This window comes from Rhamphochromis sp. 'chilingali' (assembly GCF_963969265.1).
Source record: "Rhamphochromis sp. 'chilingali' genome assembly, chromosome: 12".
NCBI classification, from domain to species: domain Eukaryota; kingdom Metazoa; phylum Chordata; class Actinopteri; order Cichliformes; family Cichlidae; genus Rhamphochromis; species Rhamphochromis sp. 'chilingali'.
In genome coordinates this window covers 30,794,060-30,866,148 of record NC_137939.1, presented here as the reverse complement: position 1 = coordinate 30,866,148, position 72,089 = coordinate 30,794,060, and the positions used below count along the sequence as shown (strand labels likewise).

The following is a 72,089-nucleotide window of genomic DNA, read 5'->3' as shown; positions in this document are numbered from 1 at the left end:
CTGTCAGGCTCCGACAGTAACGAGTGATCCAAAACGGGGACCAGGAAGTTGACTTACTAATCAAGCATATTGCTGCCAAAATCAGCTATTTCTAATGAAGGAAGAGAGTTTAACCGGGTTTACTGGGATGATATGTAACTATACCATGTTTGGATTATATCACCATAAAAATAATAAATATATTAACGTTGAAAAGCTAGTAACAGTTAAACAATTCATGAATTCATGTCAGGTATCAAACATCAAAAGCCGTTTGAGCTGACTTTTCTCATTAGAGATTCTACTTTTGAAGAGGAATGGCTTCGACTTTATTGCTGCATGAGAAAGCAAAACCATTTGGAGTTGGGTTGAATTACTGAGACGGATTGCTGGAACATTTGAGATCAATAATTTTCTTTTCTTGAAATGAACTACCTCGGAAATAGAAGATGATCTCATGTCAGGAGATGGAAGATAAAGGATTCATTTGTCCTTGCAACAAATCCATTCATAGGAGAGATTACGGAATACTTTCATTTATGTGATTTTTTCCCCTGCATTTTAATACTCAGACACACAAAACACAACGCAATAAAGTCACACTGACATTCTGCTATGGGGTGGTTAAGCAGAGGAACCACTGTGTTTTTATGCAAACACAACTCTTGTCAGGCAAACATAAGAGAGGGAGCAGATGGCAGCAGCAAGGTGCACGCTGAGCTTTATCACACTCGTCTTCCAGAATAACAAGGGCTCAAGCCCATATCCGGAGCTTGTTATGTTTTGTCACATCGTCAGCCGCAGGAGATGCTCTTTAAAAACATAAAATCTAATCAAACCCAGCAGACCTGGGCCTGTCAAGTATTACATATAACCAAGCTGTGCCATTTTACAGCAGGGTGTCTGAGGAGATCCAAATAGCTGCTTCCGCCTGCACACATCTGTTCTTAGTCTTTCTCATCCTCATGCAGTGTCTGTGAGGCAAACACAAGGGTGTGTGACAGTACCACAGGCCTGCATGTCTCCACCACGACGAGGAGGAACAGAGGAATAAAATATTGTGTCCCAAAGTAGCTGGCGGCAGGCAGCAGTCCATTTTATTCCAGGGAGTAATGTGCAAAAAAACCTCCCAAAAAATAACCACACACACACAGCTTCCCCAAGAGCATGACAAAGAGGAAGAACAGTCCACAAAGCCCAAGGAAGGACACTGTGAATCACCGAGACGTTGGCCAGTACTGGGAGAAATGAACAATAATGAAACTTTATGAAATATAGCTGTAGGCAGCAGTGAGGAGGGACAAGCAGTTCAGCAGGGCACAGTCACTATGGCAACTTTTTCTGATCGTGTTAAAAGCCTGTCTGTAAGCACTGACAAGAAAACCATGGACTGGTGCTGGCATGAGGTCACCCAGTCATTTTGGGAGTCTGCATTTTGTAGTCTCAGTGTTAGCAATTTATGGTGGCAAAGGTGACTGTGGTTTGACAAAAGGGTGGAGTGGAGTTATCAGATAACACTTGCAAGCTTAGTTAGCAAGCAGCATCCACGAAACGTACACATAGAAGCACCTACTTGCTAATTAGTAACACACCACAACTGAGGCACAAGTTTATTGGATGGGCTGTACCACATCACACTCCAGAGGCAACATAAACATGGATGAGTGGTCCAGTTCATTAAGCTGACTGGCTACCAGTGCTGTGAATACAGCAAGTAAAGGGGGCAGTATTGCCAATGCCAACACTGATACTGATAGTGTTAACGTATAAAGGCCGCTTATGCAGTGGAGATTGTTGTGTTATCACTTATGAAATGAATAATCATGATTTTGCAAATTATGAAGTTTATTGGTGTAATTTTTACTTTCCACAATAATTAGTTAACATAGTAAAAGACACCATTCAGCTTTTCATGTATTTTGAAACTGCTCTTGTGCCTGTCTGTAAAGGGTCAGCATGTACTGTAGGTTAAAAAAAACAAGCAGAAATAGACAGAGTAAACAAAAAGGTTTGGACTTTTTTCATAGTACATTTTGAGGTATATCTTTTTTCATTTCCAAATAAATGATTCCTTTAACGAGTCAGCGGGCTACACACTGAACTTAGAGGGTAGCAACAAAATATCGATACTATCGCACTGTATCGATCCAATCAGACACCAGGATTAGCATTAATACTATCGATATTTGAATTGTTCCGCCCACCTCCACTGGTTAAGCCCATATAGACATGTATGGGCTTCAGCTTCCCGTGTAAAGGCACCTCGCAATCAAAGCAAACACACCTTAAGCCAAAAGAAAATTGAAACGTAATTGTAAAACATTCTCGTACTGTTCACTTGTTATTGTGGGGTTCTTTGTGCCCAGTTATAAATACTTTTAATGATGATAATTCTACTTTTGAAAACAGTGATCTGCAGGAATTAGCTAAGTTTTGAGTTTTAGCATTTCTCTGTTGGCTGCATTTTAAAAACGTATTTCTAGTCCTAATGTTGCTCCGTGGTAGAAAAAATAATAGTATTTCAACAAAATGCAAATTAAACTAATTTGGGGGTCCAGTCTTAACAAGTAGTGCAGATATGTGCCAATTTGGGGACAAATAATCAAACTTTGTGAAAACGTTGAAAGTCTTTTCAATCCTGTGTGGTGAAAATTGATATAAAATACAAATAGATCTGTGCACACCTCCAATTTTGACCCTTTGGTTGCACTAGATTGCTTGGTGGCATTGACCCAATTTATTGTGCCAAGTTAGTCTTAAAGTTTCACAAAAAGGCACCTTTAAAGGTACCATCTGAATCTCAGTTATCTATTAATATCATCAGATTTCCTTTGACCTTTCTCACAGCTATGACATTTGAAGAAATGTTGCATCACATTGTTCCAATACATTAGTTGCAGCTATCTTACTAAAATGAACTTGATTAAAGGAAACATGAAGACAACTTTAAATCACATCATATTTTCCATGCAAAAGGCTCTCTCCAAGATCCCAAAGTATTTCACCTTGTGATTTGTTTTGATTAATAAAAACCTGACTGCAGTATTTCCTCTGGCAAAACTAAAAGACACCATTGAAAATAACATTTCACAAAACATATTTTCTTGCTGGATTCATTACTGTCTCTTGAGACGTGTGACTGGAAACATCCACAGGTACCTTTTTTGCTTGGTGAAGACCTCAGCTGTGGTGGTTGTTTGTTTGCCCAGGTAGATAGAACAACAATGACACCTATCCACTAGGGCTGGGCCATATTATACCGTTCACGGTAATACCGGTATAATGTTAGGCAACGATAGGAAAATGAAATATCGCGATAGAATGGGAGTAAAACGCGCATGCGCAGTGCCTTTGTTTTCATACGCACATGGCCGATTGTTGAGTGAAACAGATGAACCAGAATTGGTTTGTAAAAATGGTGCAACTTCAGTGATGTGGAACTTATTTGGTGTTTGTCCGTCAGATACACGACAAAGCACATTTTTTTTGCAGAACATGCAAGCGGCCGTCGTTATTGTCGTATTTGTCGGACTAAGATGCTCTTAAATCTGGGAGTAATCTGGGTCCTAAACTCCGTATACTTCAGGTCAAACAACACTGCAGCATCACTGAGCGTTAAAAACTGTCTAAATTCTTTCATCTTTAATAAAACGATCAGCATTGCTGCTTTACCAGGTGTAACTATAAAGTTTAACTTCCAGGCATCCATGAAAACAAAAGTTATTACATTTAACGGAGTTAGAAGTTAGCAGGAAGCTAGCGGAAGTTAGCTCGCTAGTTTTGCTAGTTACCTAAGCATGATATAGCATGTTCTGACTGAGAGATTTCTGAAAAAAATCAAACGTACAGCTCTGCTATCACTTCCAACATAAATGAAGACAGGAAACTAAACAGCAGTGACGTTTGTAGGGTTACTGAAGTTGGGCTAGCTGGTATATAATGATGTGCTACGTGATCGCTAGCGACACAGCTATATTAGCATAACATAAACAGTGAAGCTGGAGGACGAACACTAACACTTTTCCACTTATAAAAGTTAACGTTAAGGTTCTTCATGGTTAGAGACAAATGCAATCGCATGGCAGGATGCTGTAAACGGACCAAACTTCAGTCAGGAGAACAACTGAGATAATCCATCCACAATACGAGGTTAGTCATTAATATACTGCAACATGGGAATAGAGCAGCTGCCAGAGAATTCAACATTAATGAATCAATGGTACAGAAGTGGAGGAAGCAAGAAGAATGAGTTTAATCAAGTTTGATTTATCTGACTGCTTTGTTTCGCTTAATGTGCCTTATAATCCTGTGCACCTTATGGTCCGAAAAATGCGTACTGCACACTGCAGTTTAATGTTGCAAAGCACCTCTTTTTAACTTCAGTGGATATTATACATGGTTATGCTCAGGATATGTCAGCCCATTTCTACTGGAAATGCCTTTTGGTTAAACTTTCAGCAAGGAATTTGCATTTGCACTGTTACATTTTTATAAAGCTTTAATGTACATAAAAACCAGCTTCTTGTTTAAGTGAAAATAAATGGAAGGTTGTCTTTTTGCGCTAGTAATGTTGTGGAGTTGTATTTTGTCTCGCATCAATTATATCGTCGGTTATATCGTTATCGCAAATTTTCAAATATATATCGTGATAAATATTTTTGGCCATATCGCCCTGCTCTACTATCCACACTCAAAAACAAAACTCAATAAGTGACAAGTGAAGTTCAGTCAAATAGCATTTTTCAGTTCTATAAGAGAAAAGACCTGAAAAAAGTGTTATTTTTGCAGTTAAACTGCAGTGTATGCTTGCTTGCCAGAGCTTCCCTCTGAGACCCGTGGATGTATTAAACAGAGCTGCATTGCCTGCCTCACCAGCCAAAAGTTTTCCAGTTACTGGGTTTGCTCCCATGGTTTCCAGTCCACTGCACAAATGCTTTAGCATTTTCCTGAATATAAAACTCATTTTACAGGCACTGTGGAGGTTTTACAAATATGCAACTCTGTGGATTAAAAATCATTGCAAAAATGGTTAAGAGACATACCAAAACCAGTGGGAAAACTTTTTTTTGTGGTCACTGGGACACACTGTGTCCCACTGATCTCCACTTCTTTCAGTACATATGTGATAACAGATTCATGCAACGATTAGTAAAAATCACTTCCTCATTTGCTGTTGTTTTCATTTCTACAGCTGTTTCTTTGCCTGAAATCAGGCAAATCATCATGAAAATGTTGGTGCTCACTAAACAACCCATGCTGCTCCAGAGACCGCGCCTTATTATCTGCTGCTGTCATTCTGCAGTTGCAGGGAGTTTACAAGTTCAAATGATCACAGCTAACAAGCATCATTTCCCCTACTGTGCAAATCTTATAACACCTTCTGAGAAAAATAGTTGCATATCTAGCAAGTTTCAGATGAGATGTGGTGGGTTTTGCCGCTCAGCATCACTGTCAGTATCACACTGAAGCCCTCAAACAACAAAAATGCACTGCAAGATGCACATTCAGGATTTTTCTTATAACTGCAACGATTTGTGTTTAATATTGCAAGATACAGCTGCCCCACAAGATCCTAAAGTGAACCAGAACTTGGTAGAATAAACTATCAAATAATCTCTTGAAACCACCACAACTGTTGTTCTTGAGTATAAACGGTCTCCTGGGAAAACAACATAAAAAAACAAAAAACCTGGAGTGTCAGTGAGGAGACCTGTACAACTATTTAACTCAGGAGTGCACGGATTCGTTTAGGCCATGTAATACCTACAGTTTTATAGTTTTCCCTCAAAAATATAATCAACAATAACATCTTTGTCATTTCACATGGACAACAAAATTGGATACAACTATATCATTGCAAGGTCAAAAGAGGTTTAAAAGTGTGACTATATAATATGCATAAAAAGTCAAAAAATTATACAAGTCTCTAAAAGTAATTATAAAAATGAAAGTAAAATAAATGGTAAATGGTAAATGGCCTGTATTTATATAGCGCTTTACTAGTCCCTAAGGACCCCAAAGCGCTTTACATATCCAGTCATCCACCCATTCACACACACATTCACACACTGGTGATGGTAAGCTACATTGTAGCCACAGCCACCCTGGGGCGCCCTGTAAAAAACACATTATACCACATATATAACATATTTCATATTCAACAATTCTAAAAACAAACATTTTGTCTCAAGAAATGTGGCCAAATGCACATCACGGACTATAAATGCTTTTTCTCTAGAAGGGTGTTTTCTTTTTCATTTTTCCCAGATTCATGGCCATGTGTGTGCTTTGCTGCTCCTGCCCGCACTACTTTATTGAAACTCAGCCTTCCCAACTAATTAACATGACATTTGCCATATTGGAAAAATTGCCCCTTTAAGATTATGTTTAATAATGTTACACAAAGGAGAAACAACACTGGGGAATGTAATAATAACCCTGTCACACACCACCTGACGTCTTTATACCACACAGTCGGAGGAATGCAGGAAGGCTGCACAAATTACTCGTGCACTGACGTCACAGGAGAGCCATTACAAGGACTAATTATGAAATCAATAACCCAGGAGCATAGGTTTGTGCTTCGAAAGTGTTCTTTTATGGCACCCAATTTGAGGCCGTGCTGCTTACGTCCTTGCAGGATCTGCAATTGCTTTGGAGTCATTGTGATTGTGCGTCTACTGCTTCACTGATTGCAATAGTGAGATCGAGTTACATGCTGAGTCAGTCTTGTATTACGCCTGTGATGTATGCTGTTTGAGTTGCATCGTGACATCAGCGGCGATCACAGAAAAACAGTTTTGGAAAGAGTGAAATAAAAAAAGGTATTTGAAGGAATATTTTAATGTTCTGAGAAATCCACTAATATACTTCACAAGACAGGTGAAAATATCAATACTAGAGTGATTTAGCAGCAGGGAATTCAGGCTAAAAGCCTTTGAAAGTTACCTCAGAAAAAAGAAACAGATGGACAGATGAACTGATGGGCATGTTTGAATTTATTTCTAAATTGGGTGTTATAACTCACATATTTCGCAGTACCATACGTAACTTAATTCTGGGGTTTCTCCCATTTTAATGAGAAACAGATTAAATTTTTAAAAATTTGTTTGAGTACACAAACAGGCTTCTAGCAATCTAATCCTTGAACATTAAAAGGCACAGAACAGAAGTCTCATATTAAACTAAATGTTGCACGCAGTTTAGTGATGAATATGTTTTCAGTGCTGGGCTAGAGGTATTCAGTGTAATATTTTAGTCAAATAAATGGATCCCTCCAGTCATAAAAGGTAGGTGAAGCTTCCTGCTTTGAAAAGTGAGCCAGTCTAGAATTGCCTTAAACTGCATTTCTACTGCCCAGCAGAGGATTTGCAAAAAATACGTTAGATTGTGTTGCAGTCTATTAGAAATTCTCCCTTCTGCTTACTTATTTGTGACTTCAGCAAACATTTCCACGATGATCTGATTCTCTAGTTTCAAGTCTTACTTTTTTTCATTTGAATATTATAGTCACATTTATAGCCATAAAGGAGGAGACACAGAGTATGTTTTATGGTGCGCCTGCCTTGTGATTGACAATTTACTACACATGCCTTCAGAGTCGTCAGTTTCTCAAACTGATTTAGCCCTCGCTCAAAGTTTGAGGTTCAAAAGAATAAGCTGTGATAAAAATGCTTTGCTCTCAGAATTCACACCCTTTGCATGTCTGACATGTGCTTTGTACTCTCTGTAAAGCAGGGCAAAAAAGCTGTGTGACACACAAGTAGGGCGTCTGTTTGCCAGTTTGTCTTAGTGCTTATGTTACCGGCACCAGACCTAGGGGAATCTGGACCGGCAGCAAGCGGCACACAGGCTAGAGAGCACTGCGTAGCCAAATATGAGCAAACTGTGGATTAATAGAGAGGACACCGAAGTTAGCGTCTTGCTCAGGCCGGAGCTCATTTATTTCTCTACATATACACAATACAAATCACACTAGACCATGCATTCTTCCCATAAAATAACAGAGTTCATAAACAAAAATGAAGTTACAAAAAGCATTCTCTCAAAAGCAAAATAAATACAAACTAATTCAAAATGACTTTACATACTCACAACTTAAACAAAACACTCACGGTTAAAGCATAACAACATACCACATTCACACAACCTTTCCCCACATTCGCGCCATATACGCTATTACTTTTGAACATGGCGTCCCTTGAACGCAACACAACATGGCGGCAGACGACTGCAAACGTTGTTTCACCAACAAAAAGCTTTCCCCTTAATACATGTACTCAGTACTGCTTGGCTAACACTAAAACAACCACTACAACACATTTTCGGAAGTCGCAGGTTGCCACTGTCATAGCATATACTTATAGTGCTACGTAGCATTATAGCATTATGCCGATGATACACTAATACTCATTACAACGAAATACCACAAAACAACATCATCACTCTCATCTCAAAATATAGCCGAACAGTTGTTACTCAACTTACATGACATTTAGAACCAGTTCGGTAACATAAAAGTTTGTTTGTCAGTACCTGTGGATTAATAGAGAGGACACCGAAGTTAGCGTCTTGCTCAGGCCGGAGCTCATTTATTTCTGAGCTGCGCATGCGCAGAGCCTATATCTAGTCTCTCTGGTAGTTCCACAGCAGTGCAAGAGCACCATCTACTGGCATAATGAAATATAACCATGGTCTGGCAACACATAACAATGTCAAAATAAGTCACAATAATAAACAAAAAAATAAGGGGGTAATTGGTTTTCTTACAAAAATAAACATGTAGCTTTTTCAACCTGCTACACTCTCCCCTGCTTTAAGAGATGGCTCCGGACATCTGGAACCAAACTAACACACTTCATGGCGTTTGCCCAAAGTCTTTAAAGTCTAATAGTCAAAACTATTACAGTTCCAGGAGTAATGTCAAAAGGTCTTTTGGTCACCAGTCTAACATGTCCATACTGGTGTGGGGTAATAACAGTCAGGAACAGCTGGGTAAAGTGGCATGTGGCAGGGAACATATGCAAGCATCATGTTTGCTCCAGGTCTCCAGAGCTGATATGAAGGCTGTCCCATTTGGCTATATGTAAAAACCTCTCTCGGTTTCACAGCTCTGGTCGACCTCCGTATTGGTGGCACATCCCATTCTGGTGTCTCTGGGGCAGGGTCCCTGTTATCCACACAGCTCTCCGACCCTGTGTCCTCCATAAGATCCTCAGTTGCAGGTTCCTCCTGGGTTTCCACAGTTGGTGATGAAACAACAGGCATTGGGAAATCTGCTGGTTCTGTAGATACAGCTGGTGGGACTGCACTTCCCTGCTGCACTTCCACTGATTCCATTTCGTGTCTTATTGGCTGAAACTCAGGAGCTACAGCTCTCAGTTCACTGTGTGGTCTCGGCTGAGGCCTTTTGGGGTTAACTCTCCTCCACTGATACACAGGTATAGTTCTCAGGCTGTATGTGTACCCTTCCTCTTCATCCGAATGATCAGACTCATGTTCCACTGTTTCACTGGGGTTTGTCTCTCCCAGTCTTTGTGTTTGTCTTTTCTGACGTCCCTGCTGATCTTGCTCTACCGGCAAATCAGTCACAAGCAGCAGGAGGTTTCGATGCAGGACACGAAAGGTTTTGTCTCCTGTTTCTGATTGTACCCTATATACAGGTCCATCTCCAATCTTCTCAACAACTCTGTGAATTTTCTTTTCCCAGTAGGCACGTAGTTTGCCTGGACCACCTCGCTCGGAGAGATTTCTGACAAGCACTCGATCTCCTGGTTGCAGTGCGATGCCTTTGATGTGCTGATCATAATGCTTTTTCCCCTTTGCAGAGGACTTTGCACTGTTTTCTGAAGCAATTTTATAGGCTTCCTGCATGCGTGCAGCCCACTTTTGTGCATACTCCTGTCTGGACTGTGACTCTTTTTCAGGTTTTAAATCAAAAAGCAGATCAACAGGCAAGCGTGGGGCTCTTCCATAAAGGAGGAAGAAAGGTGAATAGCCCGTTGCCTCATGTCTTGTGCAGTTATATGCATGGACTATATGGGGCAAATGATCCTTCCATTCTGCCTTTTTCTCCTCATGAAGAGTCCGTAGCATTTGTAGAAGTGTTCTATTTAGACGCTCAACAGGATTTCCCTGTGGGTGGTAGGGGGTTGTTCGAGAGTGGCCTATTCCTGCCAGCTGTTTGAGTCTTTGGAAAAGGTTGTTCTCAAACTCCCGGCCTTGGTCATGATGCAGCTTTTCAGGGTACCCGAAACGCGGGATAAAGTCAAGAAAGATTTTCTCAGCTGCTGTTTTGCCAGATTTATTCTTAGTCGGGTAAGCTTGGGCAAAACGGGTAAAGTGATCTACCAAGACTAAAATGTACTCAAAGCCACCTTTACTTAGTTCTAGATGTAAATAGTCAACCGAAATGAGTTCAAAGGGGGCACTGGTTGTTATCGAGCCCATTGGTGCTCTCTCTGGGACATTTGGCCGTTTCTGTTTGATACAAGGGCACTGGCGAATGACATAGTCCTCAATGTCACGCTGCATAAAAGGCCAGTAAAACCTCTCCCTTGCTAACTGAATGACTTTGTCAGCACCAACATGTCCCATATCATCATGCAGGTGTTTCAGTACAGTTTGCTTCAGCTTACTGGGTAGAATCAGCTGTTTTCTTTGTCCAGTCTGTCTGTACAGTATTCCTTCCTCAAGTACAAGTCTGTTCCATTCATGTACTAGCCTACGTGTCTCTTGTCCTAGCTGTCTCTTATCTTTACTATTAGGACTCCATCTACTCCTTTTCAAATTTATCACCTCACAGATAGGGGGGTCCTCCCTCTGCGCAGCCCTGATGTTTTCTGGGGTGATGACAGGGGCACCTTCAGGGGGTGTGTCATCAACACAGTGCAGTGCAGCCACCCATGGTACATCACCGTCTCTCATGGCTTTGTCTCCTTGCCAGATTGCAGAAACCACTTCTGGGGACAGTGTCTCAGTATACTCCATGAGGTGTTCCTGGAGTGGCAATGGATAGCGGGAGAGCGTGTCAGCGTCTGTGTTGGACTTGCCTGGTCTATACTTTACAGTGAAATGGAAGTCAGCTAATTCGCCCACCCACCGATGTCCCACAGCGTTTAACTTTGCTGTGCTCAAGATGTATGTGAGGGGATTATTATCTGTGTACACTGTGAAAGTGGGTGCATAGTAGAGGTAATCCCTAAATTTATCACAAATTGCCCACTTCAGGGCAAGGAATTCAAGCTTGCCAGAATGGAGATGGTAATTTTTCTCAGCAGGCGTGAGTGTCCTGGAACCATAAGCAATGACACAGAGCTTTTCCCCCTGTTGCTGATAAAGCACAGCCCCCAGGCCTTCATTTGATGCATCTGTGTGTAGCACAAAGGGCAAACTGAAATCTGGGTAAGCCAGGACAGGTGGACTGGTTAACATATCCACCAGACGTGACACCACAGTACGATGTTCTGCGGTCCATTGCACTGGTGTTTTGGAAGGAAGCTGACCACCATTTGTGCGCTTTAACTTGATTTTGGCTCTAGTTGAGCTACATTGCAGGCTAGGATCACTGGGACTCTCAATAAGCTTAAACAGTGGTCTCGCTATTCTAGAAAAGTCCTGAATGAATGTCCTGTAATAACCTAGAAACCCTAGGAGTGCTCTGACCTCTCCCACGTTCTTTGGCTCTCGGTCTCTCAAATGTTCCACTGCTTCGAGATCTTTTGGGTCTATCTGGACACCTTCACTGGTCACCAAGCGCCCAACATACCTGACCTGACGCTTAAACAGTTCACATTTTTTGGGACGTAGCTTCACACCATGCTCTCGCAGGCGGCAAAGCACATGCCTCAGATCATCAACATGGTCATGAAAAGTCTTGGAAAAGCAAAGCACATCATCTAAATATGGTGAGCAGCACTCATCCCTCAGACCATCAAGGACCCCCTCCATGCATCTCTGAAATGCTGCTGGGGCGCTGGTAAGGCCAAATGGGAGGCGGATCCACTCGTACAACCCCCACGGCGTGCTGAATGCTGTCAGGTGTCTTGAGCTTTCATCAACAAAGCCCTGGTGGTACGCACTACCCTGGTCGAGTATTGAAAACCATGAATAGCCCCCCAAATTATCCAGCAGGTCTTGGATGCGTGGTAGTGGGTGGCGGTCAGCAATGGTTTTACGGTTAAGGCCCCGAAAGTCAATACACAAGCGTAAGCTTTTGTCTTTCTTTCGGACACACACCACCGGAGATGAGTAGGGTGATGTGGACTTTCTGATCCAGCCGTTGTCCAGCAAATTCTGAACATATTCTTTTACCTCTTTATACAAAGGTTTGGGGACCGAATTGTAGGATGTCTGGACAGGCGTATCGTCTTTCAGATTAATTTTCAACTGCAAGCTTGGGATGCAACCAATGTCAGAGTCACTTTGGGCAAAAACATCTGACTGTTCATACAACATATCTCTAACTACCTTTTGTTCATCCTCTGTCAGGTAGGACAAATCAACAGGTGGATGCCATCTCTGACCTTCATTGACTTCTGTCTGGTGCTTTTCGTTACCTAGCTGAACTGAACACACTTTTACATTTGTATGGGCTGATGACCCTGCGTCAGCGGAGAGATACTTGACAGGTTTTACTTCAGTCACCTCTTCCAATGTACCTAAGACTGTTCTTTTGGAGAGAAAAATGTCATGTTTGGTAGGATTCTGAATGGGAATCTTAACAATTTTTGTCAACCCACTGGGGACATCTACCAAAGCTGGGAACAACTCCAAACCCTCGGGGCAGCTGTTCTCTAGATTTGGTTGGAAGAGTCGTGGGCCACCTCTTGGCCATTCTCTGACTCTACACTTTACTTCACAAATCTGTCCTGCAGGAATCATTACACCTTTTTTTCCTGTTCTCACACTACACTCAGGATCTATTTCATCAGGGGTGGGCATCTGAAGTGCTGAAACTAGAGCATCTACTGCACTGCTGCTGACACTTAATGCTTCTTTGAGGAGCGCAGACAGGTCAGCCCCACCTCTCTGTTCTTTATTGGTTTTTAGGATTTCAGCTATTACGTTGCTGCCTAAAATAGGACAGTTAAGGTTGTGCTGACTGATAAGCACTGGCACTTGTATGGCGACATGCCCATAGTTCACACTCTGAATTTGAAGTTCCGTGTCTGCCCAACCATCAAATGGAACGTCTGTACCATTAGCTGCCGCTATTTCCAGAGGCTGGTCTGAAAGGAGGGACTCAAGTGGCTTGATCTTAATGTGGGGGATGTTTTTCTCTATCCATGCTCTTGACACCATGGTCACTTGGGCCCCTGAATCAAGCAGCATCTTAAGTGGTACTCCATTGATGGCACATGAGACCATACATCTGTTCCCAATAAGCTGTGCAGTGGGTTTCACTGGTGGTGCAGGACTGGGTGCATTTGATCTCACCACACTTGAAGTCTTAGTAAAACTGGTGTGTGCTGGGGACTCCTCGGCTTGTTCGGTCACTGGCAGCCCCTCTCCAGTGACCTCACCCCGTTTCCCGACACCTTACGCCGCAGGCAGCCAATAGCCCGGTGTCCTGGCTGGCCACACGCAAAACAGTGGGGGCAGCTCACTTTGCCTTGCTGTACACAATCACCACATCTGCCCCAGTTCTCAGCTGGAGGTGTTGGAGGGTGGTTCAGGGGCGAGCAGGAGTCTCCAGATGTCACACTATCAGTCTGGCTCACCACTTTAGTTAACTGTCTGGTCAATGAAGACACTTGGGCAGTCAGTTCTCTAATAGCTGCACGGTTAGCCTGTAGCTCAGTGTCAACCTTCGCTTGCTCAGTCAAGTCAGTGTTAGCAAGCTGAGCGGCACTTATAGTCACAGGTCTAATTTTAGATGCTGTACCCAGTCGCCTCAGTCTCTCAGCTTCCTCACTGGTGGACTTTGTAATCTGTTCAAGCAAAAAGTCGTCACTAACCTGCAAGTCATTAAGAAAAGGTTTGAGGTCTTGTCTCACATAGTTGTTTTTTTCATTGAACCCTTGATAAAGTGTATGAAGAAATGTGCCCTGCACAAGCTTTTTGTCATAGCTAAAGTCTGCACCAGGCTGTCGTGACTCAAATAGTACACGCTGTTTTAACCCTATAATTCTGTACAAAAACTGCTGTGCACTCTCTTTGTCTTGCTGCTTAGCATTACTTAGCTCTTGAAAGAGTTCAGCACTATTCTTGTCTCGAATATGAGAGCGGAGAAGTTTCTTCAAACCATCAACTGTCAAATCATCTTTGTTGGTTAACATTTCCTTGAGAGTACCAGGCTTCATTATCTTTAGCACGGTTCTGATTATTTCACACTCAGTAAACCCTTCTTGTAACCCCTCATCAATTTGTTTGCACAGACTACTGTAGGACATATCCGAGCCAAGATCTGAAATTTGTCCACCATGCAACTTGAATTCTCTGCGTGGAAACAAAGCTGCCACATCACTGAGACTCAAAACTTGGTCATATCCTCTGGACGGACGACTCACCCTGCCAGGGGAAACCCCAGCGACACTAGGCGCCGGTGACACTGAAGCTGGGATGTTGAAGTTCTTGGTGGGCGTATCAGTGTCTCTTAGCACGGATGAGGGAAAGGTAGAGATGTCTCTGTCCTGCGGTAGAATGGGCTGTGTGTGAGAGTCTTTGTTAGGGTGTGATGGTAGAGTGGGGATGTGGTCAGCTGGCATAGCCAGGTGTCTGTCAGGATGTGTGGGGTCAGTGTGGGGTGAAGTAGGGCACTCCTGCTGCTGGTTAGGAATGTCTTCCATCTCAAGCGGCACGGCCAGATGATCTCCAGCCCCTCCGACGTCCGTTGACAGCAGGTCACTCACGATGTCGTCGAGGAGCAAGAGCTGGGCCATACCTTCATCCTCCAATGCTCTCAACTTTTCACCTCTGATGTACTCAACGATCAGGTCATACAGTTCTGGTTCATCTAAGCCATCAAGATTGCGAGTCATACTGCCATCCTCCACTGAAGAAACCACAGTGCGCAGCTGGCTCACACTCAAATCACAAAGTCTTTTCTGGATCTTTACTATCAACAACCGCCGTGGGGTAACAGTGGCCATCTTGACGTTTTGACTGTGACCTGGGCTCCCTGGATGACGCACTCAATGCAGCCTTCCCTGAGACTTTGGACACCAGTTCTGGTCGTTTGGCACACACGTCACCACTAGACGATCCCGGACGAGCCCCCAGTTGTTACCGGCACCAGACCTAGGGGAATCTGGACCGGCAGCAAGCGGCACACAGGCTAGAGAGCACTGCGTAGCCAAATATGAGCAAACTGTGGATTAATAGAGAGGACACCGAAGTTAGCGTCTTGCTCAGGCCGGAGCTCATTTATTTCTCTACATATACACAATACAAATCACACTAGACCATGCATTCTTCCCATAAAATAACAGAGTTCATAAACAAAAATGAAGTTACAAAAAGCATTCTCTCAAAAGCAAAATAAATACAAACTAATTCAAAATGACTTTACATACTCACAACTTAAACAAAACACTCACGGTTAAAGCATAACAACATACCACATTCACACAACCTTTCCCCACATTCGCGCCATATACGCTATTACTTTTGAACATGGCGTCCCTTGAACGCAACACAACATGGCGGCAGACGACTGCAAACGTTGTTTCACCAACAAAAAGCTTTCCCCTTAATACATGTACTCAGTACTGCTTGGCTAACACTAAAACAACCACTACAACACATTTTCGGAAGTCGCAGGTTGCCACTGTCATAGCATATACTTATAGTGCTACGTAGCATTATAGCATTATGCCGATGATACACTAATACTCATTACAACGAAATACCACAAAACAACATCATCACTCTCATCTCAAAATATAGCCGAACAGTTGTTACTCAACTTACATGACATTTAGAACCAGTTCGGTAACATAAAAGTTTGTTTGTCAGTACCTGTGGATTAATAGAGAGGACACCGAAGTTAGCGTCTTGCTCAGGCCGGAGCTCATTTATTTCTGAGCTGCGCATGCGCAGAGCCTATAGCTAGTCTCTCTGGTAGTTCCACAGCAGTGCAAGAGCACCATCTACTGGCATAATGAAATATAACCATGGTCTGGCAACACATAACAATGTCAAAATAAGTCACAATAATAAACAAAAAAATAAGGGGGTAATTGGTTTTCTTACAAAAATAAACATGTAGCTTTTTCAACCTGCTACACTTACAAACTTAGAACTGGGTATTTTGTAAAATTTCTGTCATCTGTAATCAAAAGGATAAAAGGAAGTTGTTCCTCCCCACCATCACTGAGGGCTTGCTCATGTGGGACTGTTGGATTTGCTCTCTAATCTTTACGACCCAGAGTGCCTTGAAACGACTGTTATGCACTGCACTCAATATACACTCCTTCTTTCAGTTGCTCCCAGCTATAAGGGGTTGCCACATTTGATCATCTACCTCCATCTGAACCTATAGATTCCTCTTCAGTCACACCAAACCTCTGCATGTTACTACATCCATGAACCTTCTCTTCAATCTTTCACTTTTCCTTCTTCCTGGCAGCTTAATATGCAAGGCCCTTTGTCCAGCATATCCACTATCCCTCCTGTCCAAATGCCCAAACCATCTCAGCGAAGCCTCTAACTTTGTCTCCATAACGCTCGACCTGAGCTGTCCCTCCGATATATCCATTTCGACTCCTGCCCATCTTTTTTGTCAGTGCCTCCCAGACATACATCATAGCATCATCTTGTAAACCTTCTTTTTCACTCTTGCTCCTGTCCTCCCACCAAAAATCACCCCTGACACTCATCTCCACCCACTCCACCCTGTCAGCACTTTCTTCTATACCTGCCTTGTGCATAGTCTGTTGCTTTTGATGTTTGAACTCAGGTTCTTAAACTCATTTACCTTCACAATCTCTACCCATGCATGCGGAGCTTTTCACATGTCTCTGTCATTTATTTTCTTTCTAGTGCATACCTCCACCTCTCCAGGGACTCTTCCACCCACTCCAACTCTCACTACAGATTGTCATCTGCAAACATCATAGTCTGTTAAGACCTGCCTGACCTCACCTGTCAACCTGTCCATCCCATCACCACCACTGCAAACAAAAAAGGGGCTCAGAATCGATCGCTAAAGTAATCCCACCGCCATCTTGAGCCCATCTGTCACTCCTACCACACACCTCACTACTGTGTGGCTGTCCCCATGCAATCACTAAACACTACACTACAATATACACTCACTAACAGTTTATTAGGTACACCCGTTCAACTGCTTCCTTTAAATGGAAATATAATCAAGATGACCTGTTGAAGTTCAAACTGAGCATCAGAATCAGTGGGAAAAAAGAATTTAAGTAACTCGGAGGTTGTTGGTTAGAGGAGAAATGCCAGACTGTTTGGGCTCATGGAAAGCTCAAATATAGATAAATCTCTAAATGCAAAACATTTTCAACATTTAAGAAGATGAGCTACAGCAGCAGAAGACCACGCTGGGTGCAAATCCTGTTAGCTAAGTGTCACGGTACTGGGTGTAATTGTAGTTTAAGTTATATTCTTGGATTTGTTGTTTTTCATTGTTTTGGTTCTCTTTATTGTTTTCTGCTTGTGTTATATTTAATCTCCCTGGTCTTTATTTTTCTGTCACGGTGCCTTCCCTGTGTTCCACAGTTAGTTACTCTTGTCTCCGTATTTCTGGTTCCCTAGTCTGTCATGGCTCCATGTCACAGTGTCAAGTCCACGTCTTTGTGCATGTTTCTTGTTTCCTGTTTTACTCTGACAGTCTCGCATCCCATGCTCAGTGTTTTCAGTTTTGCTTCCTCCCTGTTTTTTTAATTCCCTCGTTACTCCCTTGTGTATTTAATCCCTGTGTTTTCCTCTGTCTGTTGTTGTGTTGTCACCCCACATTGCTGTGTGTTTCTCTGTGCTCCTAGTTTCCCTTGTTGTTTCTTGTCTGCTCCTAGTTTCTAGTTTCCTTGTTTCCTAAGTTGTTAGTTTCCTAGTTTCTAGTGTTTTAGGTTCTCTTTCCTTTTCAACTGTTTGTATTACCTGAATTTTGTTACAGCATTAAAGCTGGCTTCCTGAGTTCACTCCTTTGTTGTTCGTGAGTCCTGCATTTGGATCCTTCATCCTGTCTGTCACACAGCACTAAATGTGACACTGAGAACAGAAAGATAAGGTTACAGTACACATGGGCTCACATTTCCAGCACCTTGTTGAATCTGTGCAAAAAAGAATTAAGGCAGCTCTCCAAAACAGCAATAGGAAGGTGTAACTAAACAAAGAACATGTATAAATACAATTTAATAGAATGGAAAGAAGAAAATGCTCATTGTATACTATTACACTTCTACTTTGGGTCTTGGTATTGTTTTATTTTACTTCCAGCACATTTACGCCATGCTACACTGCATCTCCTGACTGCATTGGTAACAAACAAGGGTAACACTATGTAATATGACCTGGAATCTAACATTGGGCAAACATTTTTATAGCTGATTTCCTTTTTTCTGTCTACTTTAATTGGCTTCTGGTAGTATAGCTTATCAATCATTTTTGAAAACCTTTTTCTTAAAGAAGCATGTTAGGGAGAGTTTACCGTCAATCAAATTGAGTCTGCTGCATTTCTCACGTCTTTCCTTTTATGTTTCCTACCTCTGATTATTAACATTGACCAAGATTTAAAGATCATGTGAACTTTCTGCAGAGGTAGAATATTCCAGTCATGTTATTTGTTCGTCTTCTAAAGGCATTTTATATTTAGCTCTTAGAAAACACTAGGGGGCAACCGGAAAGTAATGCACTGCAATTATCATCAAACTCACCGCTATTTGCAGGAACAGCAGAGGTGTACTTGTCATTATACCTGTGGCTCTCCGAGTTCAGTCTGATGCAGCATTTTTAGCTCTTTGATGTCTCAGTGAAAGGCATGACTAATGTAATGACCCAGCAGAAGCACAGTGGAGAAAGTTTTATGAAACAGAAAGAAACAAGGCTCTATCAGAAGGAAGAAAACATCCCTATTTACCCCTTAAGCATTTTGGTGGACGGTGAAGAGGCAATCAGTCCAACATCCATTTGTTTCCCAGTTTTCTATTACCTAGGGAATGGAGAAACAAGGCACGAGAGAGCAATCACTTAGGCACATATGCACACACACACACAATCGAACACACACAAGCAGTCATGAAAGAAACTGGGCCAAGACAAACAAATACACATAGAAGGCTGAGGGCATTTCATTTAAGTAGACAGTGTTTGAGGATGAGATAAGGCTTTTTTTTTGTCTATTTGATGATCTACAGAGAGTGGCAGGTAGATAAAAGGGGCAGTGGAGTGTGTGGATTTGGCCGGCATGTGAGTGGGTTGGCACATGACACAGGAGCCAGTTTATGGATATAAGCCAGCCATGGCCACAGTACCTGAATAAACAAGGATGCACAAAAACAAACAGGCTGGACCTCTGCAGCCTATTAGAGAGGACACTCCAGGGGTACAGATTTATTTTCGGCATCACTACACTGATGATCAAATTTCAGCATCAGTACCTGATGACTGATTTTTATTCATTTATCTCATTAAAGAAAAAACCCCACAAACACTACACACAACTAGAGAAAACAAATGCATGGATTTGTGAGTACAGGTGTAACGTGAAGTTTATTCATGCATTTTATCTGAATATATTAAATGGAATGCATAAATTAGTAACACTCTCAGTAGAAAGATGTAAAAGTATCCCTTAAATAATTAGAGCACTTCAGTTGCTGGATGTAATTGATGAAATCTTAAAAATATTTAATTATATTTTTAAGTGGTCAGTTTAGGCTGTTTTTCCCTTTTTAAACTCGCTGACATTTTAATCAACTGCATGAAAAGGTGGCCTTGATCTAATGAGGTCTAATTGTTAAGCTAACAATGAAGCAAACATCATTTGATTATGTTGTGCTCTGCAAGTACTGCCTTAACTGGATTATAATACATAATAACATTTTATTATTAAAAAGAGAGGCATGACTACAATTTTTGACTCGTTGTTGTTGTTGACATGTACAGTCGACATCAGAGTGCTTGTCTTTTTTATTTTTCTAGTAAAATCAAAATATGATGACCCTCTGAAAGTTAGGTAATGCATGCAAAAGCCAGATAGGGTCAGACATGATATGCAATGACTTCCCCCCCCCCCCCCATGCATCTTTAGTATTTGTTGAGCCAAATCCATAGCTTAGATGTCTGAAATATTTGGCATGAAAAGAGACATTTAAATTTTTTTTAAATAAAATCCATATGGAGGTGCAAGGCATAAATCAGGCTATCAACATTACCATCAGTCTCACTGATGCCACCTCTGGAATAAATGGAGATATGACGGTGATTTCCCTTTTACAGCTTCTTCCATAGCTTGGACAAAGTGGCTTGATTAAGGGAGTAATCAAAACATTCTACCTAGCCACCAAAAACCCCTCCAAAATATCAGAAAAATTGATAACTGAATCGAAATCTTTAAATTACCGCTATCATTCAAAGAAATCCATAACAGTCTGTCTTCATAACAGTCCGACATGTGCAATAAAAGTCAAAGATGAAACACATTGCACTGAAACAGAACTAGAGACTCATTGCCTGAAGATTTTTTAAGCATAATGCTGGCTCGTATTGATTTTTTTGGGGGTTGCTTTGTTTTTCTTTTAGGATGCAGTGGGCTGGAGAGGTCTGTGGGTTGGTTGCAGCCCTCAGGATGTATTTTGTATTTGTGCATTATATAGCAAAAGTCAGACGCCTACCTCAACAGAGTCCTTTTGATGTGGAGTAGTAGCAACTGTACTCCAAGCCTCTCCTGATGACTGAGCTCCTCACACTAAGTCCAAGGATGAGCCCCTTCATGCTGCCTGTTAGCTTCACCCTTTGTACAAATCTTTCCACATGCTCAGATTTTTCACAGGCTACAACATTTGATTGATGGTGGCACAAAAAGTGAGGAGGTCACAGTAATTCAGCTGGATTGATGATTCTCAGTGTGCAAAATTCAATCCAATAGCCAGTCCATCTAATAGCTATTATGGATATTTAGGCCAGTATTGCCAAGCCGAGGGCCACAGTGCTGCTGTCATGACTTAGAAGTGAAATAAGGCTAAGCCTCTGGGCAGTTTTGAACTCTCTGGATACTTTTTTTGAATCCGTTCAACCCTTTTTAGAGCTAAAAATTAAATTAAATCCCAGAAATTAATTGGTATTTAATAACACATACTCACGAGAATTTAAATATTTTCTTAGGCAATTTCCTTGAGACTAATGACTCCCTAAACAGAGGGTTCATTTGGATGACCCCATTTGGCATTTTAAGATGCATGACAAATCCTCTCACTCCCTAAGACAGTGCACTTGTTCAGATGGTATCAGGAGAATGTCATTATAAAACCTGCCAATCTTGGGGGGCGGGCGGCAACTAGACAGTGTAACCTTGAAGCTTAAGGAGATAAAATTGGCGATATTTATGGAGTAGCAAGCGTTTGGCATGGAGACTTTATGGGGTGACAGAAACTAAAAAAGACTTTCAGCTTGGAAATATGGTGAAAGTGCAAACTCTCAAACACTGAGCTATAAAGGAGCTGTCACTGCTTTGCTGACTAATGTGTCTTTTTGTTTCGGTCTTGGAACAAATAACTTTACTGCTTTTTAATCTGGCTGCTTTGCTTTTGTCTGCAGAATGAGCAGTTTGAGAGATTGCGGTAGCTGCAGGCAATATGAAAACTCTTTGTGCTTGGGTTTAGTCGGGTTTAATCCATCCCTGATGCAATCAAACATGACTATTGCTAAACATGACACACTTCAGAAAAACAACCTTGCCATTACCCATCTAACAGTGGAAGTTGGCAACCCTACAAACACATTTAGCAGGGTAAAAAAAAAAAAGCCATCAGCAGCTGTGACTTGGGGAGGCAGCACAGAAAGCTGTGGGGGCTGAGAGAAAACGGAGGGAAGTGCAGGGGCGGCTAGCAGCAGCTGGGTGTAATTGGTCTGTTACCAATACTGTGTCCTCCCGGGGCTACTGGTTTCGTACAGTGGCACAGCTGTTTGTTTCTTACTTTAAGGGCATATAATTAATTTTTGACCTTCTCATCTATGCCACATTTCCTTCCCATCTTTACAACTTCTATAGCTTCGAGTGTTTTAATTAGCTTTACAGAGTTTGCATGCTTTGTCGAGCCCTTATTAGGTTGTGTAGGCCATACTCATTCATAGTGTTGTATCATTACTCAGTAAAAGTAATGTATTACATAGTATTACTCATTACTTTAAAAAAGTGATATGTTACCAGAGTTATTTAGTCCCTGTAGAAAGTAATGTGTTACACGGCTCATCAAATATGGAACATGGCCTGAGATGCACTGTCTCATAATTACCACTTAACATAGACCTTAGGCTACTATCCTGCACAATATCCAAAGATATTATCCTAAGATCATCATTTTAATGCTTTTTAATGTTTAAGCCAATAGCAAGTTGTTAGCGAGCCACAACAAACAGGACTTCAGTGAAAAAAGTTTTTAGCGCTTGTTGTTTTGTTTGCTTGCAAAGTGTTATTGTTTCGTCTGCAGAATTTTTCATTTTTGCAGATGCTTGCAAAGAGTTGATGTTGTGTGTGGATAGTTGTTTCTGGCTTGGGCTCAGTTTGCACTGCGGGCAATAAAAATAAAAGCAATATTAATATCTCCTCTCCTTTTTAGGAATGCATTCGGATGACATAGACAGCATGTTTTTCAAAAGCAGAGAGCTGCACAACCATGAGAGAGCATGGAAACTCTAGGGACCTACCTGGGTTTGAACCCTAACTAATGAGCCACACTGCCGCCATTATTCTCCTCCACATATAACATGAGATTGTATTTGATTTGATTGTATTTTTTTTAGTCCACCCTTTGTCCAGATGATTAAAGAACATTTGTACAGTAATGCATTAACATTACCACCTTACAGAAAAATGTTCCACCCAGCAGTGCTCATTGTCTGCTTGTAAGATAATGAAGCATTCATGAAAACCTTTTAATCATTTCTTAATAAGGTCGCTTTTATTTTTCTGATTATTATAATTTTTTTTTATAGATGAATAGTAAATGCTTATTTCAAGATGGTTAATAGAAACAACTTATCAAGCACTTCAACATTTCTTATTTTTTAGCTGGGATTAGCACTCTAAATCACCTTGGTACTTCCCTCTAAAATCTTCACCACAGATAAAGGAAAGCTGTAACATCACAAAGGTTTATGTCAGGCCAAACGCTTTACAATATTGGTTTTATTTTTAGCATCAGTGCATCACGCATATCTGCTTGAATGTTCAAACGTCTATAAATTCATCAGATCTCCTTACAGGCTCTCCCCCAGCTCACACTCATTGGCTATGTTTTACTTTCTATTCAAGTGAACGTCCTTGTATCCATTTTGTCTGTTATCTCACCACCACAACATCACACAGCAACACTGTTCTGAAAATGTTGACAAGCACTGGAGGGGAATACTGATGTAGTCGCCAAAAGGAATGCGGGCGCACACACACACACACACACACACACACACACACACACACACACACACACACACACACACACACACACACACACACACACACACACATTCTAATTCATGTATAAAGCTCATCAGCTCCTGTGCATGAGTTAGGGGAACAAACGTCACCACAGATGATTCAGGGAAAAAAGATCCCTGAATATCCTCCAGCCACCTGCAGATGCTGTGCTTGAGTTCTTTCATCAAGGGCCTTCATTACCTTTCCCAGGTAGAACATGTTGCAGCTGTTGCCTTGATTTGACTTAAAGTTAAACTGAAACTCAACTGATTTTCTTTTCTTTTTCTTTTTAGCATGCATAGACTCGTGTTTAGCACAGCAGTCTCCTTTTTATTGGTTTGTTGTGACGACATCAAATGATAACCAAAAGGCTAATTGGTTTCCTAACTGGATTAATGCATTTTTGGCAGCTACAAATTAAACATTCACAGCATGTCCACGTTTGTTACTCTGTAACAATCTATGTGTATGATTATGTTTGAGCAGAAAGTCTATTACGTTTAATATAATACATATCTTATGCAAGATCCCAAGTTTTGCGAGATGTCGCAAAAGTTCATCTTCATTTCCCCCCCCCTCCAATGTACCTTGCGGGGCTCCGTAACTTTTTCTTGTTGCATGTGCATGATGTCCTCTTGTGGGAACTCTCTTGACTGCAGGAAACACTCTAAATCCTCCTCCATGTCTACTCCGTGGACCCTTCTGTACGGACAGAAACAGAACTGCTATCAAAAAGTAGTGGGATCTTTTGCAAGATCTCACAAAAGTAACATGGGATCTCGCAAAAGTTCATCTTTATTTTTTTTTCTCCAGTGTACCTTGCGGTGCTCCATAGAAGTTAACTATAAACTGGGAGTCCATGGGGATTGATTCACTTAGGAGCTAGCCTCAAGTTTCCACTGGAAGATTTACATTTATGCACTAGCTTCAGTTTCTAGCTTCAGACCTTCCCATTTGATATACTTGTCAAACTACATATGAAAAAAAACACACTCAAAAATGGGGGGAAAAAATTAATCCTTGGTTGGTTCCTGACCAGTACTGATCATTTTGTGAGAAGACTAATTCACCTCATATGAGCTTCAAAACTGGAAAATGACCCCAGAAAATAAGTTTTATCTCCTTCACAAGTAGACTGCATCAAAATAACAACTCGTAACACTAGCTGTAAGGTTTCCTTTGGAAATGGTAAATGAGGAGGATCAATGAGTCTTCTTCATAGCTCAGAGCTGCTCTTCACACTTCAAACACAGCCATGGGTAAAATTAATATCTTTACCCTCATGAATGGAAACTAGACTTGTCACTTTTATCAGCTTCAGAGACACAAGACAAATGAGTAGGAGGGGATCTGAAATATTCAGTTAGGTACGTATTGGAAAGCCACGGTGTTTAATATTCTGCTTTGCAAGAAGGGAAACAGTCAGTGCCGGTGTAAAGTATGAGTGGGAAAGAAAAGTCAGAATGAGGATGATTGATAAGGCAGTGATAGAAAGGGAGAAACAGTAAAAGATGCAGAAAATTAATTTACCAGAAATTAACTTTCTTTTTGATTTGATTCAAATTTCTGTTTAAACCCACAACTTCTTTCTAAAAGCTGAGCCTGTCCTCAGGCAACGCTTTCTCTTTGGCAGACTGATACTTTCCTTTGATGTACAAGTACTCAGCTACTGTAGATCCACACTGTCGTAGCTCTGCCCTGCTGTATCTGCTCTGTTCCTCCACACTGATGCATGAAAAAGAAAGTGAAAAAGGGGATTTAATGGCAATTTTTAATGGGCCAATCTAATGAAATGAAATAGCCGGGTCACTTATGTAACAGTCATTATTGCATTCAGAGTGTTTGAGTGTCTGAATTATGCACAGAACACCTACAGTAAGTGCAATGTGAAAGAGCTTTTTAAGGATGACATTTGTGTCTCAATTCGGAGAGCACAACAGGGCATTCTTATGAACACAGAAAAAGACGCCTTCCAGGTAAATCGATTTTCTATGGAAATCATCCTGCAAAGGATCATTTAATTCAAATACAAATTTATTCAATACTTCAGAGGGCTACAGTCAAGGCAAAACAGAAATGCAGTATAGAGAATTTGTTGCTGTTCATCATTTTTGCTGGTAAGATTTGTAAGAACGTTCTGGTTAAGACTGGAAAGATTAATACGTTACGGCAGAGAAAGTTAGCTTTTGGTAATCGCAACATGAAAAACTATGTAGAAAAATCAGGGTTGTTTTTGCTCAGATTTAAACCTACAATAGAAGTGACAATGGCAATTGCTTTAGCTACTTAGCTGCAGCACAAACGATTATATCATGTTTCCTATTGTCACGGGCTGCGATGGCAGACCGTGGAGTGACAGTGAAAGCAGGGCCCAAACGCGAGACTCTAAGTGAAGGACAGTGGATTTATTTACAGGAGGTGAAAAACACACAACTATATACAAAATCCCAGCACTGTGGTCCCGTGGTGATTCTCCCTGAATCCCACACAGTGCAGATGTCCGTGAGAAGTGAAAGGTGGCGACTCCAAAAAACTCCAATTCCCACACCGTGACTTTAGAGGCGTACTCCGCTCCCGATTCCTGGTAACACAAAAGGCAGAGGGTTAGCAGGGGATCTGTTTCCGCGGAGGTTACGTAAAAGCTCACGGCAGTACTGACGAGTTCTGACTCAAGGATCCAGCGTCGGCCTCAGCTCAGCTGCAGTCCTAAATGCCGTTCCTAGACGAGCGTAATCTGCTGCAGCTGGCAGAGGACGACGAGCGGCAGGTGCGGCCGTCTCTCGAGTAGACCACTTCCGGGTTCGCAGTCTCCTCAGCGAACCCACACCTCCGGAAGCTCACACAGAGACACATGGAGAGATGGAGAGCAAACCAATACAACACACGGAAAACATAAACATAAACATACACTGAAAATGCCTGAGCCCTGGGTCCCTAGACTTAGGCCATGACACCTATGGTGATATGGTAAACTTACAACTTACACAATAATGGCTTTTAGACACTTCCAGATCAATGGGGAACTCGCAAGGCTAATAAAATGAAACCACCAAAAAACTGCAGTTCTCTGAATGGCCACTTGAGGCTCGCTCCAAAAGCAACTCTTAGGTTAAATTGCCCAGCTAAATAGCAGAAATAAACATGTTTACAGTGGTAAATAAAAAACAATCTTTTTAAACCTGACAGGTGATGTTGGTGTCTTTTGGACTGTTTTCAATGGCCCAAAAGGTTGCTGGTTTTGTTTTGGTAAGTCAAGTTAATATCTTTTTTTAAACTGTTGCGATAACAAGCAGATATCTGTGTTCATGCATTTTAAAGTTGGAGTTTGTGGATGCAGTTTGTGTCAGGGTATGTGTTTCTATGTCCGTGTGTACTGCTGTCACTTCTAGTTGTTAACAATTGGCCTGGCCTGATTGATTTCACCTGTGTTATATTTCCCTGTTCTCAATCACACTCCTGTGTTCAATCTGTTAATCTCCCAGCAGTGTGTATATATAACCCCCAGCGTCCTTTGTGTCTTCACAGATTGTCTCGTTCAGGTTCTTTGAATCTTTTATGTACAGTTGCAGTTCTAGTCTGGATACAGATGGTCTTTGCAGCTGTGCACCCTTATCACCTTGTAATAATTATTTGATATCTTCACTTGCCATACTTTGTATGATATGACTTTTTCTGTTATACAAAATAGAATTTTGAGAGTAAATAGAAGCAATGAGCTCAGTGTGAGGTTATGTGATAATTATTTGTGTTTTTTTGTCTCGATAAACATTCTCTTTGAAAATTCAGACCTATTGACTTTCACAATCTTTCAGTTATTGCCACTTTAGGTATTTTTTTCTATCACTTTTCAGAAAGAGCAAAATCTTTTCTGCACTGTAAGATGCTTGGACATTAGATGAGTATCATATAAGTCTGTGCACCAATATCTATAATTTTCTTCTACTTGTTTCCTCTCTGCATTGTGGCTCTCTGCCTCTTTATTTAAAACAGTGCTTTTTGCTTGGCTTCTCATGCAGATGAAATTACATCTGTAGATACTGGGCAAGCAAGATATCCTGTAGGCCAGGCAGGTTCAGCGTGGCCAAGAATCATCTCCCTTTAGCAATCAACCAGCATTTGCTCGGCAGTGTCCGTTTAGCTTCCAGGGGACTCTTGAGTCAAAGGCAGCTGCTGATCTGTGCTCAGCAGCCACAGAGCTGTGAACGTCTGCAGTCTGCATGCTCGCTGCCTTGGAGTATAAAACAGACAGAAATATCATTATCTAATGCAGAACACATCCAGAGTCTCATTTAAAGAAGAAAGCCTGAGTTTAGATGCAGTACCACACAGTTTTGTCTCATTACTCATAAAAAACACAGGAAAATAAATGAATGTATAAATGTAATGGTGAAATGCTCACAATAATATGATAATATCTGATGTTTGAGTTGCTAGCAGAAACAAGTCAAGTCCATTGGCCAAGCTGATGTGCTGATGTGCTTTGCAGTTCCAAAGCTTAGGTGCTACAAACTGAAAAGCATGGTTGTCCCAGGATTTCAAACAAGAGACTGAACCAGATCTGATCAGATGACCAGAGAGTTTAATTCTTGCAATAAGGTCTCAGCACATCTCCAGTAGAGGTTGGAAAAGCAAGAATGTATGAGCTCCAAGTTGAAGATGTGTTGGGGATGACTGAGAAATTGGTGCGAAAACTAAGTTACAGTAAAGTAGATAGGAGAAAATTAACTATGTACTAACAGTCCCAAGGTATTGATTGACTGTTGAAGGTTTTAATACAGTTTTTTTTTTTTTTTTAATTTTAGATGATGACTTTCCTTGGCTCTAACCAGATCAGATAGCTGATGTAATGACAGCCCTCTTTAGAAGCTATTGAGCTGAAATTGAGGAAATTTAAAGACATCTAATTCACCGAGATTGGAGAGGCTCTTAAGGTTGTCAGGCTTGTTAAAGCTGTCATCAGTATAGCAATGGTCAGAAAGACTATTGAAGCTGTTGAGTAGACAATCTACAGGTAACACATCATGAAAACACAAGTGGTCCAAGGACGAACCACTGATGTCGCAAAGAGAAGAAATGTAAACTTTGAAGGTTGTTAGGTAAGTATGATGAAAACCAATTAAGAGTAGTGGCAGAGATGACAACCCAGTTCAATAATCATGTCCTTCTAAGTCGATCAGAATAGCGTGATCAATAGTGTAGGTACGCTGCAGGCATGCCAAGCATAAGTAAAATAGAATATTCAGCTTTATCTGAGCATAGAAGGATGTCATTAGTTATGTTGAGTAATGAGCCCAAGCTTTTTCCAGAATTTTAGCAATTTAAAGAAGTTTTGAAATCAGTGATAGGCGACGAGGGGGTTTTAAGCATAGTGAAGACACTGGCTGAAGTAGTCAAAGATGTAAACAGATGAGAGAGATGGATTGATAATTGAGAGAAGATGGGGAAAATTTGGTAGGCATGATGTCAGATGTGCAAGAAGTGCACTCATGAGTAACTTTACCCAGAACATCAGTCATGGAAATCAGATTAAACTGGAGTGACAGAACAGGATGAGTAACTTGGTCAAGTTGATTTAGGCTTCGCTGAAACGTGTTACAGTTGGTGAAACAAATAACATGGTGACAATGTCTAAATTACTCCAAGCTTCTTTTTTCAGTTTTTTTTAAATATATAAATTGGCACATATTGAATGACATCAATAATAACAACCAACCAAACATCTGGCCTCTAATACAAAGCATGAAATACAATGCAAAATGTGCCAGTACTAGCAGGGCAAACATAAAACATCACAGAATTCTTATTCAGAAAGTTTTTATAGAAAATATTGTGAAAACTTAATGAGAAAAACACTCCAGTGACCTCAATCTGCAGCTGAAAACTTGCTAGAGTTACCAAAAAAAAGCCTCAGTAGTAACATCTGTTCGTGCCACATCGACAGCAGCTCTGCCTGGAGTGAAATCAAAGTTTAAGCCCGTACCTCACCACATCCATCCTGTTAAGGAGGGTGGGCCACAGTTATACACCAAAAGCACTCACTTTAAAATTTCATCGACTAAAGAAAAAAAAAATCTGTGTCAAAAACCACAGTAATTGTCAGGAATCTGACAGAGAGAGATAAAGTGAGCTGCTATTCACTGGATTTTTTTATTCATTTTTTTAAATTTTTTATTTGCTGGCAGTTTATTTGAACCTATTTAGGTTTTTTTAGTTATGCACACGAAAAACAATTACTTCCAATCATGCGAGGGAAGGACAGAGTTGCAGGATGTGCCACTAACAAGGTGTTTAGCAGGAGAAAATGAATTCTACTGTGCACACTGCAAGCTGCCTGAAGTCTTCATTACTTATTCCCCTGCACTGTTTGCTGAGAAGCGGAGAGAACACTACATCCTCTGTAAAGACCTGAGAAGGTCTCATTTATCTGGTGGGTAAGGTGGGATAGGTACACTAGTGTCATAGGAATACATAAATTAGCATAATTGTGATTTTCTTGCAGTCCTGGATGTAGGCAAAGTATTTTCTTAAAGCGTATACAAGTTAAAAGAAAAGCTGGAACCCAAAGACCCAGTGCCTCCATCTGTGCAATCATCAAGGGACCGAAACTCAGAGCTGTTTCACTAATAATTAATGCATAGAAGGATTTGAGGGACTCAGAGTTTAGCTGAGTCTCTTACATTCAAATGAGCTTTTATTTTATTTTTTAACCACAGTGCTCGAGGCTTTGATCTCAATAAAAAAAAAACATCCACATTTCCACCAGATTTTTCCTCTCGCTGTCAGAGAAGCAGATGTAGGATTTGTCTTTTTTGTTGTTTTTTAAAATTAACGCCGGCTTAATTTTAAGTGTCTTTCTAACATTGAACTGTCTTTAAAGCGCCTTGAAGTGAGTATTGAAACAAAAAATGAAGTGGTTCTTCTCTGTTCATGTAACACTTAACAATAGTCCACATTTAATTCATATTGAGCTAAATTGTAGAATTTACATACAATTTAGTTCAATATGAGCAGTATATGTAAATTTTAAGGTTTCTGTTGTGGTCATGCTTTTCAAGATTATTTTCTAATCTGTGTAACATGTTTCACATTTTCCACAAGGAACGGCTGAAGCAGTCTTTCCTTCCTGAACTTGACAGTCTTCAGACAGAAACATGTATAGAAAGAATCAATTATTAGATCATGAAATTACCCCAGTTCTACATTACTGCAGGCACTAATGTCAGCTTAGGTAATGGAAAAAGAAGCGGCTTTGTATTATGATGGAATCAATGTAAAACTAAAAAAGTAATAATTAAATTTGCTGTACATAATACTGTAAAAAAGAGATCTAAAGATATTGGAAGTTAAAAATGGAACTTTTAAGATGGTTAAAAATAATCCAGATGACGTGTTCTGCTTTATATGAGAAATTAATTAACCTCCGAGATAATGAACATGACACCCAGCTAATCTGAATTCATTTGATTAGTAATACTTCTCCATTGTTGGCTATTCTAATCAGTGGATTAGCAGTCTGTGAGAATTTGAGGAAGTCCTGGGAAGCTATTAGTTGGTGTGGAGGCTCCGTGTCAGCTCACTGCAGAAGAAATTGGATCCGAAGGATTTACGGCATACCTGATTGCAGCGGCTTGGGGGTAATGAGAACCTTTTAAAATGAGATTGCCTTTGGGTGGGAGCATTGCCTGAGGGCCTAACCTCTGTCGCTGTCCCTTACTCAGCTCTACCAGCACTGCAGATGCTTTCAGTCATTGCCTCTAGCTCACACTCCTCAGATGGAATAAACACACCTGCCTGTCATGGCCTCCAAAAAGCCCAACCCAGGCAACCTCCATTTACTGGGTCTGCTGTAAATTCAGCAGCAGTCATACCAGTGCCCAGCAGTGGCTGTGGCTCAGCTAATCTCCTGAAGCTTTAAACAATGTGTTTGTCAGACGCAGCGCGTGCCAAGCCCCTCAGCTAAGCCGAGTCTCAAAGCGACAAATGATCCCCAGCAACACTCGTATCACTCCTCTGTTGTTTTGTATCCAGATGTGGAGTGGAGAAATGTGTGGCAAAGCATCAGTGCAATGCAAGAAGTGCTTGAAGCAAGTCAGTTACAACAAAGTAACCCAGTTCCTCCATCTTTAACCAGTGTTAGCTGTGTGGCATTGGTCGGTCTGTTTACGACTAAATAACATCGATATTCATGGTGTCCAGAGAACAAAACATAATGTCTTTTATTGATTTTTGACTTTTCCTCTAGCAGCACCTTGAGTTCCATTTGTCTACTGTTTCCACTTTGCATTTGTCCAGTGAAATTTAAGGAAATTAGATAAAGAAAACCTTTCCCCAAAGAATGAATCCTCCTGCTTCTAACATTCTGCACAGCCAACCCAGTCTGATTACAAATGATAAACTAGTCACTAAAGTACACTTTTTTTTTTTAACATTCAGGTCAACTTTGGAGGTTTTGTCTTGAAATCAATTGAAAAAAATAGCAACCAAGTAGTTTCATAATTTAATTATTTTAGAGCCTAAACTAAATAGAGTGTATAACGTGTATAATGAAATTGTGAAAGAGAGCTTTTCAAAAATTACTACTCACTAATATCAATGAACTGAAGCAACGTTGCAGGAGAGTGGGCTAAAATCCTCTACAGTGTGAGAGGCTGATAAAGTAAATAATAGCACAGTGTAATATGTTATGTTGTTGCTCCTGATATAACTAGAGTCGAGTTTTCACAGTTACTCTGGTTATTGCATCGTCCACCATTTCTGCCACCTGGGGAACTTGCCAGTTGCCACCGAGGGAAAACAAAAGCACTATCTTCTTCCTGATATCGAGACTTTATTTTTCTGGGACATCTTGTACCCAGTGACAGAACTGCACAATGAAAGTGAGGCTTATAGGGAACATATCCTAATGCCGATGGGGTCAGTATCCTACGGCTATTACACTGCACAAACAACTTTTCATCTAGCACCATCATCAGGTCAAAGTTTCAATCATCTTGATTGTGGTTTATGATCCGGTACCTGCAAAACAAATTATATTGCAGTTAAATAAAGCTGTTACTGAAGGTGATTATGATACCTGTTTAAAAGAACCATCAGCCTAAATAAAACCTTTATGGAGCTGCTATCTTGGCTGTAACTCGTGTTACATCATTTACGTATTTATATAATGTTAATTCATGTGTTTCACTCCTTGAAAATGAAGCATATGTTTCTTTTTCTCCTCCTATATCACATGAACATGTTGAAGGGCAATGGGGAGGCAGGCTGAAGATGAGGTGCCAGAGCCATTAGATAAATCAGATGGGCAGAATCCAGGGAGAGGAAGGTTATGGTGTAAATTTCCCAGCGTGTGAAAGCAATGCCTCCCACACTTGACACGGTTAATCATGAAGCTCTCACTGACGTCCATAAATATCCCCACATTAGTCAGTTCTCACCACCCCGGCGTTCTGCGTGAGACGCGTGGATGCAACGTGACTCCATAAAAAAATTAGCAGCCGTTATGTCCACGCAAGTTGATACACTGAAGCCATTAGACGTGTTCTATTTATGACTGTCGTTGTGGAAGAATGCCTCTCATCCTCACCCTCTGTGAAGGAAATTAAAGCTGGCTGACGATATGAAAGTCTGGCTGTGGCTGACGACTCCTCGGGGAGAATGCTGAGCGGGAATGTTTGCCACTCTTTTAAATCATAACAACTTCATGGACAGTTTTTAAAAACAGCGAAGAGCGAGCTTCAACGATATGACAACATCACAGAACTCAACAGGCTTTCTTTTAATAAGTATCTTGCCTTCATTACAGTGATATCAAGCTTAGTTCATTTCATACAACTCATTAAACGTCACACACTACGTGGTAAAATTTGATAATTCACCTGTAATGTCTACTTTTTAAACCAACAACAAACTTAACTTTGAATTTTGCTGGTGTAGTTCCCGTATTGTGTCTTTGTATTCTGGGTAATAAGACAGTTAAAGTCAGAGGGCTGTCTAACTGCTTTAACTTGGGAACGCGTCCTACTCCAATATGTGGAGTATTAACCGAGCATGTTCTACGATAGCAGTAAACCTTCACTGCACTGCATCCAAAATGAAGACCCCTTTACTGTGAAGCCCTGGTGCCGCTGCTAATCAGAAAGAATGAACTTGAAATGAAATAGAACTAATTCTATTTTGCATGCATCTCTCGAAAAAGAGATCCCAACACTTATAATTACTTAATCAACAGTAATTAACCCCTCAGCTATGAACAGTAATTAATACACAAAGTTAATTTTACTAGATAAGCACATTAAGGTGTGCATCTAAGAGAAAGACTAAATTTACAGCGTTTTCTCATGCAAATGCAAACCAACTTAAAGATGCTGTTTTGATACTGTGCAGATTCTGTGATCATCATGTTTTGGTATAATATTAAGTTTAACCCTTGTATGGTGTTCGGGTCTGTGAGACCCGTGTTCAGTTTTTTTCAAAAGAAAAATTAAACAATTAATTATTTTTTCACGTGTAAATGTGTTGTGTCTTTCCACTCACTCCACTTGATTATAACTGATTTATTTATAACATTTTATATAAAAGAAAAACGAGAAGCACATTAATTCATAAATGTGATCTAACAAAGGTAAAGGGAAAAAATTAACCATGTTTGCTGTTCATATGTCTTGTAATTGGGATGAAGTAAACATCTGTTGAGTAATTTAACATAAAATTGTTTGATAGTGTTAATTTGGAAAGCCAAAACTCTAGCGGGTCCACCAGACCCATGAACACTGGCTGAGTAACAAAAATACGAACACCACACAAGGGTTAAGCCATAAGCATTACAGCATGTCTATCTGTTCAACTTGGAAACATTAAAGACGCTTTTTCTAAACTTGCTACAGTAGTGGAGCAACATAGATTTGCCTATCGAAGCATTTAAAAGGATCAGATTGTTTTACTGATGTCACCATGGTAACACATAGAAAGCTGAAAACCTGATCCGTTGCAGTAATTATATTTGTCAGTTTTCACTGGGAAATTTATGTAATTAAGATTTCGGTGCCGATGTACAGTAGCCACCTGGGACAGCGAGGACAGTGACTTGCCTGTTAGAGCTGAGATTGAAAATCTTCAGCTCTCCTTTACAGAGTAAAACCCTCCTGAGATGACTGGATGAAAAAATAATAAGTAGGCATCGCTCTAATTGTTCCATACACAGTGAGCTTTTATGGACCCTTACTACCTTTGAGCCCTTCAAATCCCAAAGTGCGCTGTTCATTAAAAATCTGCCTCCAAAAAGGCCTCTTAAACCAGTCTCTGAGTCAACATCAGACACACGAATCTCACAGCTTCAGTCCAGCCAAACATGCAGTACTTCTTATGTTCTTCAGTGACAGCAGCAACACTTTGAAGATTATATGGAAGAATGTTGTTTTGACTTCTTATATTATAATAAAGTTCTGAAAGCTGTTATATCAAACCTCTACAGGACTTCACAGTGCTTAAAATCTATTTATTTTTTCTTTTTTGTTGTCTTTTTGCTAGCTTCTGACTTTCCTTCCTATGAGTGTAAATCTTATCCTCATTATGGAAAAAACAAACAAAGTTATGACCATTTCTACTAACAACTCTCCAATACAATAAAAGCTTGCGAGGTTACACCTTACCTATCACCTAATGTCACAAAATAATAATGTATTATAAATTTCAGCTAACCGGTCACCAAATATTCAAAAGATTTTATACACAATTACAGACGCCTCTTTTGAGGAGGTCATTGTGCATGACATCATGAAGGTGTAGTAACCCATTTTAGGACTGTATGTATAAAGAGAGAGATACGGTATATTGTCTCAGCCTAAGTGTAATTTTATTTCAATATTGTTAACAATTTCATCCCTTGTGGCCAAAAACGACTACAATAGTTAAGAAGATCTGTAGATAAGATGTTTTACAGGATAATTTAAAAAAAAAAAAGAGAGACCGTGTTCACTCTTTCTCGTGCCATTTTCTAATCTCTGTAGGGTTTCTTTTTGTTTTTTGTAAATTAAACCTAATACTAACACTCATGTGCAGAGGCTCAGGAACCATGTGAGTAGGCCCCCTCTTTGACTCAAGTATTCACTTCTTGCTTATTGCCATTTTTGGACACACAGCCCAGGATGGTTCCTCTTTAGAGAGAGCTTTAGAGTGACCCCAGGAAAAATTAAGCCAACAGTACAAAGAAAACTCCCTCGGAATGCTGTTGAAGCTCTGCCGGAGGTGTGCGTTGAAGATCTCGCGGACTGGGGCCTCTGCTAGACGTTCCCAGCACACCCTCACTACGCGTTTAGGTGCACCAGGTCTGTCCAGCGTCTTCCCCCGCCACCTGATCCAACTCACCACCAGGTGGTGATCAGTTGACAGCTCAGCCCCTCTCTTTACCCGAGTGTCCAGAACATATGGTCGCAGGTCTGCTGATACGATTACAAAATCGATCATCGACCTATGGCCTAGAGCGTCCTGGTGCCACGTGCACTTATGGACACTCTTATGTTCGAACAGGGTGTTCGTTATGGCCAAACTGTGATTAGCACAGAAGTCCAATAACAGAGCAGCGCTCGGGTTCAGATCAGGGAGGCCGTTCCTCCCAATCACGCCCCTCCAGGTCTCGCTGTCGTTACCCACGTGAGCATTGAAGTCTCCCAGCAGGACAACAGAGTCTCCAGGTGGAGCACCCTCCAGCACCCCCCCCCCCCCCCCCCCCCCCCCCCCAGGGACTCTAAGAAGGCTGGGTACTCTGAACTGCCACTCGGCGCATAAGCGCAGATGACAGTCAGGACCCGTTCCCCGACCCTAAGGCGCAGGGAACAAACCCTCTCGTCCACTGGGAAAAACCCCAATGTACCGGCAGCAAGCCGAGGGGATATTAGGATACCCACCCCAGCCCGCCGCCTCTCACCAAGGGCAACTCCAGACTGAGACAGAGTCCAGCCCCTCTCCAGGAGACTGGTTCCAGAGCCCAAGCCATGTGTAGAGGTGAGCCCGACTATATCTAGCCGGTACCTCTCAACCTCACGCACTAACTCAGGCTCCTTCCCCACCAGAGAGGTGACATTCCATGTCCCTATTGCCAGTCTTGGCAGCCGGGGGTCAGTCCGCCAGGGCCTCCGCTCCTGGCCGCCACCCGGCACACAATGCACCCGACCCCTATGGCGCCTCCTGCGGGTGGTGGGCCTGCGGGAGGATGGGCCCATGTCTCCTCTTCGGGCTGTGCCCGGCCGGGCCCCATGGACTAAGGCCCGGCCACCAGACGCTCGCCCTCGGGCACCCTCCCCGGGCCTGGCTCCAGGGCGAGGCCCCGGTAACCCTATCCCGGGCAGGGTAAACTGTTCCCTCGGTTTCCTTTTCATAAGGGTCTTATGAATCGCTCTTTGTCTGGTCCCTCACCCAGGGCCAATTTGCCATGGGAGACCCTACCAGGGGGCAAAAGCCCCCAGACAACATAGCCCCTGGGATCCCTGTGACACACAAACCCCTCCACCACGATAAGGTAGCGATTCAAGGAGGAGGGAGACTGGGGACATTGAGTCCGAATGGACCATGTTCAGCGTCTCCATTGCCGAAGCTGCTGCATTGAGCTGCGGCCGCAAGGTGGTTGGTGCCTGCCGTGGTGGTAATCCCCGAACCAAATGGTGGACACCAGAGGTGAAGGGAGCCACTAGGCTGAAGAAGGAGTCCTATCGGGCTTGGTTAGCCTGTGGGACTCCGGAGGCAGCCGACAGGTATCGACAGGCCAAGCGGAATGCGGCTCGGGCAGTGGCTGAAGCAAAAACTCGGGTGTGGGAGGAGTTCGGAGAGGCCATGGAAAAAGACTTTCGGACTGCCTCGAAGAGATTCTGGCAAACCGTCAGACGTCTCAGGAGGGGAAAGCGGTGCTCTACCTGCACTGTGTATAGTGCTGGCGGAGCGCTGCTGACGTCGACTGAGAAAATTGTCAGGCGGTGGAAGGAATACTTCGAGGACCTCCTTAATCCCACTGACACGTCTTCCGAGGAGGAAGCAGAGTCTGGGGATGAGGGGAATGACCCGCCAATTTCCGGGGGCGAGGTCACCGAGGCAGTTAAACAACTCCTTGGTGGCAGAGCCCCTGGTGTTGATGAGATCCGCCCCGAGTTCCTGAAGGCTCTGGACGTTGTAGGGCTGTCCTGGTTGACACGCCTCTGCAATGTTGCGTGGAGATCAGGGGCAGTACCTGTGGACTGGCAGACCGGGGTGGTGGTCCCCATCTTTAAGAAAGGGGACCGGAGGGTGTGTTCCAACTACAGGGGGATCAAACTCCTCAGCCTCCCTGGGAAAGTCTATGCCAGGGTGCTGGAAAGGAGAGTTCGTCCGTTAGTCGAACCTCGGATACAGGAGGAACAATGCGGTTTTCGTCCTGGTCGCGGAACACTGGACCAGCTCTTTATCCTCTCCAGGATACTTGAGGGTGCATGTGAGTTTGCCCAACCAGTCTACATGTGTTTTGTGGACTTGGAGAAGGCATTCGACCGTGTCCCTTGGGGTGTCCTGTGGGAGGTGTTGCGGGAATATGGGGTGTCTGGCCCATTGCTACGGGCCATTCGATCCCTATACAACCGTTGCAAGAGCTTGGTTCGCATTGCCGGCAATAAGTCGGACTCGTTCCCGGTGGGTGATGGGCTCCGCCAGGGCTGCCCTTTGTCTCCGGTTCTGTTCATAATTTTTATGGACAGGATTTCTAGGCGCAGCCAAGTGGCGGAGGGCTTTCGCTTTGGTGGCCTCAGAATCTCATCTCTGATTTTTGCAGATGATGTGGTTCTGTTGGCTTCATCGGGTGAGGGCCTCCAGCTCGCACTGGAACGGTTCGCAGCCGAGTGTGAAGCAGCGGGAATGAGGATCAGCACCTCCAAATCTGAGGCCATGGTTCTCAGCCGGAAAAGGGTGGAGTGCCCACTCCAGGTCGGGGATGAGTTCCTGCCCCAAGTGGAGGAGTTCAAGTATCTCGGGGTCTTGTTCGCGAGTGATGGGAGAAGGGAGCCGGAGATCGACAGACGGATTGGGGCTGCAGCTGCAGTAATGCGGACGCTGCACCGGTCCGTCGTGGTGAAGAGGGAGCTGAGTGTAAAAGCGAAGCTCTCAATTTACCGGTGGATCTACGTCCCTACCCTCACCTATGGCCACGAGCTGTGGGTAGTGACCGAAAGAACGAGATCGCGGATACAAGCGGCAGAAATGAGCTTCCTCCGAAGGGTGGCTGGCCTCTCCCTTAGAGATAGGGTGAGAAGTTCAGCCATCCGGGAGGGGCTCAGAGTAGAGCAGCTGCTGCTCCACATCGAAAGGAGCCAGCTGAGGTGGTTCGGGCATCTGACAAGGATGCCCCCTGGGCGCCTCCTGGGTGAGGTGTTCCAGGCATGTCCCACCGGGAGGAGGCCCCGGGGCAGACCCAGGACACGCTGGAGAGATTATATCTCTCGGCTGGCCTGGGAACGCCTTGGTATTCCCCCGGATAAGCTGGAGGAGGTGGCTGGGGAGAGGAAGGTCTGGGCCTCTTTGCTTAGGCTGCTGCCCCCGCGACCCGGCCCCGGACAAAGCGGATGAGGATGGATGGATGAGGATGGTACAAAGAAAACTTAAGGGTGGCCTCCCAAAGTGAGCAAGTCTCCATATGCGCATATGTTCAAAAGTCCAGCTTTTGTTTTTAAGTAACTTGACCAACACTGCTGACTACACATCATGCTGAGATATGCTGTTTTCTGCTGTTAACTCTTTATGAATCATCTTTTTGGTGCATGAATGATATTTTTTGCCTGTCAAACTGTAGTATCTTTGGTATTTTTAATAGTTTCAAGTAAAGAAAAGGACAAATTATGTGATTTTGCAAAAGGTTGCTTGTAACAAATTACCTAAAGATATAAAATGAAACAAATTCCTTTCAAAATTGCGATGTGTAAACATACACTAACACTAACACTGGGTCATTGCTTGATTTATGTCCTATTTATATGCAAAGCATAACAAAAAGCAAACAAACAAAAAACAAGTTCCTCTAAAAATGATTATACACAAAAAACTGAACTTGCTCAAGACCCCTTTAAAAATGATTTGGATATTTGGAAGGAAAATATAAAGAAAGAAGAGGCGCCAACACTTTTGCTGTACTGTATAGGAGTCAGTATTTAGTAACAAGCTTTTGGGAGCTTTTAAGTCAGACCTCGTAGAAGACATTTAGTTACAAAAAATGACTATGAATTCCTCTTAAAACTCAGATTTGTGCTCATTTTGCAACACATGAGCTTTTTCTGCTACAGATTTCCCTTACTTGGAATAAACAGAATTTCGTACAATGATGATGTTCTCAGACAGTAAATATACATTGCTATGCAACGTCAAGCTTTTTTTCCATCACAAAATATGTAAGGAGGGTACGAAGTCAGAAAATTAGTAATGAATCTAAAACTTGCATATATTAAGCAAGTTTTAGAGTAGTTCAGAAAGCTATCTTTCTGAACTACTCCATTCATATAATCCCAACAGAGCACTTAGATCGTCCAATCACAGGCTCCTAGCACAACCTAGGACTCGAATGAAGTCGAGAGGTGACCGGGCCTTTGCATCCGTGGCACCTAGACTCTGGAATAACCTCCCTGTTCATATTCGTACTGCCGAGTCTATCCAGTCTTTTAAATCACGTCTTAAAACTTATTTTTTTACTTTGGCTTTTGATTCTGTCTAGTTGGCTGGTCTAGCTTGTTGTGTTGTTACCTGTTGTTTGTTGTCCTCTTTTATTGTTTGTTTTAACTGTCTCATGCTTTTACTGACTGTGAAGCACTATGGTCAACACTGTTGTTTTAATATGTGCTATATAAATAAATTTTGATTGATTGATTGATTAACTAATGTCTTCCAACAATTTTTCCAGAGCAAATAAGATAAGCTGTCTTTATTTAACCAAGTAAATCAGCAACTGAGGAAAAAGCTGCTAATTTGTTTATTGAATTTTCAACCACCAAATATTTATACAACTAAGGTGCATGAATCAGAGGTCTCATTGGAGAGGCTCCGCTTATGTAAGAGCAGATAATGAAAAAGCACAAAAGCATTTAGGGATACGCTTCCATCCACATTGTATGTTTGAGAACATCATAAATGGATAATGTTCTTCAACATTAGATAGATGCTGATGTGTGACTGACATGCAGAAATGAACATTTCAGAGAAAAAAACAGGACGAAAACAAGCTGAGTAACATCAGCTACACTGCGTCATCTAATTTGTTGATATTCTCTGTTGTTTATTCCAGATCAAATAGGACCAGCTGTCTATATTTTAACTGAGCAATTACCCTTTATTGATTCTAAACTGGTTTTATTATTACTTGCAAGAATAAAATGTTTTCTTGTGTGATCTTTGCTATAGCTATTGTTTGTTTTTGTCTGACTCCACCATTCTTATCAGCTGTTGGCCTTCTTCCAGCTGCTTTAATGGAATTAAACATACTCAAACAACATAAACTGTAACGTATTATTGCTTTACAACACCCCGTGGGCATCTTTTTCCTACATTCAGAGCACAAAAGTGTGGGCTCTCGTAGCATTATCTTTCATGTACCTTGTAAAATGCAATTAACCACATGCAGCTGATAGTGTAGTGTAGTCTAGATTTCCCCATTATCCTAACTGTTGACTCATGGTTGAACTCTTTCATTATTCTTTTTATTTCAAGGGCAAAATGTTTCATCATTGGCATATGGTAACCGTTGCACTGGGAGGGTGAACTCAGCACCGCTCCCTGAGGAAAACTCAGCCGACTTCTTTATTAAAATTCCAACCACCAAATATTTATACAACTAAGGTGCATGAATCACAGGTCTCGGCAGAGAAGCTCCGCTTATGTAAGAGCGAATAATAAAAGAGCAGAAAAGCATTTGGGGGATAAGCTTCCATCCGTTCATCTATATTTTTGACTGAACAGGGTCTAAATCTGTCTGATGGTATGAAGGAAACAATAACAGCACTCATCTGCACAATAATAGCAATGCTGAAAAGGAAAGAGAGGAGATTGACCAAACAAGACGAGATTTGGGAATGAGCTTTAGCAGCTACAATGTTACATAAAAAGGAAATAGGTCAGGAAAAATGAAATCTGTAGTGGGAATCTTTCCTCAGAGTATGCATAAAGAGGAAGCAAACTTCTGAGCCTCGTGGTTGTTTTGATGAAACACAAGAGAGTGACTGGCTGAAATATGATACGGTTAAATCATGCTAGCTAACGACCGTGAGCATGAACACAGCCAGAAGCACAGAGTGGACCTGTAGCTGCATTAAATATTCAAATGTAGTCACATCAGCTTACTTCAGCCACACTTTGACAGAAAACACTGTTTTTTACTTGCCGTTGCATAATAAACTGTATTTCTTTGTCCTTCTCTGTTTAAGAAGAGACAAATACACACATCTAGTTCTATTTTTGTGGCTTGCCGAGTTGTGCGGATGTGCTCTGAATGTGACAGTTTGTTTCTTCTCGTGCTTGAACTCCAAACTGTTGAATTTCTCTGCCTCAGTAAGAGAAGAAAGAGCATTTTGCATTTCAATTTAGCAGCTGGTAATTAAGTTACACTCCTCTGTTAAGCTGAGCTCAGTTGTAGATTAAAAAAAATCAAGACGATTCCCCTCATTCAAGTCCTCACTTACCTAAAGATGAAAAAGATCATGCTCTAATAATAATGATAATAATAATATTCATGTCAGGGATTAATTACTGTTTCGAAAGACTCATTTTCATCTCATTTAATCTCAAACCCCGAGGTCAAGATGTGCTATCAGCTGTATGACAAGGCAAGTTTTTAAATGAGTATTTAGATGCTAGCTGTTTGCGTGTGTAGATCCAATCATTTCTCCTGATGAAGACTGTGCTTCACGCTGGTTGATGACAGTTGATTTATTTATTTATATGGCTGGTGGAGGAGAAAGCGAGAGCGCAGCGAACTAATTTTCATTATGATAATTCCTCCCAACGCAGTGTGACATGTCATTAAACCTGTCTAGTCTGTCATTTCTACTAGATGCAACACTGATACCATGTCAGCTGCCAGAGTAGTTAAGAAACTTTGTGCCATTGTGGGTTGATTTGGAACACACTTTAAATCACATGTGCTCAATGTAAATCATTAAAACCTTGTTAAAACTGTCTTTAATTATTTTGGGCATGGAATTTTTTTTCCTCAATACTTTCTGCAATGTGATACTTGCCTAAAATGCAAAAATTTCTCTCTTTTTATTTTTTGTGTTCCTAAATAAAAATCTTACCTTTTACTAAAAAGGGGGGATTTCAGACAGAAGAATATGCAGCCATACTAGCTGCTGGTGTTTTAATACTAATGATTTTTACCATGTTTAAAGGTACATGTTAAAATTTGGTAAACACAAGAACACTTAAATCTAATTGGTGTTTCAACTTAAAGAAGCTGGTTATGGCTCCAAAATCATCAATAATGAAACTTTTGTTCTAAATTTCTTCCAGTAGTTTTCTAAAAAGCATTTCACTGGACACCAGTGGAAAGTGGTGAACAATTTTCCCTAACCTAGAATCATACCGCTGTGAACAAAACTGCTAAATACAGAGTAAAGAGACTTTTTATTTTTATTTATTTTGGCTGTCTGAAGATAATATGCTGAACTGGGTTTTCAACAAGGGGGATCTTCATTTTGGAGAGCTGTGACTTAGACTGGGTCATAAAAGGACACCTCTGTTATGCAGCTGGAGTTTGTCGATATATTTTTTGTGAATTTAGGACTGACTGTATAATAAAATTTACCGCATGATCATTTTGGTTCCTTAGCGTATCGCTGCAGGACAATAAAGTTTAATAACAGAACAGTGAAAAGGTCACAAAGCGAGTGAAAAAGTAACTTTATGTACATCACACTCTTTCACTTCATTATATACTGGCCTGAGTGGAGTGTTGATCCTGTTGCTAAATGATCCTCGATGGATTTCCACCAACTGTCCAGTTTCACAGGCTAGACTTCTATTAAAAAGCAGCAGCTGGAAAATGAGCAATCTGAGTGAAGGAGCCCAAGTGAGACATTAATGTTGAGGGTGGGAAAGAAGAATGGTTTGCAATTTTCTTCTCCAACCTCACACATGCACACACACATACAAACACACTATGTGTTTTAATCTGCAGTGGCTGCACAACAGAGACAAGACATAAATACAGCTATAAAACAGAAACTCATTGCCTAGAGAAAGTAGGATGCAGCTAACCAACTTTCCGAAGTGTTAATTTTATTAGCTGTATGTTATGGGAACTGTGGGAGGACATTAAGTTTTTCAAACGACTTGATTTAGAAATTTCTTTTTCATCTATTGGTGAATCTGCTGGGCATTTTTCTTGGCCTTCAGACAATAATTCTGATTGCTACAGTGCCGAACGGTACAGGCAAAAAACCCAAACGGCTTTTATTTAAGTTTGGTAGAATTTTATTTTGAAGGAAATGCAGCAAAACCCAAGCACTAGAGGGAAAAACCGGGCAACAGATAAGGTGACTTCATCGCACGCTGCCAAAGCAAAGGGTCAAAATAAATAACCACAAAATTCATTTTTGGGTTGCAAATTTTGAAATTGTGATGGCTTAGTGTGTGTGTGTGTGTGTGTGTGTGTGTGTGTGTGTGTGTGTGTGTGTGTGTGTGTGTGTGTGTGTGTAGGAAAAAGTAAATAAAGAGCCTGTGAACTGGCAATTGATGTCTGCGTGTCTGTTGAATATGCCCAGCCACGGGTACAGTGTCCTCTTTCACTGCTGCCGGAATGCACCAGCCACGGCACTACTGGCCACCTGATACAAAATCCATGGAGGACACTGGAGGAGTGATCGGTAGCATATGTTGCAGGTTTATTAGCCATGAGATCCTTGTCTATGTCTTATTTGGATTATGTGTTTGAATTCTCTCTCTTTTTTTACTTGCTGATTCATTTCACTTGAAAGACATAGAGGTTAAGTTTATAAAAACGATGATGTTTTGAATTAAACATAAAACCACTAACATTGCAACCTGCCGCCAAAGGACACCTTCTGCATAACTTGACGAAAACAGGGCTGAAAGATATGCAGCAAAGATTCAGTTAGACATGTTCACATCTTGCTGAAAACAAGAGTTTCTGTTTGTTACAAGCAGAGGCTGATGAGCCTTCTTGTGTGACCTTCAAATGTACTTTCTGTGGTACGTAGTCTCTCTGACCCAGATGATAAAGGATAATTCTAATTGGAGATTGGGAGCATGGCCAATAGAGTCTCATAGTTTTATCTTTTGGAGGGTAATATTTCTGTGGATTTGTCTGAAATGCGAGAAAGGTCATGCAGACAAAAAGAGACTTTGAATAAAAATAAAGGAGACGAAGACAAAGCTTCTTTGAACAGTGATAGAGTGGAAAACCAATCATCTCTATTCAGTTTTGGGGACACAAACTGTTTTTACTGCCAGAAAACACCAATTTCATGAAATCAAATACATTGATCTATGTGCTTTGGATAACAGACCTTCGTCATGAGTAAAAGGGAAACATCCACGTTGTGAGCACTGCATAGAAAACAAGTTTCTGGTGGCGATCAGCTGCCAAAAAGAACCTCTGTGAATTTCGCAAAAGAAGGCCTTTTCAGAAACAGTAGACAGAAGATAGTGAATTTAATTTACACTAGATCAATACTCTCTTTGTTCGGTTTCAGCACATTAAGACTACAGCAGATTAAGAGAGCATCACTGCTTTCCAGTGTATTCACCAAGGAAGCTGAACCAGCAATATTCCAGCAGCTTCATATTTCAGCACAGTGTGCAGCATTTAGAAAGACCACAGTACCTCTATATAACCGCTTTTCAAATTAAAAACACTGAGAGCAGCTTGAGCTGGTAGCTCAGGGCTCAAATAAATTAAGCTGTCAGTGGTCACTTTGAGTGACTCACAGGTTTACAGGCAGTTTTTCTGCAGTAACAGATGCTGCTTCTCTGTCAGAGCTCTCTGGAAGCACATGACAAGTGAAGAAAACCTTGACCTTGGGGTAAACACAGCGTTCTCACAGCTAGCGCAGAGTATGATGAAAGGACATGATGGAGTCATGAATGCTCCCCGAGGTGGCTGCAGTTTTCCACTTAATGATGATATTATAGCAGTTGGCTGTAATGCCTTGGTACAGACTTCAGAATCCACAGCAGATCAAACCAAACTCACATTGTTTTTAGCTGCAACATAAGCAGCTATAATGAATATCTTAAAGAAAAACAAACAAATATATGATCCAATGACGGTGTAAAAATGCTTGCTTGCAGTTAAAAAGCTAGAGGGAAATATTCAAATCTGCTACTTTCACAATGATTTTCTTCCCATAACTTTCTTGCTCATATTCCATCATTTTTAGAAGTGGCAGATCATCACTAAGTACACGGATTTTAACATTTAAAAAGAATCTGTTATCCATCCATCTTTGAACATTTTTTTCAGTGTTGCCATGGGTCTGAAGCATGTCCTAGCTGTCACAGGGCCAGGCAGGGTACACCCTGGATAGGTCGCCAGCCTATCGCAGAAGGACAAAGACAACTATTCATGTTTACAATCACACTTGTGGCCAATTTGAAATTACCAGTTAACCTTATATTCATGTGTTTAAACTACCCAGAGAGAACAGAACAAACACTGTAGCACGGAAATGTGCTAGTTGTCCAAATCGACAAATGTAAAATACAGTTAATCTCACTTTAACCAAATATACTCCAATCTCACGTATCCAGCGCCTTTGAGACCTTCAATTTACTTCAAAGAATGAATGCAGTGAAAATACCGGAAGCTCACACAGACAGAGGGTTTAAGAACAGGACTGTCAGCTTGTAGTGGCGAACATACATTGTTGATCCTAATGAGCACACCTCACTAATGAAGGCATCAGCCCTGTTGTGTCTCCAGTGGCACACTGGGCAATGTTGCTCCTACTGCTGCAGATGCTTTTGTTTTCATCGTTTCATTTGACTTCTTAAGTAGCCTCTGGCAGATAATGAATCTTAGTACAATGCTGTTTAATCTGGCAAATAATTCTTGTTTATAGGCAACTGTTACAGATTATTTCCACATTTAGCTTTGTTTTTATCAGGAGTGTTAAGCCTCATTAGACTAGGAGCTTTAAGCGGATTCAATTGCCCATGAAACCAGTGCAGTCTGTGCGTCCTCTGAAACTGCCTAAAATTATTCTTGAATCAGGTAACATCACTTACTTTTGGACTTTATGCAAGGAGACTTGTTTGTAGCTGCGAAGTAGGGCAACAGTTGGCCTGGATGCTGAATACTTAATAGAAGGCTATCTTGGCAGTGAATCTGTCCATACTGTATGCAAGTCACTGAATGAATTAACTGGTAATCAAGTGTCATTATGAAGTGCCTAAGAGTGCTGCTACATTAAGCAGACGTCACAAAGTTGGAAAACTCTTCAGTACATTATTAAATGATCTTTATGTAACCTTGTCAATTATGTTCCCTCTGCTCTTCTGATAAAAACATCTAAAGTAGTCTTTTATTTGTCTAAAGAAGGAACTGTACTGCATCTGCACTGCAGAAGAAGATATAGCTGAAATGAAAACACAACATTTTTTTAAAAAGTAGTGTGGCATACAAACCATGTAAGCTGATTTTATAAATATTATTACCATACGAGTATGTCATAAAAAGCACAGAAGTCATTAATTTATGGGAAAGTGTTTTAACCCTTTTTGTGGATTTTTTTTTAGCTAGTTTCTTTTAAGATAAGATAAGATAAGATAAGATAAGATAACCTTTATTAGTCCCACACGTGGGAAATTTGTTTTGTCACAGCAGGAAGTGGACAGTGCAAAAGTTATGACGCAAAAATTAGAATACAATAAGAATAAATACAGTACACAGCTGTACAGAATAGAATAAAATAATATACTATATACAGTAGAATAAAATAGAATAAAAATATACAATAAGATAAAAATAGAATACGAATGCTATATACAACTGAGTAAAAATACAACGATGCCAGAAAAGATTATTGCACTTAGTGTTATTGCACATGTGTGGATGTCTTGTTTCAAAACTTTAGGCTTGCTTAAAACTCCCAAACCAATATTAAAAAAATTATTTGTTTGTTTACTTACAGGCCTCACAAGGGGTGTCATGGTGCTGTCTTCCACAGATTGCTCTCTTTCTGCATTCAAAAAAACCTCCAACTACGAGCCCGTGCATCACCCTGGGGCTCTGCGGCCTCACAACACCTGACTCTGCTGGGCAAATAGCCAGGCAGTAACCTGGATCCTGAACCTTCAGATCAGGCTGGTTTTTTCCAATATTTAATCAGTCTCTTTCACCATATTGATCACCCCCTCTGCTCTACGAGTAATCACCAGCTGGCAGCAAAGAGGGGATGACAGCAGTTCTTGCATTCTGCATATGGATGAGATTTAATCTGTCTGCCATCTCCAACTGGAAGTGTTATCTGGCGGCCGGGAGCACAGGAGCGGAAATGACTTGTTCTGTTCAATCACTGTTCTCTCTCGAACCAGGTCTTTTGGACAGAACCAAGACCTAAAAGATTTAGTTTTTTACAGACGCTCACACAAAGAGGAGGCCGCCGCTTTGATGAGCCTGATCCACTTTGAGTTTCAAGGCAACAGCCTTATCTCTGGCTCTGCTTCATTTTCCGAGTGACAGAGATAATTCTCTTCAGTGTTTCAAGTTGCTGGATCACCCTTGACATTGCAGTTCTGCAGAGCGAGCTTGACACCCACTCTCCGGCTGGCAGTCTGCAGAGAGTCGCATGATGAAACCAGCTCAGACTCAAATGTGACACCCCATGTGCTCTCTGACACTGGATCGAATGTATTTCTTTCCTGCAACACTAAAGAAGCTTGCTAAAGTAAAGCTTCTCTGTGGGGAGCTCCATTGAACATTCAGACTGTTTGCCAAGTTCATTTAAGATTCTGTCTGAGCGTTTCAACTTCAAAAATAAATTCTGGACCAATCCACAGCACACCCACCAATCACTGTCAAATCCTCCCTTGCTTCTCTTTGCACGACAGCTCTGGAGATGTCTTCTCTGTCTCCCTCCTAGATTTGGATGGAAGCGTGATTATGGTCTTCTCTGAGTGGCAGCATCAATTTAACGCAGTAGATCTTCAGAGACCAGAAGATTAATTGCCCCACTTTGTCCTCTTGTTACCTTTTAAGTTACACAATTTCAACTTTGTTTAGTTTCATGGATGTCAAAGCAAAAGTCTCTTGGCCCTCTGTTAACTAAGGGCTTTTCTCTCTCTTCTCTCTTCTCCTCACAACAATGCTGCTGGTGTAATCACTATTGTCTAATCAAAACATTTCAGTAGCTGTGTGAACATTTAGCTACAGTGCATTATTTAGTGCGGCTGGATGTTCTCTTCTTCTGTGCAATGTGGCCTGTACACTGGAGGCAAACAAAACAAGAGCGAGATGTAAAACAGCATTGTTGCCTTTATAGTTTGTTGTTATATAAAATCAGAGCTCAGCGCTAAATCAGACAGTAGACACGGATGGGTATTATTAAAACTGAAGGCGTGACAGTTACTCTCATCCACTGGCATAAGAAGCCTTGTGGCTTGTTTGAAACATGCTGTCAACTCGGATATGATTGGTTGGTTTGTTTAATCTCATCTCATCGCCCCCCTCTGACACCAGCTCTCTTATTCTACCACACACATCCTCCATTTGCACCCCAAATGTTGTCTTTCTCACCATCTGACATTGACGCGTAATACAAGCGTGACATGAGCGTCACTTCTGCTGTGTCAAGTTTTAAATTAACACAGTTGCATACTTTGACTGCTTGTAGAAGTGATCAACAGCTATGTACCTCAATGATTTTTTGCTTAGTGGTTTAAGAAGCACTTAGATCCCTTACATAAGAAGAGTAATTTAAAATAAAAATGTTCAGTATGCAATTTCACCAATATGGGCTCTGATAGTATTCTATGCATTAACTGCTTATTCACACAAATATTGAATCAACCAATAAATTTGCAGCAATCCAGTGTATGTAGACATTATCGAGATAATCTGCTTAAGTTCAAACCAAGCATCAGAAAGGAAGAGGATTTTAGTGACTTTGAATGTGACGCAGTTGTCAGTGCCAGATGGGCTGGTTGGAGCATTTCAAAAACTGATGATTCACTGGGAGTTTCCCATGATAAAAAGGAAACTGAGCAGCAGTTTCCTGGTTTAAAATGCCTCGTTGATGCCAGAGGTCAGAGGAGAATGGTTAGACTGCTTCAAGCTGATAGGAATAAACAGTAACTCAAATAACCACACATCAGTGGTATGTAGACGACTACCTCTGACACACAACATGCTGACACCCTGCAGCAGATGAACTACACCAGAAGACCACACCGGGTGTCATTCCTGTCAGCTCAGGACAGGAAACTGAAGCTACAGTTCAATATTGGACAGTAGAAGATTGGAAAAGCATTTCCTGATCAAAGTTTGATGGCTGCTTCCAGCATATTAACACAGATCATCTCAGACTGGTTTATTGAACATGACAATGAGTTAGTTCACTGCACTCGAATGGCCTTGTTTAATCTGTGCTGTAATGGACTGAGGCAAAAGGAGGTCCAGACTAGTACCAGTAAGATGTACCTAAAATAATTTTGGAACGTTCATATTAAACATGGTCATAGCTTCAAATAATTAGGAACAAATTCAGTAGAGTCCAAGAATCAGAATATAGAGTCAGAAATGAACATAACAGGCCCCTTTTGCTGCTTGGGAACAAATCTGTCTAATCAAATACTGACTTAGGTACTACAGATATGATATCTATATATACTAAAGATATAGGAGATAAAATCTTAATTTGCTAAATATATAGTAGATTACTTATGAGGGTTGTGATTAAAGAGTAATGTGCAGCAAATATCTGCTATAGTTTTACATTCATTCCATCATGATCAACAGTTAGGAGACTTCAGAAATTCCATAAAATCACAAAGATTCTTTGTTTTCTGAAATATTTTTATAATTAGTTACATTTTTTGTTGTATTCACAACATATTTTTTTTATTTAGTATGTGTTCTATTTGTTTTTTATAGCACATTTCTGTATTTCCTTGTGTTTTCTGTATTGCCACAATGTTTCATTCAACTGTGAAAACATGATTTTAAAAAAAATGTTAGCCGCTATTTAAGCTATTTAAACGAGATCAGAACTCAAAATTGGCTGTCTCATAATTACTCCAACTATTCCAACTATTTATATTTCTCTGAAACTTTCCATTATAGAATTACTAAAGAAAACTACTGGTTCAATAATAATAATAATAATGGCAGATTGACAGAAGCGAGGCTGCCATATCGCACCATCGGACCCTCTGGCCGGTTCAAAAAAGTTATACATATATACAAAATTTCAGTAAATCTATTCCATTATTTTCCACCCAGTGAGTACACATAAAGGCATACACAACAATATACAAGTGATGCTTCCACAAGTCAGTCTATCTTGTCATCACTTTGTAAAGAGGTGGGGGAATAATGTCAGTGTGCTCTGATCTGAAGCTTTGGGGGGTTATCAGCCATATACTCTCAGCAGAACAAAGCATAGCCTCTCTTTGATGGCAGCCCTAAGTTAGGAAACATGATTAAAGTGCTCTACTTTCTGTTAAATTCTCTGAGGGGAAACTTGATAAATCTACTGAGCACTAAAAGGACATGGAAGGGAGCAGAGGCAAGAAAAAAAAATAAGTGGGAGGATTGAAGCAGTAGCTTTTCAAAGTCTATCTCATCATTCAGTCTTTACTTGTTATAAGAGCAGAGAAGCATTTTCCTGCCTGCACTCAATAATCGGTTAACAAATAAAGTTATTAAAATGTGTGTGAAATTGTTACACCAAAGAATCTTCTCACAGATTCTTGAAATGGATGAAAACGTGTCTCTCATTCTCTGTGCTAAATGCTTTGCATGAAAGTCGTGGTGCTGTTATTTGCAATTATCATCCAGGTCCTCTTTCTAAATGCTAATCATTTTTTATTTTCCTGCGCCTCAAACCATTTCAGATTGTCTGTCTGACATTTTACATTGTACTTGTGCCTCAGACTCTTTCTGTAAATGTTTCCACTTTGTCTGAGTGAACTAATTGATGTGTGCAGCTGAACAGATGTCTTTTGTCTTAACGTTTGTGCATTATGTAACCACGATAATCCCCCACATCTAGGTGGTATAGGCAATTTGATGATGATGGGCAGCTACACCTGCAGTGTTTTTCCCAAATCGCAATAGGCCTGCACTGTAGAGTTTTAAAAATGCACACTCACACTGCAGGCTCACTGTAAGACACTGTATTTATATTTCAGAGGATAAAAGTGGAAAGACTAATTTTATATAGGATATATTGAGCCATTTAGAGCCATTTGATTAAATGAGGGTGTATTTCCTGCTCTTGTCATTCAGTATAGCACATTCCTGACTCCATAAACTTTGAGAGTTTTTAGTATTCAGGTTTGCTCTCCCAGGTGTGTACTGCCAAAGCTGTCAGGATGCGACACTTGAGAAATTCATCACCATTTAGCTCCAAACACTTTTCAAAGAAACAGCCCATATTTTAGGTGGTTGTAAAATCTCCCAGAATATCAGCAGAAATATTAGCAGATCTCATTTAAATGAAGAATTCTGCCTTCTAAAAATTGTGTAACCATAATCAATAACTTATTTCCTATAATAGCTAATGGCTCACTCTTAGGTGAACCATTAGCTATTATAGGAATCATTAGAGGCTTCTCTAAACAACTAACTCTCCCAGAGCTGTATTTTGTAGAGTGGAAGTAGTCTGAACTCGAGCGGCTCATTCAGTCACCCAGCCTACTCATTATCCAGTGAATCTGTGCTCCTGTTCAAGACCAGCATCTATTTTTGGTACCAAATAGAATGTTATCACTATAAGAAGCAACTATGAGAGAATGCCTGACTGCACAGTAATAAAGGCAGGCTATTTTCTGATAGCCCCTCTGTCCGTGTCTGTATATAAATGTTTGCACATTGTTGTAACGATTATCCTGTATAAAATAGGGGGGAAAAAACATAATTCAAGCTTTGCCTCTGAGCCAATTATTCCATCTTCTGCATATTTTACACATGCTTCTTGTCCCAGATTCAAAAAAGCCCCCTGGCTGAAGTCATGTTAAAGAATTAAGGAGAGATTTATTTATTTTTAAATAAAGTATGAACTGTCTTCAGGGTCAAAAGAGAAAGAAAAGAAGAAGAAAGAAAGCCAAAAGAGGTTGTTTTTGAAGTTGAGTGACTCTGGTTTTGTTGAGAGGACTGCACAATAATCCCATCACGTTTTCATCTCAGCTTCTGTCATGGCTTGAAGCTTCCTGGCATCCCACTGAACTCGAACAGTTGTCTGGCCTCCAAGACTCTGCACCTGAGCAATAATAAGTACCAGGAACATTCAGGTAACAAAGGCTATTCCTGTGCTGTTCCTTCCCCCTTCTGCTTTTTCCATCTAATAGAGGAGTACTAGCAATGTAAAGACACCTTTCAGAACTTTTACTTTTTTAAATATACATAATAATTTAAATTCAGAAAGATGATGTAACAGGTTTAAGTGCAGACACAACACTTCAGAGGAAAGGCTTATTATAATCAGAGAGGAGGCGAAGAGGAGGAAGTGCCAGCAGGCCTGAACCTCATCTGTTGTTTTTCTATTCATTATGCTTTAATGATCAAATGCCCCCTGGTGGTTCAGATAAGTCATGTGCATTTTAAAACCTCTGTCATCTCTTATAAATAGCTACGTTTTTTTTTCTTTTCTGTTGTGAGTTGTTGCGAGTTCCTCTTATCTGTCTGCATTTATCTTCAAAAAGGTTCCTGAGTCTCAGCAATAGGTCCAGATAGGACAGTGCATGCATGCATGGCTCAAGACTATCACTGGGTTGCCAACAGTCACATTTCTGCCAAGTCTTTAAAATGTTCGTGATTTCACAATAGTGACACAATTACAATGTGTAAAATATCACTATTAAATGTCAGCAGATTCCATACTGCAGTCAACGTAATTCTGTTTTCTTAACCCTCCCAATTCAAATGCATAATCACAGCTATGGTGGATGCTGTAGGACAAGCAAATCTGGCTGCCGTTCATCTGTAGAGAATTCAGGCTGTCATTCTGTTTTTCATCTCACCTGTCAGGTGCCCACATATTTTTATAGTAGTGGAGGCTGTAAATCCTTGTGAAAGGAATAGATGAGTCGATAAAGTTCACTTTTCTTTAATGACAGCAATAATGAGCTGAGTTGTTGAAGAAATTTCTGTCAGTAAATGCTGCTGTTTTTGTCACTGTTAGCTTCTATTAGCCTCTGTTAGCCGGAATTAGCAAAATTTTCTTTAAAGTTGATCTAACATTGTTGGACTCGCACACTTAGCAAATAAACTGTCATATGATGTGACAGTGTATCCAAACTGTTTATCAGAGATAAAGCTTGAAACGTGAGCCAAACATTAGCTAGCATAGCATTAGCTTATAGCCATCTGTTTTTGTTTAGCAAGCTCATTTGTAACTGTTCAGAGACAGGAGAGTTGCATGCCTAATCTGCTGACAATAAGTAATTGCAACAATATTGAGAATAAATAAGCATATAACATTATGAATCATACTAAGAAACTATGTAAATGGGTTTTTTTAACGAACAATAAATGATCTAAACACAATTCAACGGTGTATAATCTTGTTTGCAACACTAATAGTCATGAGGGATGCCCAGATGGGGTTTGTTAAAATGTAATTAGTAAGCTTGGTATACAGTAAACTTTGTATAAAGGTTTCTCACTCAGTGTAAATTATACATGACAAAGAGCACATACAATATAGTAGTTCATGAATACAATGCAGGAGTTATTCTAATGGCCACGGGTGTCACTGGTAATAGTTTTCTGGTAGCTTTCCAGTTAAATTCTGAACAATGCTCCTTTACTTACCTCTATACAAAGAATCATATTATCACCACTTACCACATATCAGTACATCATCCCATCCCAAAAACTGCACATGTAGAACTGTGGTTTTAAAATCAACTTTGCTTTTCAGTTGTTAGAAAATAATGGATGCTGTCGACCTAGTTTGAGTAACAGAGGCCATTATCATTGTAAAACACGTTTTGTGTTCCCAGCAGATTAAAAGCCCATTGGGAGAAAATGCTTAGGGAATGGTCACAATATGTATAGCTCAGTTAATAGCTTTCTGTGAAACCCATTAAAGTACATTTCTTTTTGTGACCTAGCGTGCATATAAGGAGCTTAGGATCAATCATGTCAGGTGATATACCCTAACACTCCTGAGTGTGGCTTTCTCATGCAAGAACAAAGGGAATAAGCCTTTGTGTAACCAAGCCTGTAAGATTTGCAGCATAAAAGACCCTGAAATCCATCAATCACAAGGGGCATTGACACACCCATCAACACAGAGCAAACAGGACCAGCCATGAAACTAGAGCTCCCTCTAAAGTAGGCCATCAAGTATTCATTCTGCTGTGATAAGCCAACACCTATCAGGTGTGATGCAGTCTGTACTGATTTCACCTGGCTTCGTGACGGCTCGCCCTTGCGGGAATCTCTGCTGGTGAGGAGGAGGAAGGAGTCCAACGACTGGCTCCATGCATATTTCATGAAGGTATTCCAGTTTTAGGGTAATTCTTCTGTGGCTTGAGTAAGGCTAATGACAAGCAGCCAAGATTTACACTCCATATCAAATGTGATTGCTGTAGTTTTAAATAATTTATCAGTGTAGTGGCTTATTAATTGTTCCCCTGCAGAGGCTTTTACTGACTTGTACAAGTGACATGGCATGAAGAGTTGTGAGTTATCTATCCGAAAAGCCCATGTAATGCGTTATTGAAGGTCTCCACTTAACTTAAGGCTGATGGCTGTAACATTTACTGTGTAAATGCACACACAGACGTTAGGCAGAGAGTGCATGAAAAAAAGGATGATTAGTAATTTATTGAAGTTTAAAAAACAGAAAAAAAAACATTGCAGTTTATGCAACTACATTAAAACAGACCATGAACATATCATGTCAAATTGGCAGTGATCATTTTCTGACTAATAGAATTTCAGTCTGAAAACACAGGCTGATCACAACACGGACACACACAGCATGCGTTACAATTGAACCAGTGGATTCTTGAACTTAAAGTAAGCATTATTTTAATTTTCAGTTCAAATTTGGATTCTTTTCATAATTCATTAATTTTGTAATGCAAATATCATAGAATAGTACAAATTACCCACCAGTTTCATCTCTAAACAGTTGTTTTAATGTGACTAACCTACAGATTATCAGATTTTCACGGAACAATATATATATATATATATATACACATACATATATGGGAAATACATTTTTAAATGATTTCTGCTCACATTGAACAGATGTTGTTTTTTACTTATACATTTTGACTCAGTAAACTCAGTTCCTGCTGTTGTTTCTATGACTCATGAACAAGCTAAACGACTTGTGATGTTACAGTAATAGCCACAATATGCTCAGTTAAATGTAAGCATGCTTTATTTACAGCATTTCATATGTTTTGAGCTCATCCAGCCAAAGGACCGATGAGCATATGTGATAGCAAAGTGTCCACAAAGTATCTGTCTATCTCACCGGAGTTCACAAGAATTGTTGATACTTCCTCTGTATTTGTCAGAATATACTCAAACTTACAGCGCACACAATGATCCCCTAATTGGTCTTCACCCAAAGTGTAACCAAGGTTTAGGTCATTTTTATAATTTTACAGGCACTGTCATTTTCACAACGTTGCTACTCCTCCTATATTATTGATCATATTTTAGTGAAACATGAGTAATTTGTCCTCGATATGACTGTGAGCTTTCTTGACTTCTTAAAGGATTTTAGAACATAAACTGTGATGTATCATGACTGAAAGATAGCATCATGACTATGTTTTTCTGTTGTTCTCTTTTCCACGAGACTCTGAAGGATTTGGCACCTCAATCGTGACGCTGTGGAAATGTGTTCAACGTGTTCTGCTTTGCCTGAGAGTATTGGTGGATTCCACTGTATTTCTATTGTTTATGAGTTGCCTAAAATAGATCAGCAGCTGGCAAACTAAATGTAAAACTCAAAAATGGTTGCCCATTGTTTCTAGCTTTTGACTGACACAACATTTACTTGAGGTCAAGCAACAACCGCTCAAGAACTAGGTGAACATTTTGGAAAATTGCCAGATTTGCTTCATTGCCAATAGTGAGAAGAAACTGACAATGCTCTTAACTTTTTACCTGCTGGAAATATTAACAAGTCACGTGCAAGACTTAAAAGTGCTTGGAGGTTTGTTTTGTTACCCTTGACAGGCCCCACACTGTAGCCTCATATAAAGGCACCCTTTTTTATCCAAATTTGAGCAAGAAAGCAAATCAAATATTTTCCTAAATATTCCTTTAACACATGGGCATACACTCAAATGTGCATGAAGGGCAAAACAAGCCTAACTTAGGTCACATAAGGCAACAGTGAAAAGTTGCACTGGGCTCTAATTCTTGTTGCATCTGCTGTAGTAGCTAAATATGGTGTTGTCTATCCACCTGCGGAACTTGGACACAGCAGTGTAGACTCCAGGAAACTGAGCATCAGCACAACCTTTCCCCCAGGACACGACACCATAGACCCGACCATCGCAAACAAGTGGACCCCCCGAGTCCCCCTGATACCACAGGATGGAAGAAAACATTAGGGATGACATGTTAGGCTACGGATGTCTTTACTCAAGTCTTTACTAATTACTCAACAAGAAACTTAAATATCTCTGATTGATATTCTATGACTTGCTCTGTAGTTCTGTAGCCAGAGCCTTAAATAATTTTCTTGGGCTGTAGAGCGGTAGCTGCCTTTCGCTACCAGTAAATTTTCTTTTACAAAATGTAATGTCCTTTTTTTTTAATGACTAAATAAATGAAGATGTAGAACAATATTACAGAAAACAGTCTGATAACTTTCAAAATGCTGTTATGCAGTAGCCTAAAAGTTGCAAAAAAGAACACACAATATTTTAGACACTTAAAGTATGCCTTGCAAATACAAATACTCTGCAAATGCACTTTCTGAGACAAGCTGAAATAAACTGCAAGCCAAATTGACACAAGGTTAATTTGAGATTTTTTATGAAAATCAAAAAAAGGGAGAGATTTATTGACAGAAAGAGCAATGGAGTCCTATGCCTGTATTTTTTATTTTTATATCAAACTTTACCCAATGGATTAGTTTTTATACAAGATGCAGCTTTATTGTGAGCTTTATTGTATGCAGAAATACAAATACATATGCATAATATGTGTTTTTCATTCTGTCCTTACCTCCAGTGCCCATTTCTAATTACAAAGTATCTACTTTTAGCTGCTTCCTTAGTCGCAATGGGTCACCAACGGGATGCCCTCCCTGATGACAAAGATGATCCCAAAGGCATATCTTTTCCTCCCTGGCGATTTTTCACTTGCTAAGCGAATGTGTAAACTATTAAACTATGTAGCCATTTAAATATAACTAATATTTATTTTGAGGTACAAGCTTCAGATATCAGTCTCTTGTCTCGTGGAAGCAGCTAAGAGTTTGGGTTCAATGCATATACCATGGCCTGTTGCAGTAACTTAAGGAATGTGTGTAATTAAATGTGTGAGTTCTCTTGGCCTTAGTTTTTTTGTTTTGTTGTATCTCTGTTACTTTCTTGCCTTCCTGCCTAAAGCCTTCCATAAAATGCTTCCTCTTTTTTTCCCCTTCTTTCTCTAAACGGCCAGAGAAAAGATTCCAATTGTTTGGCATCAGAGGCAACAATCCCTTAATGTTATTACTGGGATTCCCCCACTTATCTTGTGGGTTGCAGTATGTTGAACCATATGGCATACCTGTCATAGTGAACTGGTGCTACGTAAATAAAAAATGACTTGAAAGGTGCTGTAAAACTGTTGCCATGTTCATATCCTGAATTTTAAAAAAGCAGAGATGCTCTTACCTGACAGGCATCTTTTCCACCAAGACTGTAACCAGCACACAGCATGTTTTCTGTGATGTTGCCACTAAATGACTCACTGCTGTTACATTTTTCTGTGGAGACAATGGGGAGCATTACAGTTCGGAGGGTGGAGGGGATCGGGCCTCCGCTGGGATTTGTGTATCCCCAGCCCGACACACGACACAGTCTGCCCTCTGCAATGGGGGCGCCCTGTCTGGGCAGTAGAGTGATGGAGACGTAGCTGTTCAGATAGAATGGAGCCCTCAGCTGAAGAGATTGTAGACAATGTGATGAGTTAGACACAAATGAAGCAACATGGTTTAAATAAATAAAACTAAATAAAATAAAAAGAAACTAAATAAAATCAATGTATTATGTACCTTAATAAGCATAATATCACAGTTGTTTGTGATTTTGTTGTATGAAGGATGTGGCACCAAAATGTGGGGAAGGATTTCTTGCTCTGTGCCCTCATATATAGAAAGAGAGTAGTCTCCTCCAACAATCATCATATTTTTCACCCTGTTGATGAAAATATGAGAAATTACATCTTCTGGGTCAAATGTCTGTAAAAGAAGATTTAAGATAAGATAATATAAACTTTTATTAGTCCCACACATGGGAAATTTGTTTTTATCACGGCAGAAACTGGACAATACAAAGTTAATAGCAGCAAAAATTAAGAAAAACAACAGAATAGAATAAGATCAAATAGAATAAAGTACTATACAAAATAGATTAAAATACTATGTGACATCAGAAAATTGCACTTGGTATTATTGCACATTGGGGAGACTAGGCGAAGGCTACCATGTCATATTGGATATATGTGTGTGTGTCTGTCTGCACGTGTGTGGTCATCTGCAAAGTCTTTCTGCTTGTAGAGTCTGACAGCAGTTGGAAGGAAAGACCCGCGAAATCTCTCCGTCCCACATCGTGGGTGCTGCAGCCTGCCACTGAAGGAGCTGCTCAGTGCTGTCAGAGACTTCTCCATGGGGTGGGAGATGTTGTCCAACAGGGATGACAGCTTAGCCACCATTCTCCTGTCACTCACCACCTCCACTGGGTCCAGGGGGCATCCTAGAACAGAGCTGGTCCTCCAGATCAGCCCGTTCAGTCTCTTCCTGTCCCCAGCAGAGATGCTGCCGCTCCAGCAGACCACACTGTAAAAGATGGCAGAGGCCACCACAGAGTCATAGGTCTTCAGGAGTGGGCCCTTCCCTCCAAAAGACCTGAGCCTCTGCAGCAGGTACAGCCTGCTCTGCCCTTTTCTGTAGAGAGCACTTGAATTGTGAGTCCAGTCCAGTTTATTGTTTATTGTACACCAAGGTACCTGTAGCTATCCACAGCCTCAAAGTCCAAACCTTGGATATTTAGTGGTTGCAGTGGAGGATGTTTGTGCCTGCGGAAGTCTACCACCAGCTCCTTGGTTTTTCTAGTGTTGTTCTGGATGTAGTTCTGCTGGTACCAGTCCACAAACGCTTGGGTGACTTCAATGTACTCTTTGTCGTCCCCATCAGTGATTAGGCCAACTATTGCAGAGTTGTCAGAGAATTTCTGCAGGGAGCACTGGGTGGAGTTGTGAGAGAAGTCTGCAGTGTTGATGGTGAAGAGGAGCAGAGCCAGAACCGTTCCCTGTGGGCCCCCCCGTACTGCAGACGACCCTGTCTGACACACAGCACTGATTTCTCACATACTGTGGTCGGTCGGTGAGGAAGTCCAGTGATGGTCCGCTCCTGAGTTGTCCAACTTGTCCTTCAGGACTGTGGGAAGAATGATGTTGAAGGCACTGGAGAAATCAAAGAACATGATTCTCACAGTGCTCCCAGAGGTCTCCAGGTGAGAGAGGGAACAATGCAGGAGGTGAATGCCATAAATCATGTAATGGCGCTTTTCGTTTTCTTCTGTTTATTTTTTTCTCATTTTCTCTGCATGCACTCTGAAAACCTCTACAGTTATATCAACACAGGCAAGCTGATTTCTTTCAACTTTTTTTCTGTAAATAAGTCATAAATGCAACAGAAGCCTAAGGTCTGTAACTCTGATCTATGACACTGCCTTTTATCACAGGTATAAAAGACATTTTGGCATGTCACATCAAGAAAACCACACATATAAGCATAACAATGGGCGACTGCCGAATCTTTTTCACCTACTCCAGTTTCAGCGTCAAGATACTTTACATGCTGGCTGCTCTTAAATAAAACAACAGAGTAACTGTTCTTCTTAATAGTAACAGTTGTAGTTTTACTACAGTGACAAATCCAGATCTTGGAGTTGGAAAGACCTATTGAGTTTTATGCTTAGGGGTTTACAATAACATAATAAGGGGAGGTGCACAGGTGTATTTGTGTTAAAGCTGGCTTTGATCCATTTGGGTGTTTCCTAGTAAGCTATGCCAGTAAACTAGCATGCACAATCCAAGTCCCTGGAACATGGACACTTAACTGGAGTGTGACCCTATATTAGGGTTATTATTTACAGAAAGGCTTTTCCTGTTGCAACATGGTATATTATATGGAAACAAACAGTAATGACACCCTTTAGCTTGAAACTTAATCATTTTTTAAAAAATGGTGGCAAATAGTGATATAACACCTTTTGCCAAATTGCACAATCAGCAGTTAAACAACAACGTGTAGTTGTGTTTTTTGGCTACGGTTCACAAACCCAAAACAGAGGTAAGAGAAAATAAATGAGTAGTTGATAACTGGTACAAATAAACATGGTAAAGTCATGTTTTGTTGCCTGTAACACTGGAATCATTTTCCTGATGATATTAAACAGTCCTTGCGTCCAACTTTATCCAGGTCTCAACAATTTTCTTCCTTATATAAATTTTACCTACTCCAAACATACACATCATACACAACATCTTTTTAGCTGTAGAAGTGATTTTTTTTCCATTGCAGTACAAAATAGTTTATTACATATTTTGTAGATTTTCTCTCTGTTTTGTTTTTTGTACTTTTTTTTTACGGTGTTGTTATTTGCATTTGTTTTATCATTGCATTTTATTAACTCCTAAAGTTGTATTTCAAAGTGAAATCCAAGGAAGCCAATCGGTCTCAAAATAATTTCCTAGAAAGCAAAATCTTGGGCCATGTCATGGGGATCATTTACACAGCTCAACCAAGAGGACCAGAGGGTGTAACGACTCTGTTAAATAAACATTATCTTTGGGGCAGGTTCATATTTTCATCATTCTTGTCAAACTGTCATAAAGTCACTGACTTAGGGCTCCTCATCCTGCCTACTGTAGCTTCTTTGCCGTCTAACCACCAGTGAGCTTGGATAAATATTTAAGTCCTATGACTCAATACTTGAGTTTGACCATACTCGCTAGCTTACCATTTAAGGTAATGATGGGGTTAGGGTTGTCCTAACCCGAGCTAAACTGGCATATGACAGGGCAGTAAATACATTAAATACTCTCTATGACCCCTATTCCCCCTGCCACTGCAAAGAGAATAGGGGTCACAGAGGGGCAGAACACTGTTATATGCCAATCAAATGTATCCTGTGCTCACATTGGCAGAGTAGTTGCTTCATAGCTCCTGGGATCCCACAAGTTACAAAGCAACTATTCCAAGGTTGCATGAAAAGACTAGGCCGTTTGGCACAGTTTAGTGCAGGCTAAACTGATTAGTTTGCAATTCTCTGGTTAAGTTTAAAGTAATGCATTATGTTGCACTGGTGCAGAGAGGCTGAAATGCATATACTATTATATATTGTACATATATTTATTAGTTTCAGATGTAGCCATTCTTGTATTTTGCTTGTTTACATTATTGTATTTTGCACAACTCTGTTGCTTGTGAAGCTCGCACACAAGAATTTCACTCACATGTGCTGTACCAATGTACCTGCACATGTGATGTGACAATAAAAGTGATTTGATTTGATTTTGATTTGAGGCTGTGATGTTTATGTTAGGTTACATAAAGGGTAGCAGACCATACAAATTTTTATGTGATTCATTTCTAAGTCCATTTAGTGATTTGTTAAATAGTAGAAGTAATTTAAAATATATCTTTTGTGACCCTGGAAGCCAATGGAGCGTTGCACCTTTCTGAATGAGCTGTAATGTCTGATTTTCTTTTTTGTTTTGTGTTGCTACCAAGACACTGTTACAGTAGTGTAATGAATGTGCGAGTGAGTTTTTCTGTATCTGCTTTAGACAGACATTTTTATTTGTATTTTACTTTATTTCAAGACATCAATAGGCAGACTTTGTAATTGTTTTTATGTGGCTGAGGTCCATAAATTCATAAACTCTATAGATTTTTTGCCTGGTTTTAGGATTTCAGTATCTGTTTTCTAGATTCTTTTTATCCTTTTTTTCTTAGGCAAACATCAATCGCTTGCCTCAAAGCTTTGCTTCGTCAGTGTTTTTTTTAATTTTTAAAATTTTAATTTATTTTGCCCATTCGCTTGAAACTGCCAAATGTATTTTTATGGTTTCTTACACTTTGAGTTGCCTCTGTTGTGTGATATGTGCCTTCTATCTATAAAAAACATACTGATCTGTGAAGTTTTTTATCACACTGCTGTAGGAAATCATAAGCCAAGATACATGTTAATGCAGAAATGTAATTTCTGAGGATGCTTGACAACAGATTGGAAGTTGGGAAAACATTGTGGTTGTGTTTGGTAAAAAGACAAGAAAGCGCAGAGTTGTATCTGTCCTTCTTTACCTTGTTCTTGTTAAGAATTATAGACAAGAGATGGTTATACTTGTCATGTAAAACAGCAATTTCCAAGTTATGCAGTTTGATTGTCCATCCATCCATCCATCCATCCATCCATCCATCCATCCATACATACATACAAAAAACCCCAAAAAGATTTTTTAAAATTTGTCATTAATGAAGACATTTACATTTCATTAAAATCTGGTTGCTAACATTAAATTGGAAGTCTGGGAGACAGAGCTGCCTTTCTGCTGATATATTAATAATTAACTGCTATTAATGCAATAAAGCTTTTTGACATCAGTTGCAACTGTTTGTTGATAGGGAAATAGGCGATACTGACATTTGGAAACTGTAATTTATCAGTTTGCTGATTTGCTGCTAAAACCTTAGAATATGGAATGGGCACAGAACATTGTCTACAAATATTGCTTCCTTATCTTCAAATTGTTTGCAATCTAAATAAAGTATTCTGATCGGTCGTCATGATCTGTGTCAGATTTCAGTACAACAAAGCTCCATTGTTATGGTGCGCTTTTATCGTTGCCATTAGCTTTCTTTCAGTCAGGATAAGCCACAGATCTGACTGTATGATATGAGTTGAAATTACAGGATTGAGAAGTCAAATTGAGGCTATCCTATATCAAGAGGCCTTTTCTTCCTTACAAAAAGTTAAATCTGAACACAAAGACATGGGGTTTTGTGTGATGTGTGACTGATTTTAAAACTCAATCAAGTCAACTTTGCCTTAAGTTATAGAACTTTTTTAATCCATAGGGGTAAATCGACAGGAGAAAATTAGCTCACCCGATGTTACAGTGTGCTGCTGTGACTACCCAGTGCTTATTAATCAAGAAACCCCCACAGAAGTGCTTTCGTTCCAATGTCTGTATCGACACAATATACTTGATGGAATGTGGAACCGGTGCATATCCTCCCACTATTCGTTCCTCTCCAACATTCTGACCTGCAACACACAAGCAATGACAAATTTCAGCTCGGATTAGATTTAGAGAAAGAAACACACAGAACAGTCCATAAGGTGTTGGTGTAAACCACACTGAGCTAACTCAGTTGCTCTTTTTTAGTACCTTTACAAGATCAGTGCAAACTATTCAGGTCATAAAGAAAACCACAGAGGATTTCACCGCACAGTTGCTTTGTGGCTCAGCAGATCAATGAAAAGCAATCTCATCTCCGAAGTACTTCACACTGGCTTAAGTGAGGATAGATCTGACCAGAGGTGTGGACTCGAGTCACATGACTTGGACTCGAGTCAGACTCGAGTCATTAATTTTATGACTTTAGACTTGACTTGAAAAAATGTTCTAAGACTTGTGACTTGACTTGGACTTTTACACCAATGACTTGGGACTTGAATTGGACTTGAACCGGTTTACTTGAAAAGACTTGATATTTTACCCCAAATATAAAATTTAACATGCATATTATATGGAGATTGAAAATGTGACGTCATTCACGGGTAGAACCGCAAAGGATTCTGGGAACTCGTGGCAAGCGGTACTAGCGCACGCAGGCTTTCAATTAAAATCAGTCACACAGCGATAAAAAGAAACACAAAAATGTCAAGAAGCTGTTGTATTATTAACTGCAATATCCGGTCGCATGACAGCCACGGGAAGCCGACGGGTAAAGAGATCGGTTGTTATCGGATTACGTCGTTGAAGAGAAATTGTTCAAACCATGTTTCTGAAGTAACAAAGAGGCGACTGGATTGCAGCCATTCAAAGATCAAATATAACGTCCCAGAACACTCCAGCTCACAGGTTAGTCTGCTCCAAGCATTTACACAAAGGTCAGTCTGCTGTTGTAGTTAATGCGTCATTTTTCTTAACATAATTGGTGATATAGGTTACAAGCAAGTCTGGCGCTGAACAGAAATTGTCGCGCTATGCTCCTTTATTTATTGTGCATAAATAGTAAATTGTCCTGACACAATATTGCGTTTCGCTTCTGTTATTATGGTACATTGACAAAAACACATACTTTTATTCACAGGATAAAACAGGTTTTTTGTATCACTAATTGCCCAGTACGATTACAGCATACAATATTATTGTCACTGCTACATTTCTGTGATGCTACCAGAAATTATTTCCACTACTAATTAATTACCGTTGAGCTCAAAGGTTATATTAATAAACGGTTAACGAATGTGTATTTATGAAGACGATTTGTGAGACTGGTAAACTTATGATACGTACGATGGTCTTTCGTTCTACACGGTGCATTTCAAGGTCCTGCACCCATCCGTCGGTAAACTGTACCTGGGCTTGTTGCAGTGACCGGAAGTTACTAAACTTCATGAGTGTATGCACTCACTCCAAGAACCGTATAATTATAAATATGCATATAAATATGCTACGATGAGATAGCTGACTTCATCTAACTAGCAAATGTTTTCCAGGCTACGTTGGTGATACAGTTTTTTTTATGTGTATGATATTTTTGTCATGCGATTTTAAAGCTGGTCCTACAACCGCATCCAAGAATAACATGCAGCGTATCTCAGAACTGTCGGTGAAAATTATTCTTGGAGCTAAGTTTAATTGAGCTGCATTTTAAAGAGGTGCAATTTCACAATTTGTGTGTATTTTCTAAGTTCACTATTTTGTATGTGTTGAGAAAAACACAGATTTTAAAATTACATGGTCTAATATTTACATTTAGCATATAACTGCAACATTATTTTTTCGTTTGTTTTTTTTAAAGACTCGAAAGGACTTGAAATTCAAAGTTTCAGACTTGTGACTTGACTCGGACTTTTACACCAGTGACTTGAGACTCGACTCTGACTTGCCTGACATTACTTGAGACTTGACTTGAGACTTGAGGATAAAGACTTGAGACTTACTTGAGACTTGCAAAACAATGACTTGGTCCCACCTCTGGATCTGACTGCCTGTTTGGTGTTTAAATGAGTTTGAAGGTAACACGTTAACTCAATTTGGACCGGATCTGATTAGCTCATAAACAGAATCAACCCTCCAAAGGACACCTGGGCGAAACACAAATAGAAGGCCTGAACTAGCCCACAATCTATCTCAGTCTGCCTAAAGGAAAAGGAGAACACCATCAGTTTGGACGTCTCCAAAATGCTGCCCACGACCACACTCAAGGATAAGCTGAGTATAGCTGATACTGGAGTAAAACTAATTCTAATTGGAAGCTGTGCTTGTTTGGGAACACTCTTTGGTGTTTACAATGCTTCTGCCCCTGACTGAGCTGCTCAGTTTTATATTTTTTCACTTCGTGTATTTGTGGCTTTAAATGCTGCTGAGGACACTGCAATCACATCTTTTCCCTTGGACCTTGAAGTTTTGAATAATGTGAGGACAAATAAGATGAAAAGAACTCACAGAAGCACTGTACAGCGCACACACAGAGACAGATTTCAGCACTTACAGAATTTAGAGCAAATTTTCTATCATGGATTGTAACTTAAAATTAAGTGTTTGTATTCTTGGTCAAGCTTGCTGGTTGTGTTAATGGGGCAATGTATTAAATATGTCTGAGATTAGTGAACAGCCATTGTTTTCTGCATCACCTTATCATTATCTCATCACTGTGGAGAAAATTTCCTCCACTTTTTTACAACATAGCTTTAGTTCACTGAACTGTGTGGCAATCACTTTTGCACAGCTGTCTCATTTAGGTTAAGGTCTGCACGTTGACTGGGCCATTGCTACACCTTGATTTTTGTTTTCCAGTTATTCTTTTGGAGACTTGCTGCTGTGCTCAAGATCATTGCCCTGTTGCATAACCCAGTTTCACTCAAGCGTTAGCTGTTGGACAGATGGCCTCATATTTAATGCTAGAATACTTTAGTATACAGTGGAGTTCATGGTTGACTCAGTGACTGCAAGGTACCCAAGCCCTGTAGCTACAAAACAAAACAGAAAAATCCATCAGCACACCATCATGGGTTTTTGCAGTCTGTACAGTGCGCTGTCGGATCACTTCTGATTTATTGTCTTAATCCCTATGGAAGCAGTAAGAGTACAGATATTTTTAAAATGTTTAAAACTATCTGTTCCACATCATATTATTGCAGCATCATGTTATTATTAGTGTTTGATGGGTTTAAAAGCTACTTCGGCCTTCAAAATTGTCATTTGAATAGTTAGGAGCAGTGTAGTGGTGCAGTTGTTAGCATTGTTTCCTCACAGCAAGAAAGCCCCAGGTTTGAAATGCACCATCTGTCCAGGGCCTTCCTATGTTTTTCTTGTATCTGCATTGTCTCCACATACTCCAAAGACATGGAGTTAGTGGGGTTAGGTTAACTCGTGATTCCAAATTGCCCGTAGGTGTGAGTGCGAGAGTGAATGGTTGTCTATCTCTGTTAGCCCTGCAACAGGCTGGCGACCTGTCCTAGCCTTCCTCTTGCCTTATGGCATCCGGGATGGGCTCCAGACCCTGAATTGGATAAGTGCAAGAGAATGGAAGGATGGGTTTACAAGCAAGGCCAACTAAAGCCTTGGTGTGAACCCAAAGGTTCATGACAGAACAAGTCTAGACTATTCGTAGACATAGGATCATTTCTTTGAAAGCGTTTAATAATTAGTGCTTTCTTGTGTTTTTCTGTTTAATTACATTCAAAATTGATCTCAAGTGGTTCATAAATGAGTCTCCAAATTGTCAGTGTGGTGTGGAGATATGTTATATTTTACCAAAAGATTAGATAATTCTATAGTCTTATAAGAAGTGACACTTTGGTACCAAGTTAGTGTCTGAACTACCCAGGGAACTATCAGGGAAAGCTTTGATGCAACCTTTTTCACTCGAAAATATAATTTTGCCTAATAGATAATAGAAAGAGAAAAATGTGAATACCTAAAATATTTGAATTATAATGACTTTAGCAATTTTACAATGTTGAGCTACGACCCCACATTTTCTAAAATGTTCCTTAAGGCTCACAAAGCATCTATATCGCAAATATTTGAAAATTAAACAATGAAACCAAAATTGTAGATCACAGTAACCGAGAGAACCTTTAGGCATGGAAATGCTTTCATCTAACCACAGGCTATAATTAGTAGCTGGGGTGGATCTTAACAACAAAATGGTAACTCTATAGGCTACACTACACCCAGCAGTGACTGCGTGTGAGGTTAACACACATGTGGGTGTATCAGAAAGCATTATGCAAGATCATGGAAGTAAACATTTTAAGATTGGGTTTCTTTGAGTGTTTTGTCTCCTAAACTGTAACTAGAAATAGAAGAAAATTGAAAAGATTAAGAAGATAAGATTAAACAGTGATAAACTACAGTTTTTTCTTTTTTTTAAAGCTCAGGTTTGGGTAAGTCTTAAACCATTATCCAAATGATATTTTATGCTGCTTCTTCTCAAATCACAGACCTGCTCAAGATCTTTATCAGAATCTCCTTTTTTGGTGTCTTTGTGACATAATTTCCAGGCACAAAGGCAGGTGTTGGCCACAATTATTTATTGTTATTTGTGTTGTTAGACTGAATCTATTGTTACTGAGGTTTCAAGTTCAATTCCTTTTCAAAAGCCCTGTGTCTCAGGAAGATGTTTTGGCTGTAACAGTTTACATGCTACAAGATGAAAGTATTTATCATGTAATAAGAACCATTTAAATTTCATTAAAAAGAAGAAAAGAGTTTTAAATGAAATGATTACCTGTAAATAAGAACAGTTATTTTAACAAGAAAGCAGTCATGTGTCTTTTTTACTGTGAAATATGATCATCTTTTAAGATTAACTCAAATTAATGTGCACATTTATTTCTTCCTCTCCCTGCTACCCAGATGGAAATGGCTCTGAGTCACAATTTTTCTCTTCACAGATCATCAGAACTGCAAGTGCACAGCTAAAAGGGATGTTTTAAAAATTATTAGAAGGCATACCCTAATGCTATATCTCATGCATTTGCAGCACATCCTAGAAGACACCCAGTCTACTTTTGTTTTCAGAATGTTAGCCCATCACAACATCACAACTTTCACTTTGTTCGTTATGATCATATTTTTGTGAACTTTAAATTGGAGAAAAAGAAGCTTACTCACAGTTTACAGCCAGGACTTCCAACAGTATACAAAACAATAAATATGGCTGGTCCATAGTGAGACAAAGGGCAGCACAGTCTACTTGCAGCGAGAGGCTTAACCTGTGTGCTACTTGTCTGATCTTAGGGGGAAGGCATCTCACCTGCACTCTCAGGTTTCTTATAGTTTCTGTTTCCGTTTCCATGGTCACCACTTTGTCCTAGACCGATTTATAATTGAAGCTCCATGGCACAGTTGCTTGACTCACCTCTTCCATGACCCACAGAAACTCACCCAGTTTATTGTTGACATTTTAAGAACAGCTTGATCAGCTGCTATGAGCCTGTTCAGTTTTAGTCATGTATTATTTAACAGCTACTCTGATGATTTAGCCCTGTCCAATATAGCATCCCATAAGTCCACATGATTGAAGCTCCTAATGTGGCTCAGATTGGCTTCTGTCATATTAAATGAGGAAAGATTCAGTATGCGTCTTTACCATTCATGAGAGTCTCCCTGCACTGATATCTCCTGAAAGGATTAATGAGGCTTTTGACCGAAGTTGAGCAGCATAAGCTTTCGTGTCAGACCAGGTCAAATAAGCACTGCTGCTCAACATCTATCCTCAGTCTGGGTGTCATTAAAAATGGAGCACAGCTAAGCCTTGTCTCATCACAGTCACCATCCCTCTGTGGAGTTCCTGACCTTAGCTGGCTAATAGCCCTCTCTGTTGCCCTCATTGCTGCTGATAGCTAAAGCCGTGCTCTTGGTACATCTGTCCTCCCTTGAGTGCTGACAAAGGTGCTTTTTTTCTGCATGACCCACTCCTCAGTTCACATGCTGCTGCCATGTTCATGGTTGCCACTTCCAGCTCTTACAATCATCTGACTGACATTGAACTAAAATGTTACTTACCACAAGACTCTAATAAACAAATTTCCTCCTATTTTAAATCTATTCACTTACTATAAAATATGTCAGCTGACTTGAATTAAAGACTTTCCTTATTTACATTAGACTGGAGCTGTTATACTTTTCCTTATTTTCTGTTACAGTGGTGGATGCTCATGTTAAACATGGCCAACATTTCAAATAATGAGAAGCGATGAAATGCAAGTAATCCTCATGAATTAAAACCTCAACTTTCAGACAGCTCTAAAGAGCCATTTTCAATCAATTATTTTATTTTTCTGTCTCTTTATGATGTCATGAGAGAGAGGATATCCTTATTATGGTCATGTCAGACATACAGCTCTGGCAGATTTAAGTCTGCTGTTTTGTTTGCAAGGGGCAGCAAATCAGAAGAAGGTTGACTTAAAGGGTAGGAAGTGAATGAAGGTTCTTCATCAAGGCCAAATATAAAATAAATAGGAGTTATCTTCACCTGTTAGTTATGCAAATCAATCTCAAGTCCAAGGACAAAAAATAAATTAACAATAAATGTAACTATATCTATGAGACATTTAAAAGTTATTTAAATGTTTCATGCTCGCTAATGCTTTGTTAGCATGTGCTATTTGTTTTTAGTTAACTGTCATGTAACACTTTACAAAGGTTTATTGATGTAATTATGATTAGAGCTGTGTCATTGTGTTACCACTGTTCATAAATAACTTATAAACCCTTTATAGAGAATAGCAGACCACTACATGTTTTAATACACTGCTCATAGATGTTATAATCTGATGTAAATCCTTTTTATATCAACAGTGTTTATTATATTACATCTATTTTATTGTATTATTTAAACTTGATATATGTTTTTGTTTCCATATGTCAGCAGTTATGAACAAATAAAGGGTTTGAACGTGACTTTCTTATAATTGCTGACATGTTTCACTGATAACTGAGGTGTATAATTTCACTGACATATATTGTTGTTCAGTAGTCAGACAGGTTGGCACTGAAGCCTTATCAGTGTCAGTATCAGCATCATCATTTCTTGGTACCAGTAACTCAGTACTGGGTAGGGATGGGTATCGTTTAGGTTTTATCCGATACCGGTGCCAAACCGGTACTTTTGAAACGGTGCCGGTGCTTAAACGGTGCTCAAACCGGTGCTTAAAGAATGGAGAACACAAAATTGGTCCAAAAACCTCTCATGTTCAGCTGTTTTTTTGTAAAAAGATAACAATGTTAACCTTTTCTGCAGCTATGGGGCATATATGGTATCACTCTTGGCTGGAAGCAGTGCTTAAACAATGGAAAAAACACAAACTTTGTCCAAAAACCTCTCATGTTTAACTGTTTTCCACTTTTTCTTTGGTCATTTTAGCCTTTTTGGCCAGGGTGAAGGGAGCATCTGCCATCAAACAAGAAGACAGCTGCATGTAACTACAACGGTGTTTGCTAGTTCACCTTACATGCATTAATGTAGTAACATGGTTAGCCTACTCAACGTAAATTACACACGGACAACATTAAGCTACTCACGCAGAGAAGAACGGCTGCTGCTGCCATCATCATCCGTCATCTTTTCTGCTACACTGGCAGGGCAAGGGGCCAGGACTCTACTCTTCGGGTTTTTGGGGGATGTTGCTAACTCCGGGTCCGATAACAGGCAACCCACCTGCAGTAGATGTGCTCGGTGTGAGGTCTCGCAGCAAGCTATCAAATACAGTGTTTTTTTCGGCTTTTAAAAAAAACGCTATGCGTCGCCAGGTGTTTCATCGGATTTGAGGTGTTACCTCCTTTGCACAGTATCAGCTTAAAGCACTTGTTGTAGGCTGCTGAGTTTGCATCTTTTGC

At 40.4% G+C, this 72,089-nt stretch overlaps 2 protein-coding genes across 6 annotated transcripts; both read right to left on the bottom strand.

Moving 5' to 3' along the window:
* Positions 1 to 7,808: 7,808 nt before the first annotated feature.
* Positions 7,809 to 16,187, bottom strand: LOC308407078 (uncharacterized protein). Of its 3 annotated transcripts, none has more exons than XM_080898498.1 (3): positions 15,892 to 16,187; positions 14,490 to 15,289; positions 7,809 to 10,977 (listed from the first exon to the last, which is right to left on the bottom strand). In XM_080898498.1, the coding sequence occupies exons 2-3, from the start codon at positions 15,069 to 15,071 to the stop codon at positions 8,926 to 8,928; spliced, it is 2,634 nt and encodes an 877-aa protein (XP_080754624.1). In that variant the 5' UTR covers positions 15,072 to 15,289; positions 15,892 to 16,187; the 3' UTR covers positions 7,809 to 8,925. The 3 variants fall into 3 exon arrangements, with proteins under 3 accessions (XP_080754624.1, XP_080754625.1, XP_080754623.1); XM_080898499.1 differs by having other exon boundaries at positions 15,940 to 16,187; XM_080898497.1 differs by having other exon boundaries at positions 14,490 to 16,187.
* A 16,234-nt stretch (positions 16,188 to 32,421) lies between these two features.
* On the bottom strand, positions 32,422 to 69,481 carry LOC308407180 (trypsin). Of its 3 annotated transcripts, none has more exons than XM_080898697.1 (5): positions 69,363 to 69,481; positions 64,114 to 64,273; positions 58,993 to 59,134; positions 58,613 to 58,879; positions 32,422 to 32,593 (listed from the first exon to the last, which is right to left on the bottom strand). In XM_080898697.1, exons 1-5 carry the CDS (start codon positions 69,415 to 69,417, stop codon positions 32,564 to 32,566), a joined length of 654 nt encoding a protein of 217 aa, XP_080754823.1. In that variant the 5' UTR covers positions 69,418 to 69,481; the 3' UTR covers positions 32,422 to 32,563. The 3 variants fall into 3 exon arrangements, with proteins under 3 accessions (XP_080754823.1, XP_080754822.1, XP_080754821.1); XM_080898696.1 differs by lacking the exon at positions 32,422 to 32,593 and adding an exon at positions 52,885 to 53,010; XM_080898695.1 differs by lacking the exon at positions 32,422 to 32,593 and adding an exon at positions 55,555 to 57,310.
* Between the last annotated feature and the right edge of the window lie 2,608 nt (positions 69,482 to 72,089).

Bases quoted from the DNA above. Each gene is read 5' to 3' on its own strand.
- LOC308407078 (XM_080898497.1), bottom strand. From the start codon at position 15,071: ATGGCCACTGTTACCCCACGGCGGTTGTTGATAGTAAAGATCCAGAAA. The intron at 10,978-14,489 runs GTGAGTCGTCCG...TTGCCACTCCAG, and splicing joins CTGGGGTTTCCCCTGGCAGG to GAACACCTCATGGAGTATAC.
- LOC308407180 (XM_080898695.1), bottom strand. From the start codon at position 69,417: ATGGACCAGCCATATTTATTGTTTTGTATACTGTTGGAAGTCCTGGCT. The intron at 64,274-69,362 runs GTGAGTAAGCTT...TGTGTGTTGCAG, and splicing joins GGAAGTCCTGGCTGTAAACT to GTCAGAATGTTGGAGAGGAA. The intron at 59,135-64,113 runs GTGAGCTAATTT...TTTCATCAACAG, and splicing joins GCAGCACACTGTAACATCGG to GGTGAAAAATATGATGATTG.